The sequence below is a fragment of the Anser cygnoides genome, chromosome 10, assembly GCF_040182565.1.
Source record: "Anser cygnoides isolate HZ-2024a breed goose chromosome 10, Taihu_goose_T2T_genome, whole genome shotgun sequence".
Taxonomy (NCBI): Eukaryota; Metazoa; Chordata; class Aves; order Anseriformes; family Anatidae; genus Anser; species Anser cygnoides.
The window spans coordinates 14,384,176-14,444,546 of record NC_089882.1 but is presented as its reverse complement, the minus strand read 5'-3'; the positions used below and the strand labels follow the sequence as shown (position 1 = coordinate 14,444,546).

The window sequence follows — 60,371 nt, the reverse complement described above, 5'->3', positions numbered from 1 at the left end:
TTCCCTTTCCACCACTGGTGCTTTTGCTAGCATGATCTCTATTGGGTGTTAATGTTAGTGGGACTCTCCAGGGAGATGCCAAGCAGGAGATCAGAGGAACTATAATGAATATATGCCATCGTTTTGTATTGCGCCCTGAAGCTGAGGAATGACACATAGGTGATGCTGAGTGCTGCCTTTATAGGCAGGTATACACATTCCCCCCTTTCTTGTCCCTTCCTGGAGCAGGGCAGGGTTTGCTGGCTCCCAGTCTGTTCCTGCCCTGTACAGAGCCTTGCTGCAGCCGACCTAACTCCCCTTTATTCCTCTTCTCCTTCTGAGCACCCCTCCTGTCTCTCTCCCAGCTGCACAGGAATCAGTTTGTAAAATCCAGCCAGCAGGAGAGGTGTTGTCACAGGGAGGGAACCCAAGCCAAGAAGCATCAGCACCAAAAGAAGCAGCCGTGGCGGAAGGCAGCACTTTGAATGATCTCATGAATCAGCCATGACATTATCTGCAGTGAAATGCCTGGGAAGGGGTTTCCCATGTCCTACCCTGACCTGGAAGGCTGACTCCACAGGGGCCTGAAGGGCATTTTGATTGCCAAAGACAAAGGCTAAATCAGGAGGAAATGATATTTTATTTAACCTCTGCGTCGGGGTGGGGGCCTGAGGGGAGGGCAGAGGCAGGGGGGCGGTGACAGAGGCGTGGGGATAATACTGGGGGATTCACAACAGATAACTCCCTAACATATGGGCTTTCACTGAAGCACATGTCCCACCGAAAAGCCAATTTCCCTCCACATGCTGTCAGTCGCTGCCGGGGAAGCCTGCTCCGTCAGGGCTGCGCTCTGCCATACAACGCGCTGGTTGGTGCCAATATGGAATTTCCTTTCGGGAAAGGGCTACAATAATTGTCTCTCCTATTTACTCAGCGCTTTCCAGACAATGTACCAGAGGCTGGAGCCCTTATACAAGCAAAGCTCCAAGGGACACCCTGACTTGGCTTCAATGTCAGCTGGGGCTCCAAGTGCTGGTGTGGGATCAGGCTGTGGGACCGCAGACCTGTTGGGGCAGGGACCCAGCTCTCCCAAAGGTGCCCCATTCCCAAAGTGCAGAAGAAACCAACATCAAAAGTGCTCAGGAGTGGTGGGGTGGGGTGGGCTTACCTCCTATTTACAAGGCATTAGAGCTACAAAGGCTTTAAATATTTCCCTGATGCAACGTTCCTGCAGGAAGTTGCTGGAGATGTCCTAAGGACCTGTGTGATCAGGTGGGTGGCTGGGTGGAGAAGGGCTCTGTAGCCTGGAGGGATGGGAGCCAGGGCAGGGGAATGCAACAGTGCCTGGAAGAGAAGGTGGTGGGCTTTATGCAACAATGCCCTGAAGGAGAGGTGGGGGCCACTGCCGTGCAGTACAACCTGTGGTGCCAGCAAGGTGACACCGTGGTGGTGGAGACCGCTCCAGTCTTCCCCTGATGAGGTGGGGAGCGCTGCTCCCAGCGCAGGGAAGATAACGTGCATACCTGAACATCGCCAGTTCTGTGAAGCTCAGCCTTCCCACCACTGGTCCTTTCTCCATTTCAGCCAACCCTGAGTTGCAAGGAGGGTGGATCCGAGAACCAGAGGTGTTAGAAATGGTGAAGACCTCCACTCCGGATTATTTTCTTGTATTTCATCAGATCAAGTAGGCATACAATGGCATTTTATCCCCTTTGAAGGTGGTTTCCATACCTCTCGTACACCCAGGAACAGGTTGTATTTTGCCAGATCTGTTTTCACCATTAAGTAGAAAATAGTCATGGATACCAACATGAATTTTTACAAGTGCAAAGGACTTAAAAGAGACACCCCCTCCCATCTTCCCACAGTACCAAAATATCACACGTCAAAGATCCTCATGGTGAGAGCTGAATTCCCCCTTCATGCAAAGTTCAAGGACTGAGGCTTGTTCCAAGCGTTTCTATTTCAGACACTTGGTCTTTGACCTAAATCATCACATTTCAGGCCTGTGCCGAAGACCTGAGGACCATATTTGTTTGCATTCCCCTTGCACTCAGGGGCCCAACCACAGCCCCCCGTGCTAGGAGTTTTACAAAGGCAACACGAAACTGCAGCCTGTCCTGGGCATGTTCCCCCAGATATGTGGTTCCTTGGAGGTCCTGAGTAATGCAGGGCAGGTCAGGCGCACACCAGTTCTCCAGATTTGCTTTGCAGGGAACCCACAGCACAAGTTTATCTGTGGGGAGCATGACCCAAAGTGTCAAAACAGGGCCTTTTACATTTTCCACTGCCACCAAACCTGTTTGACTGAATTGCAGGTTAAAAAGGCATTGTGTCTGTAATTGTTGGGCTTTAGAGAGCATGTCTTTTCCTTTAATGAAATACCTTGCTCATTCCATTCGAAAAGGAACCAAAGACTTCTCAGGTTTATGATAAAGTTGTAAAAAATTTTATTTACCCCATATTTCCTGCTGGGTTATTTACGAGGCATTTTGTCAGCTCTCATAAAACTGCCTAGTAAAATATATTTTCTTACAAAAAAAATAAAATCATTTGTGTGGAACATCTTGAGAGCAGCGAGGACAGAGTTAATGGGATACACACACGTTCCGACCCTGGGAGAAAACAAAACAGAACGAAAGCCAGGCATTGTTGTGCTGTATTAGTTAATAATAGCTTTAGAGCTAAAATCCTGCTCCCACTGATGTTACTGGAAGTTGGTCCTTAATATAAAGTAATCAGAGAACCAGCTGCCATGAAATGCCGAGCCCCAAAATGAACCTGAAATGCACCAGAGCACCTAGAAAACACACTTCTCCTCTTGGGATTTCACAAGAAACACCAGCTCAAGACCTTTTTCTTTAAAATATAGTAGCTTGGATTTATGTAACTCAAGGGTGGATTGAAATTGCTACTCAGAGCTTGAACCCAAGGTCAGCTGATTGTTAATACAATCATTTTTACCTAGATAAGCTTCAAGATGCAAGAAATGAAGCTCCTTGACACAAACCTGAACACAATCCCATTGTGGTAGCTGCTGTCAAACAAACAGCCTAGGCAGGGGAGAAGCACGACCCACCCACGCCAGGCACAGCTGGGGTAATTTGCCTCTCTCGGAGCACAGCTTTTTGGTCGTGTCACATGTTTGCATCTGCTCAGTTCTCCATGGTCTAAACTCTTGCATTTTCTATCTCCCAGCGGTGCTGACGTTCCCCAGTCCCAGTGGGAACCCTGACACGCTAAGTTTGTGGTGCTGCATTACCCCTAGTACCCTTGCTTCAAGCATCACAGCTTGAGCCCCGCCACGCTTACCACTTGCAGATAGGCTGGGCACAGGTAAATTTTCCTTCCCATGTGACCAACGTGGCCTGGCTCACACAGGAGCACAGCAATGGTATTCTAGCTGGAAGGCACCAGGTGTATAAAGGAAGCAAGGAAACAATGAATAAAAGACAAAAGAAAAGAGCCAGGGAGGGTTGCTTTTAAAACAACAGCAGCTAGATGCTGGGAAGTGGTCGGAGGGCTTTTGTTCGGTGCCTGCACAGCACTTAGCACAACACAACCTCTGTACAGCCCAGCTCCTTGCTCCCGCTGCTGTGCAGAAGTAAAGGAGCCACAGCAGAGAACGGGAAACAGGCAAGGAGCCAGGTTTGGAAAGGTATTTAAGTGTATAAAGGCGCAGGGGGATATTTATTTACGGATGCTGGTAGAGGTCCTGTTTCCTGTGGGAGCCAAAGGGCATTAGGCTCACAGCTCCAGCGCATTATTGGTGCCACCAGGTGTTGTCTGTGTCTTTAGGTAGGGCTGCTTTACCACTCCTCTCAACAAGGCTTGTTTTTAAAAAACACTTGTACTGTGGGGTTGTTCTGCTGTGTGTCCGTCTGCACAATGCCTCTCGCACAGCAGGGTCAGAAGGGGAAGGGGGGAGCTCCCTGATGAACTGAGCAGGGTGGCTCCTTGTGGAAGCACAGAACACGTTTGTAACACGAGGTGTACCACACCTGAGTGTTAATGGACAACTCAAACTGGCTGTGATTTTAACCAAACTGGACCAAACCTCCTCCTCCAGCTCAGCCCTGTTAGAAATGCCTGATACAACAAAAAATGAGCTCTACAACTACTATATACTGCCTAGGCTAAACTAAGGCCATTACAATAACCCAGCAAGCACATTAGAGACAGGCTCACCTGGAGTATTTGTCAGCTGTTAACAAAACACAGAGGAGCTCCGATTCAGGGCAGTCTGGAGAGGAGAGATGTGTCTGAAGGCTCTCTGGGTGCGACGGAGCGTTGAGTAGGTGGAGATGGAGAAGGAAAGCTATTTCTATTCCAGATATCAAACAAGCTCTCAGGGAAATTCCTTCTACAGCTTAGTTCATTTAAAAAGAAAACACCTTTGCCTCCCCAGCTTTCAGGAGGTTTTGGCATCCCTTACAACCAGCACAGTCAGCCGGTCAGCCGTTCCAGAGTCAACAGCTTTGGTCAATGACTGACAAGGAAGGGCTGCTTTGCCTCAGCGCACCAGGGAGAAACCAGCAGACATGTGGCAGACGCCTTGTTTGCACTGGTGGGAATAATGCTTTCGAGTCAGCTTACGAAAGGTGAGCTGGCAGGATGTTAGCATACTGCACGCTCTGACAAACTCCTGGCGATGAGAGAGCAGCTGGCCTCCAGAGAGATCCGGCCCAGGGGAAGGTTCCCCCCCCATCCCACCAGACCGCTGCCACTAACGGGGTGAATTCCAAAATTAAAACTACAAAATGCATCTCCTGTGCTCCAGGCAGGCATCAGAACGTATGGCGATTAAGCTCGAAAGCTGGAACGGGGGTCGTCCTTCGGAGAGGAAACGTAAGTGGAGGCAGATAGCAGGGATGTGCAATAGCCCACGCAGAGGTCTCTGAAAAGCTGCCATTGACCGGGGTCCTTGTCAAATGTTTCCGGTCATACAAGCAGAGACGAGGCTTAGAGCTGCCTTTTTTTTTTTTTTTTCCCTCCTCTTTTCAACAGGCTGTATTATTTCTTTTCCCCGCTGCCAACTGGCATCGGCAACCGATCTATTTGCACCAAAGACAAAGATGCAGGCTGTCTGAAGCCAAGCAGGACCCTCATCTAGGGCACTCTCTGGAGCTATTTAATAAAGTTTAGAGAAGCATCCAGGCTTTTCCACCATAGTAGGAGAATATGAAATTCTTTAATTGTTTGTGTTTGAGTGAAACTCATATAAAAAGAGGATTTGGGATTCTGGGGAAGCTTTAGAGCTGAGTCTGACCTTAAGCTGTGTTTCTGCACGGCATCACACGCTCTCTCACTGTGCTCCCAGCACCCACCCCAGGAGCAGCCCTCACTCACATCCCCTAAGACATCACGTCTTAGGCACATGGTCATCCCATACGAAGAACAAGATCTCTTGGGGCCTGCGTAACTTGGAGGAGGGCTGGGCCTCTTATGGGCAAACACACATTGCATCCCATCAGGGCTGTGTTCTCCAGCTTTGCACAAGTCACAGAGTTTAAATCCCTGATACTTCTGCTCTTGGGTTCTCCCCCCGCCCTGATTTGAGCACACCTGCAACATTTAACCTGTTCTTCTCTCACTGTACTCCACACACTCTTTATCAGAGTACTCCGACTTTTCCAACAAGCAGTGAAAGGAATAGACAACTCAAGTTTAGCATGTGGATTTAGCTCTGAATGACAGAAACTTCACAGGACATGCAATTTTCATCATTTGGTCCTCATTCCGGGTTGAAGTTCTGTCAGCCTGGCTGCTCTCTGTTAAGTTGGCTGGTATTTGGACCTGAACGTCTGACCTGCGTAAGATTCAACCTGAATTCAGAGCTAACAGTGACAACAAGAGATCTAGGAGTACAAGCAGAGCAGCCAACAGCCCAGAAGCGCACTGGAGATGAGAGGTGAAGCATGTGAATCTGGATTTCCTAAACCACAGATAACCTCGCTAATACTGCAGTCAGTCAGTGTGGCATCTCTCAATCTCGATAAAAAAAATGATTTTATTTTAATTGATAGATAAGGGGAACACTGGAGGCTGTTTTGATTTTTTCAGATCTTGAAAACTCTTCCCGGGTAGGAACTCTGCCTTCCACCCTTCTTCAACGTCACATTCCCAAGTCGCTCACACAGATGATGATGTGCATTTCCCTTTCAGCCTCCATGAGTTTTACATTCTAGATAACCAGAACTTTGAGCAGAAAACCTTGTCAAAGCTGTGGCACAAGCACAGGCTTGAAGGTAAAACACAGAACAATTTCTTTGGCTCAAAAGATGCCAAGACGCATGGCCACAAACACCATCTGGCACAGAGGAACTCTTACTGACAAGGAGACCATGCAACCAAACTGACAACAGAGAAAGAAAAAAGCATGACACGACTGATCTTTTCCCAATATGATCCTATTTCTACCTACTATATCTCTATGAGGAACACAATTAGAGACTGTGACACTTCAGGACGGGAAGAAAACAACTGAGAGAATATAATAGAGATCTATAAACGCTGAGTGACACTGTAAAGGTGAACCAGGAGCAACCATTTACTGCCTTTTCCAGCAGAGACAGGGAGTGGCTGGGGAAACAAGGAGGAGGAAGAGCTGGAGCAAACAGAAGGCAGGAGCTGGGCAGCATACACTGCAGCCTGGCCCCGTCGCGTCTCTGTTTTGAAAAATAATCCTAACAAGGGCTACCAGCCCTGATGAGGCCTGCTTGAACAAGCACCAAATCTCTGCACGCTTGTCTGAAGTGCAGGTCTGGTTGGTGACAGGGAACCTTTGTGAGAGGTTCCCTCGGCTGTAAGAAAGACGGATGCTTTCAATCAACCCTAAAAATATTAATTTTAGCCTTTTTGTTTCCTAGACATGACATAAAAGTGGGTTATGTGCCTTCCACCTTCTGGCAATCCTGGACGGCAGCATTAAGCATGGCATAAACTGGTTCAAGTTCTCATGCTACAATACTGATTTTACCGCTAGTCATCATATGGCTTTACAAAAACCATCTAAGGGCTTGGCACATGAAGGGCTTCAAACCCAGCAACATCTAGGGGTCAGTGGTCTAAATTTGGCTCACTCTGTCAACCTCTAGGTGAGAATGACAGCCTTTGCCTCCTGGTATCTCAGGAGGGTGGGATCTGACCTAATACTACAGAAGTTTTGGGGTGCCCAGGTATTAATTGTGCATATTTGAGTCATGCTGAGCTGATTAACCCTCAGCTTTTCTGGGCAAGTTGGCAGAAGACAGAACTATCTGCAAACTGAGAAATGCAAACAAGCAGGAAAAAAGTTCAGTTTTGCATTATGAAAGAAAATGCAAATCTTTTTTTTTTTTTTTTTTTTTAGTTTCAGTGCCAGTCTTCCCTTTCTGATTTCTACACCTTCTGGCACAGGAATGAAACCAGTCTAATCTCAGTAACTGGCTAAGGAATGCTCGGGCTTTCTGAAGTCCCAGCCCACTTGGTTAGCTGCGTTTCTGAGACAGAGAAACAGCAATCTTTCTACTTGTAACATCAATAACACCAGTTATTCTCCCAAAGAATTATTATCAACAATTCCTTTGCTATATTTACAAAGAAGCAGGGCTATTCTTAGAGAAAACACTAAAAAAGCCATTTTATTTAGCTTTCTTGGCAGTTATACAAAAATGTAAGGAATGTAGTCAGTTAAAAACATCAAATCCCCAGCACGAGCCTATAAGAGCTTCCCTAATGCATATTTACAGTATAGAAAGCAAGCACTTTCCTGTTTTGTAGAACAAACAGGGAACCTTCTCTTTTCCTCCTAGCTGTTCCTGAAGACCAAACATTAAAGTTTGACACAGAATGCTGCTTTTAATGGTGCAGACTGTAAACTTTTAATGCCTAGAAAATGGGACTTTATACTACAGCCTTCTTTTCCTAAAAAGGAATCGGAGGCGAATTTTACTGCTGGTTTTAGGAAAGTTCTGAATTGGCAGCCCAGGGTATCCGAATACTCCTTCAGCCACAGCTTGGTGTGCCATGGCAGCACTCACTTCTTCTGTGCTGCTCCTCGCCCCGGCAAGGACGTGCAGCCCTGGGAGGGAGAGCTGCTTGGGTCCCACTGTGCTGCTGGTGGGACTGGGAAAAACACTGTGTTCCCATAGGGACCCGCTCAGTGTGGGGACACTGGGGTTTGGGAGCACACGCAGGGACCTCACTGCTGTTCCCATACATGCGGCAGCAGCTCAGGACGTTGCTCCAACCTCTTAGGACCCTTGGAAAACTTCTCTTTCTTAGGGGCATTACTTACTGCACAGGAAGGAGCCTGCGTGGCTTGTTGAGGTCACGGCTTTCCTGGTGACACTGAAAACAAACAAAAAAGACATGGGTTATTGCTCCAGGTTTTGAGGGGTGGTTAATGGGTTTGGCTCTTAGTGAAAATGGACGAGTGCTTCCAACGTTACTTATTCTGCACAAAACCCCCAATGGTTTCCAAATGGACATGACAATAGCTCCATTAAAGTATAGTCTGTTCCATAGGGAAATAAGGAAGCTCAAACCTTTGGGATTTCATAAATCAACTGCTATAGTCTACATAGTGTGATAAACAATCCTCCATGAATAGGGACACAGGTGTTCACCTTCTTCCAATTCTTCAGCTATAAGCCATAAAACTTTATTTTTGGCTTCCCTAAGCCTGCCTGTGTTGGAGATTTCCAGAGCCAACTTCAAATTAAAGATCGGGAAAGGCCCTAGATCCCATTCCCAACACTTCAAATGCTCTCAGGTGTCCGGGGCCAGAGGGAGACTGAAATCCTGCGGGGGTAGCATGTTCCCTGCAGGGACAGGGCCTGGGGAGCAGTCGCTCCTTAGGGCAGGCAGTGCAACCCCAAGCAGGATTTCTATGGGTTGTTGGGATTTGTGCCGCAACCACTGGTTTTTCTTTCTGTTTCAGAGCCATCAGAAGCGAGCAAAGCTTCATCCAGAGAAAACCAGGCAAGAAAACGACCACACTTGAAGTGAGAGAGAGGAAACGAGAGCCTGGGCCCGGCCTCTGGCTCCCATCCCTTGCCATGTAACAGTTTCATCATTGTGCAAAGTGTCAATAAGACACCAACAGGGTAAACAATTGTCAGACAGATTTTCACAGAGCCAGTTGACTGGACCATGGCTGCTTTGTACACAATGCCAATGCAGTGTCGTTTCTAATGGGGGAATTTATACAGTGTAATTATGTCAGAATTTGCTCCAGGCTACACACTGTTGCATTATAAACCTGGCCATTGCCGTGCGATTAGTCAGAGCCTTAAATAACACCGAAAGTAATTATATCAAGCAAGTAGTTGTCAAAAGCTGATGAAGAAAAGTGGCGAATTCCAGCGCTTGCCACATACGGCCCCTGAAGGAGGTTAGCTAATGATGATGGCCTTCGTTGCTGGGGGGTTTGGTACCCGAGGCCACGTCCCCATCAGCTGACTCACAAAGCGTTTAAGGACCCGCACCGTTTGGCCCCTGTAATTACGCAGCAGAGAGGGCTTCTTTACGATAAGTCACGATAAGATTCCCGACGATTGGATTTAGATGCAGGCGATTGAAATGCAAAGAGCAGGCAGGCTGCCTCCCCCGGCAGCACGGGGCCAAAGGGGCTTTGCATCAAAGAGACGTCCCTGGTGCCTGTGGGGCCAAGGTGGGCCGCAGGCAGCCCCTCGCCAGCAGCCTGGGGGCTACAGGCTCCTTTGGGGCTGGTCTGGCAGCAGTGAGAGCCCCTTCTGCTGCTCCAGCCCTGCACGAACACGCTGCCGCATCGCCAGTGCCCTGTAAAAGTGAGGGCTCCATCCAGGAGGGACAGAAGAAGAAGGAGCAGAAGAAATCAGTGGATTAGGGGCGAGTAGATAGCAGGGTTATGCGATCCTTCTATTTTGCACTTCCCATCAGAGGAGCCCTAATCAGCTGGCATCGTTAGATCCCCGTTTCCCAGAGAGAAAATATAAATCCTCTGCTTTCCAAGTCATGCTGAGCTTCAGCCCTGTGAGGGGGACAAAGCTGGCTGATATCTCCCTCACTCTGGCCCTCGTCCCTCAGGGCTGTTACAAACTATTGGAGTTTGTAGCAGCTCTCCTGAGGGCTGTTACAATGGCTGGGAATCGCTGTCCTGCAGCATCGTTTGGCTTCGCTCACTCCTGCCTTGCTCTCTGTTACACAGGGTGTTCCCCCTTTGCTTTACCTTCTCTTTCCAGTAAATGCTCCGTCAGACCCAGAGCAATGCACGGAGGCTCTGTCCCTCAAGATCTCATGGCATCCGAGGCATCTGAGATGTTGCAGCCAAATCACAGCCAGAAACACTGCTATTGCTCGTGCCTTACAGCATCTGAGGCTGAGACGCTCAAACAACTGTATGGACACACTTTTAGAAATGGACTGGAAAATTCGTGAGAAATCCCCTCTACTTCTGCTTCTACCTGGCCTGAAAAGCTACGCAGACCAGCAGCTACTTGTGGTATCCTGGTATTTCTGCTTTTGTCTGGGATGGGAATTAAACCAGGCACTAGATCGACAATAGAAATAACAGAATGGTGGAAGATTAGCCAAATCTTCAAATCTCAGAAAAAAAAAAAATCTCTCATTGGTTTTATAAGCAGACAGTCAGAATACTTTTAATTTACTCCGTCCTGATTCCCCCGCCCCTTCCTTTGACCTAGTGAGATGGTGACTGAAGCCCTAGGCTGTGCCTCCTGTTTCGGCTGTAGCCACGCTCTGTGAAGAGGTGCAAGGGGCTCGTCCACATCTGCTGATCACAGCTCCCATCCAGAGGTTGTCACCTCTACTCGTCTGCCAGCATAACTATTTGTGTCATCACTTCCCCAGTTCCATCAAAATAGTCCTGCTTAGAGAAGACCTGAATTAAATAGGCTTTAAAATACAGAACCCCATGCGTTTTTGCTGGGACAGGACTAAGTGGAGAACTGTTGTTAAACAGCATGTTCAGGTCAATGCCTTGAGCAAAAACCAGGAAAAATATACAACTTTTATATATATATATATATGCATATATACGAACATTAACAAACTTTCCTCTGCGGTCCCTCTTTCCGCTCTGTTTCTTACCTGACTGTGCAGAGAATTGCCTCAATGTGTTGAGCTGGCATAAAGCTAACCCAACCAAAAATACTTTTTAAAATTTTATTTTTTTTTTTTGCCGCTGAGCATCCTTTGCAGGCTCTGAGCAGGATCAAGTGAGCCATAGCCCAGATACATTATTATAACAAGGTGTGTCTTTCTAGGTCTTAGTCTCAAAACCTGCATTGCCCAGCTGCTCTGAAAATAAAAGATGCTGTGGGCAACAGAGCAGGAATTGAACAGAGGTAAATTTGAGTTTCAAATGAGAGAAAGAAGGGGGTGGGGTGAAGAATGAAGGGTGGTGAGAAAAGAGGTGCCTTTTTTGAACAATGCACCAGTGTTTCATAGGACAGGATTTCTCCTGAGTTTCTTGAAGTCTGATAATTTTACATCCACTTCTGGATGTTAATTCCTGGTCATTTTAGCTCATGTCATCAACTGTTCTAATGGAGCCAACCCTGTAAAACTGCTCCTGTACTTATCAAATGTGCACTCACATACGTGCATACATTGCTTGTATCGACTGTGAAAAAGGAAGTCCAAACCAATACCCCGACAAAATTTTTCATCTGAGGTGCTTTGCCTCACTAAGCAGTATAAAAGAAGCAAATCTTAAGTGAAAAGTAAACCAATATGTGGCTGGCTGGCTTTGCTGTGATTTTCCTTCCGTGCCTCCATGGGCTGAACCACCAGGACATTCACCTTGGTTTTTTCACCTAGCAAAACGGGTAAACCTGAGCCAAGTGAGGCTTCCCACTGAGCTGCTTACCTGGATCTACTCCCCAGCACTGCTGGATGCTGGGTGTGGGATGCCTGTGTCCCAAACTGTGCTGCTGGGCTGTGGCTCTGGTGGCCTTCAGGCTAGTCCAGTCCTTCTGAGACAGCTCAGGGAAGATTTCAGGGCTCTCCCCACTTCTTCCAGCTCCCCTGCTTGAAGGAGAAAGAGAAGTAACTTTTCTTATGTCTCCAAGCTTCTAATAATAGTTGCAGAAGTCGCTGTGCTACAACAGTAAAAGGCAAGGCGAAACCCTGCTGCACAGGTCCTTGTGCTGGAAGGAGCAAGCAGAACAAAAGATAAGCCATAAACATGCACTTATGTAGGTGACCCACATCACAGCCCGGTGTGCCTCTTCCAAACAAGCCAGGTGGTGGTGACCAGGGCTCCCAGATGAGAGAAAGAGGTTGGTGTGGTCAGGATCTCTGGACCTAATGTTTTTGGTCCAGCGAGTGGCCCAAAGACCAGACCTTCAGACTGCACCCAACCCCGCAGGGCTCTCTCTGTACCAAACCCCTCTGGTTCCTCCAGCAGCGTATGGCCGTGCTGTCACAGCTCTGCAGGGCAGCAAGCAAGACAAACCAGCCTCTGGCTCCAGGAGGTGACAAATTATTTTGGTCCCTTTGCTATGGAGTTGGAGGGAAGAGTTCCCAGCAAAGCAGAGGAAGCATCAGTTGATGCCAGGTGGGGACTTCAGGACCTTAATCCTCAGAGATCCCATCATGGCACTATGAAGCCACAGAGAAGATGGATTCAGCCAAATACAGAAACAAGGACACAGCTTCCCTTTCATACTTGCCCTTCTTCAGCCATCTCTCTCATCTCTGCAACACTAAATCTCTCGTAGAGATGTCCGTGATTTTGGGGGAGAACTCCTTAGCCCAGCAAAACCAGCACTGGCAAATTGGGTGGAATAGGTTTTTAACTGGAAAACTGAGGGGCAAAAAGCCAGGTCTGCAGGCACAGGTGCATTCCTGCTCCCTCCTGAGCCTGGCAGCAATGCTCCAGGGGGATCCCACCTGTGCCTATCTCCAGTCCCGCAGCAAAACCTGAGTCAACTGCTGAGCTTGGAGGAGTGCGGGGACCTGGGAGGTGGCAGTGAGCATCCTCGTGGGGACAGCATGCCAGTGAGGGGACAGAGCTGGCCTGCGGTACAAGAAAAAATAATTGGAGAAAAATAATTACCTTCGCCCATACTCATACTCGCCTAACAAGTCCATTGAAGTGCCTTTGCCCTACCTCTTGAGATTTTCCAAAATCCTATTTGTGTTTTTGAGTGTTAAAAAAAAAATGCAAACCGCCATCTGCAATGAACAAGACATGAAGCAGTAAGCGGGGCGGCCAGGCAGGATGAGCAGAAGGGATGCGCTAAGAGGAGGAGGAGAGCAAGGAAAAGGTGCACTGGAGGAAAAGGAGGAAAGATCAATGGATGGAGAAGGCTGTGGCACGGCAACGAAACCCTTGCAGCCACCACATCCTGAGAACTGCAGCCAGCACGGCTTGCTGCCGGCCCCCAGCCTGGTCCAACTGCAACAACATCTGTTACACTTGAGCTCTGCTCGGTTAGTGGCATGTTTGTTTAATTGTGGGCCCAGTTTGTTATTTTGCTTCCCATTAGGAAGCTGAAGAAAGAGGGGGAGGGTGTTTTCATTCTGGGGAGCGTTTCGCCAGGACAATGAGGTTTTTTTCCATGGCCTGGGTAGTCAGAACTAGCTGTACTGCTCCTCCGACAGGGCAGACGCCTCCGAAGCCCATTGTTCGACCTGATGCATTAAGGGCTCACACTTGTAATTTTGGCGCTGATCCCCTTCTCCCATTGTGTGAGCAGAATGGGCTGAAAAAGGAGAGTCTGTCCTCTTTATCTGGTTGCAAGGAAAGGAGGCAGCGGCTCCCCTGCCCGCCAAGGCTCTCGCTCTGCTCTGGCAGCTGGGAGGGATGGGGGGATGGCTTTGAAAGCGTCCCTGGTCACTCCCGGGAATGTTACCCAGCTTCCACTCTGCTGGAGCTCCTTGGCCTCCTACCAGCTTCCCCAAATTCATCACTGAGTATTCTGGAAAAACATGTTTTTTTTTTTTTTTTAAATATAAAAAAGGGCATTGTTGAAAGAGTTTTTTAGCGCTGGACTGACAGCCCTGAGACCCAATGGCTTCTGCTCCTCCACACACAGCGGTCAGAGCACGGAGGAACAAAATCCCATGCCGCCTTGCCCTACCAGTGAGGGGTAACCCGGATCACACCAACGCAGTGCTGTCAGAGGGCTTCCACGGCATGGACATCCCCTTCCTAGAGACTACTATCCCAACATGACGCTTTGGTTCTGTCCAAGCCTCCATGAAGGTTTGGGCTTGGAAGAATTGCTGGAAGATGCAGGTGTGCCCTGTTGTGCTTGCCCTGTTTGAAGGCAGGGCAGAGGCTCAGCTTGCAGAGTCAGCACTGAGCACAGACCTATAAAACAGTCTGGCATGAAGGATGCTGAGACAGAAGCAGCATGTCCTGGCAGCATTTCGGACAAAGGAGTGTCAGGAACACGGATAGGTTAAGTCTGTGTACAGCACAGTTCTCATTCTCCATCACTGCTCAAAACTGGAGACCCCAAGCCAAACCTGAACTCACAAGGAACGTTTCGGATGTCTGCCTAAAAACAAAACGAAAAACCTTTCCTTAAAACTATGGATGGTTTAAAAAAAATGAACCATTAAAAAAAAATGAACCGAATATCAGAAGCTTAAATATAAACTTAGATTAGTAAACAGGCAATACAAACAAAGCCCTGACTCTACAAACATTTACATATGCAAGAATCCTGGGCACTCAGAGCTGGAGGGGAAGGATCGTGTGTCCGAACACCCTCACAGAGACCAGCATCTTTTCCTTGCTGGAGCTGCACACAGGCTGAGCTGGTACAAATCTCCCCTCTGCAGGGCAGAAACGCCACCTTAGCTTTTACTAGCCATGCTCACTCAATTTTCTGTACAATGCAAGATATAATTCGCTAACCGAGTCCGTGAGTGCTGCCCGCATGGATGCTTTAAGCCATGGAAGGCAAACTTATTTGGGATCTGGTACTAAAAATGATTTCACACGGCAGCTCCTGGCTGCTTGGGCACCAGCTTCGATCTCAGCTGGTGACATGAGGACCGTCAGCACAACAGCCCATGGTCAGAGGTTTGACAGCACTGTAACTTAACTCGATTTTAAGGTCTGCATGGAGCGAATATTAAAGCGAGGTCTCCGTGCTGCAGGGCTGGTGGAGCTGGGAGGCTCGGTTACAGAACAACCGTCCATTAGCGCAGGAGGCAGTGCAGATGCTATCTGGCTGCGGTATTATCCCTCACTGTTATAACTTCACTTTGGACAGTTAAGATCTTGATGACATTATGAGCGGGGCTAGGGGCAAGCTGTGGCCACAGCCGGATTAATAGTGCGCGGGGCCCGAGTCGGGACGTGCTGGTTCGTTTGCTCACCAGCAGAGCTGCTTTTTCTTACAGCTTTTCTCCCACACTTTCCTATTCCTCCCTGGAGCTGCACCAGAGTGACATGCTTGCAAACCAACGCCCCAAAACGAGGTGGATTTAAGCAGAGTGGCCAAAGCCAAAGGACCACCAAAGCCAAGGCACCGCCAAGCCACATCCCGACCCGGTGGGATGGCAGCTGAGGGGCGGGCGGTGTTTGCTTAAGCTGGGGCTGGTCTCACGTTTTCGCAGTGATATGATAATTGCGTTTAGATAGCCCTGTCTCTCTCTGCTGGGCTTTTCACAGGGCTCTCCTGGCCCCCAGCAGGGCTCATTTAAAAGCGCCCCGCTCTCAATGACACGCCGCAGTGTTTTCAAAAAGAAACAACCAGCAGCGGCTCTCTGGAAAAATAACAAAGGGACCCAATTACAAGCAAATGTGTTGAAGGGTCCCAGGGCCGTCTGTGGGCAAATTAGGGCCAATTAAAGGTCAAAATGATTTAAGGTATAAGGACAAGAGAGGGAAGAGAAACAATTGGTCAGATTCCTGCACAGAATAAGTGTCTGCTGCTTGGTTTGAATAGGTCTTAATGCCCAAACGATGGAGAAACTTCAGAGCTGGGATTGTGCGTGATGTTTAAAGCGGGTGGTTCATGCTTTCTGTTTCATTTGTGGCTGGGAAAGTGCTCAGGGTGCTCAGAGCCAGCAGCCCACCCATATTTACAGAGGGCACCTCCGAGGAGCCCTGGCACACGGCAGCCACGCGGACCCGTGGCAGCAGCAAGGGTACACTTTTTTTTTTTGTCACCCACAAGCTGTCCTGCAGGCTTTTCTGGGGACACACGGTGCCGAGCCTTTACACACGCCTTCCTGCAAAGGTGGCTCGAAGCATGGGAACGGCCATAACCCTGAGGTTGGGAGGCTGAGGGGAAATGCTCGACCACATCATTTTTTTTGCAGTGTTAGAAGACTCTTTGGGCTGATGGTTTGGAAAATGTTTAAAAAGTCACACTCGGCTGAGGTGCACAGCCCCGGTGGGTGAAAACACCTTTCCCCTGCTGCACAGGCATCCAGGCAGGTGGAGAGGCATTGCTCCCTACCTGGGGGGAGCACAGCCCCCGCACTGAAACCTCAGCCCCCCATGCCCTCCTGGCCGAGACCACCTTCACCCACCTGTGGCAGCTGAAAGCTCGTCCAGAAATGGCCCAGCACGTGCATCTGCAGAGCAGGCTGGGGATTTCACACGGAGTTTCCTTCCAAGATCAGTCCTTCCACCCGCAGCCAGCACAAACGCCCCAGCAATGCTGCAATGAAAACAGCATGATAAATACTTTCACCAGAGCTATTTAAAACCAGAGAACATGCTCGTCCTGCTGCTTTCTGTTGGATTTCAAATGAAGATTATGGAGGAGATGGCTTTCTCATTGTCATTTTTTTCCAGAGACAAAGAAGCCTGGAGAAGGTCTGAACTTCTGACGGCTCCCCACATCTCCCCCTGCTTCACCATGGGTGGTTTAACAGCCAGCGCTGGAGAGCCATGCTGATGCTCAAAGAGCAAAAAGGCAAAGCAAGGGGCTCAATGCCTGGTGCAGGGGGCTAGCAGGGGGTGGCTGGACCCTGGCACACTGGGGTGGGCACTGTAGGGTTTGGATGAAAAAACCCACACTGATAGAATCAGGTCTCATTTCAGGATCACCCTCCCATCACTAAAGTAACGGGCAGACAGGCAGAAATTTAAAGAACTGAAGCACTTCTTTCTTTCTTTTTTTTTTTCTTCCCCCCTTTGCACACAAAGAACAGAGGGACAATGTGAAAAAAAGTCACCTGCATTTTGATTTCATACATCCCTGGGTGAAGAAATGCTGAAATTTAGAGGGGAGGCTCTAGGCAAAAGAAGTCCTGATATAATGCACTGAATAGACCATGCTGCTGGTTGTTTTTTTTAAAAGAAGGCAGATAAAACCATCCAGGACAAAATGGCACCACCAATGCTTTTAGCCAGTTATTCATCATCCCATGACATCTTCAGCACTGCCTACCTGAACTGGTTGGAGACAGCTGATTATTGGTGACACATTTCCTTGCAGTCTTGCTTTAAAGAGAAAAAAAAAAAAAGAAAGGCAGTTTAAACCCATTTTACAAATGGCATCCAGCCCTGTCCCATCTCATCCTGCCCCCTTCCTACCATCTCCAGCTGGAAAAAGAGACCATAAAGCAGTTTTGTGCAGTCACATGTAAATCCCCTGTCTCTGTTAAGGCGAGAGATTAGCCTGTTAACAAAGTTACCTTGTCACCTACTCCGCTTAATCCTTGCATTTCAAAGTGTAATTTTATTGAGCGCCTCGGAGCTGAAATCTGGTGTATGTTATTTATTTATTTATGCACTTTAATCGTTCCCTACATTTTTTTTCTCCCTTCCTTCCTTAATTCACCTGGAGCTCAAAAAAATTTTTTTTTCTCCTAACCTTGCTGAAAGCAGTGGCTTTTGGAGAGGCGGCGCCTCTGCCGTTTTTATTAATTCTAACGTATTTATTTAACCCTTCGAGGACTGAGGCAGCACAAGGGCCCCGTGCCCCCACCCTGCACCTCGCTGAGACAACAGTCAGCCGGTCTCCACCGAGTGCCGCGCGGCCAGGGTGCAGCGGGGTATCCCGGCCATAAATCTGTCAATACAAAGAGAACAGCACACACGCAAAAAATGCGGCTAAAACCAAGAAATGCAGCATAATTACAGGTTCATTACTGCAAACAAAAGCATCCCCCGAGCCCACCCCTTTGGCAGGGACGGGAGCAATTCCAAGAGGCTCATTATGTAGTTACCTGGGCAGGGTCAGAGCCTCCTGCATAGCGCTGCGGCCCCGCTCCCTGTACAGCCCCAGGATGCACCCACTGCAGCACCCCACTTTCCACCTGGCGTTATTTTGGGCTCATTTTAAAGCGTATTCAGCCATGGTTGGGTTGACGGCCAAAGAGACTGAAGGCTTTGTGGTTATGTGCCGAGGGAGCACAGCACAGAACGGGGAGGTTGGGCACGGGAAGGGGTCTGCAGCCCCACTGCCATGCCCTGCTCTGTGCCACCTTCCCTCTCCAAAGCCCCCTGCAAGGCTGGATGTGGGCTGCCCGAGGCCTGCGGCTCCTGCAGCACATCCAGCAAATCCCTCTCTGCTTGCAAACAGCTTGCACCCTACCTGGTGCAGAAAAAAAATCACAACTTCCCAACTCATCTTGAATTTTTCAGAAATTGAGGGAGCTCAGAAACACACCAAACCTTGGGCCAGCAGCTGACACTTGCCCAGGACATCTCCAGCTCCGTGCAAGCCCTGCACCCAGCGGATGCACAGGCAACCAAGGGATGCAGGCGGTGCTTTTTGGCTGTTTCCAGCCCGTGGCTCCCTTTCTTGCTGGGCTGGGAAGCGGTGTGAAGTCCCCTTCGACACCACATGCCCCTTCCAGAGCCACAGCTTCCCTCTCCGGCAGCCAAAGAATTGAGGAACTCCAACCGGCACCGCCGAATATTCAGGGAACCTGACAGCCCCCTTCCCCTCCGCCTGCAGCAGCGGTGAGCGCCGCCAGCGCGCCCACACCGAGCCTGCCTCCATCTATAACCCAAACGTCAAAACATTTCCTCTTGCAACCCCATTCGGCTCATGGTAGCCCTGATCCCAGGTCCGAGTCACACTGCTTTTGGGGTCTGCCTTGCCGAGCCATTACTGTCACCGCCCCACTGTGCGCAGATAAGAATAGGCTGCTTCTTCTGACTCATTTAGCTAAAACAATGGAGCCACCAGAGGCCAAATTAATCCCTGGTGACTTCAGCAGAGTTGCACCAGGCTAAATTTGGTCCCAAGTGTACAATTAGCACGGAGGAGAGCTCAGTGTCATGACAGTCTCTTGGCTCTTCCCGCGGGCTCCCTTAGCCAGGCTCGCCCTCTGTGCCAGGCAGCTGGGTGCTCCCTCTCGGCCGCCCCGTGCTCACGCCTTGCCATTTCTGGGCACTGGGAAGGGCACCCTGCGAGGGGGAAGGCAGCCCATCACCAGCAGCTTTCGCCTAGGGAAGGGCAGAGCCCCCTTCCCTTGGAGCTGATCCTCCCCGCTCTGGATTTTGCAAGAAAATGAGCCTCATCCCCTGCTGTCCGCAGGCATCTCTGCAGCGCTGTCATAAATTTGGGCATCCTCCCCAGCTCCAGCCTTCAGGTGGGTGGAAGCTGGTCCAGGTCTCCTGGCCGGTCCCCTCGAGAGCCACGCAACATGCCTCTGAGCTCAGCCCTCACCAGCCTCTCTTCGGTAGTTTTGTGGCAACCTGATTCCCTCTAGTTAAACAGTTAAACCACCAAACCACAATTTTTTGGCATGTTTGTATTTCAAACGCTGAGAAAATGGGTCAGAAATCATACAGGGATTGTCCTTGCTGAGGAAATGGGTCAGAAATCATACAGGGAGATTGCCTTTGGTGACGCTCAGCTGACTGAGGACCAGGAGGCATCGCCCAGCTGCTCCTGCAGCCATGCAGCCGTGCCACGCACAAAAAATAGAAGGGGCAGAAATAAATTTAAAAAAATCTTTACAAAAAAACACCAACTAACCGGACCTTTTCAGACTCCAGAAACACTTCCTCAAACACGTGGTTTTGCATCAGGCGCGAGCAGAGCCTGGATGGCAGGGCTGCTCCTGCCGCCGCTCCGCAAGCGGGTCCTGCCGGCAAGGACTGGGGCTTGCGCTGAGAAAACTCCTGCTAACCTCAGAGAGTGCGTGTGCGCATCCAAAAAAAAAAAAAAAGCAACGAAAAAGCCTCATATAATTAAAAAAAAGGGGAACAAAGAGCAGAGTGTGGGACTTGGGAAGGTCTGGACTCACTGCCTCTCTCCAGTGTCCCCCTGCCCCCCTCCGGCCCCACAACCCGAAGCCATTTCAAACATCCAGCCTTCTCATTCCTTTGACAATTCTTCAAAGGCTCCAGGACTCAAGGAAGCTTCCTGTTTCATCACAAAACCTTGCTTTCTTTTCCTCTGCCAGGCTATTAAAACCGTGCTGATGAAGCAGTGTTTGCTGCGTGGCTGACGACCCTGCCTCGTGCGCGACACCGAAGTCACGTTGCTCAAGGTGTTTCAGTTCCTACAGCCCCCTCCTGACGCCCAAATTTACTGCACAACAATGTCTTGTTCTGTTAAGCTCGACAATGTCTTGTTAAGCTCGGCACTGGAAAAATATATTTCCTCTCTCCCAAGCACGCGGTGGTTGCTTTACCGTTGTGTGGGGTTGCGTGTGTTATTTTGTTATTGCACGGTTGCTGGTGACAACTGATCTGCACGCCCCGCTTTGTTATTGTAGGGTTGCTTTAAAATCCTAGGCTCCTGGTATTAGTTTCATTTATTTATTTTAGGAAAAGGTAGTTTTAAGGCTTGAAAAATAAATAAATTCAAAGACATACCAAGACACAGCGAGGAGATAGCAAGGAGAGGAAATCCTGCCGAGCGCAAGCCTTGCCCGTGCTCTGCCCATGGTGTGGTCACGTCCGTGAACGCCGGCTCTGGGTGCTCGGCATTTTGGCAGTGCCCGTCAGTGTCTCTGTGAAAATAGCACGGCATTAACAGTTCTCAAAGGCTTGAGTTACTGTAAAAATCTGCACTAGGCGCAGGGTTGAAAAGTTCAGACGAAGGAAGAGGTGGAAGGAGAAGGAAAAAAGGGGGGAGAGGGGAGAAGCGCTGGCACAGCTGGTGAGGGCTTTCAGCATCATCCCGAGCCAGGCTGCTGGTGTGACTAGGTGGAAAAAAGATGGTATGCCACAAATACTCACCCCAGCTCACTACAACACGTCCCTCAAAGATCCCCAGGTCCACACAGTGTCAGGCCAGAGGCAGAGCACGGTGCCCAGCACAGCCGAGGGCAGAGCATGGCAGCAGGCACACAGCCCCGACCCTCACCTGCCCCAGCATCACGTCTGGGGCTCATTTTCCTCGTTCATCAAGGGAAAGAGGAAAACAGCTGAGCTTGGGCAATACTGGGAAGGAAACACATGATGATGCACCATGCCTAGCAGATCATCCCCAGCTCCGTTGTGAAAGGGGAGACTGAAAAGACAATGAAATTAAGGCGAGAGACTCCTGTCAAGCTAAATAATTAGGTCTCAGGGTACATAATTGATGCGCTCTTGATGTGGACTCCAAATCATTTACAAGGAGGTGCCTCACCTGGCACGGCTCTGGTGTTGTGACAGCAGGGGACGAGCATCCTCAGCGGCGGGGCCAAGCGAGCAGCGTGCAGGGGCACAAGCTTCCCACCATCCCACCACCATCTCTAACACATCACTTTTTTTTTTTTTTTTTTCTCTCCTGGGCATCAAAAGTCCCTGGCCAGCATCACTTGAGAGCAGCTCTCCCCACAGCTACTCTGATCCATGCCCCTAACCCAAGTAGGAGGAGCGATCAATACACAAACGAACCACTGGACAAAACAAGGCCACAGGGACCAAGCTGAGCCATGCAGATCCTCCCTGGGGCTTCGTTGCCCAGGCCGAGGCAGAGGAAGCCGACCCTGCAGCTGACTGCACCATCCCATAAGAAAGACATCAATCTCGAGGGCTTTTTCCACTGTCAGTCATCCGCAATGCTCTTTCCTGCCCCATCAGTTGCAGAGCACCAACATCCCCATTCTGCTTTTTGTTGTTTTCTTTACATTTTTTTTTCCTCTTTCCTTGCTCTTTTCACACCACATCATCACAAAAAGCTAGCTCTGCCCTTCTCCTCCCTTCCAACAACCTTTGCCCCCAACCTTGGCGCACCACAAATCTCCTGGGCACCCTGAGACTGGAGCAGGAGCTCAGCCCCGGCTGCCTGCCGTCGTGCAGAGCTGGCTCCACACTGAAACCTCTCGCTGTCCCTCCGGGCTGCCCCCCACTCCCCGTGTTGTGACAGTCGGCTCGAGGGGCTGAACGTGTCAGCACGGCCACCCCGAGCCCCCGCCAGCTCCCCTCCGCCCCAGGCATGCGCCGTCTGCCCGACACTGCCTACAAACTCTATTAGCTTTGTAATTAAAAACAGCTGTAATCTGATCAGGTGGAGATCACGGTTACAAAATGAAGGAAGCCATTAGCAGGAAATGTTGTGGTTCAGGCAGACATCAAATCAGTTTAAAGAGATTGGATTTCATTGTTTTTATACAGTTACTCCATTACTATAATGCACTGGGTCCATTTAAGCGGCTGGCTCGGAGGAGTGCTCATAAGGCAGTAGTGACATCTATGTGAAATGAACGGCATAAACGGCAAACTCTGAAGAGATAGCAGTGAATTTACACCCCTTGCTCTGCGCTGAATATTAATGCACCGGAGTGGGGCTTGTAGGGCTGTCCTGGTTTTCCCTCCTTGCTTCCCAAGCCCCCTGCAGCGCTGCCAGCCCCCTTGCAGGGCAGGGAGAGCCCCCCTGGGGCAGGTCGGATCCAAGGACCACCTTTCCGCGCCCCTATACCACAAGCAAACCACGGGTCCGGTTTCTCAGCAGCGAGGTGGAGTGAGAACCGAAACCGCAGCAGCCACATCGCTTCGCTTCCTCCTGGTAAACACCAGCCGGTCAACAAGACAAAACCTGGAGCACTTCGGTTCTCACAGGGGATGTTGCCCTTTTCCTCTGTTTCCCCTCCCTGAAAAATAAATAAATAAAACAATAACCCAACAAACAAACACAAAAAAACACAAGGAGGGAAACAACCTGTGCTGGGAGGCACCAGCCTGTGGCCCAGCGCTCGCAGCGAGGTGCAGGATGTAGCCCAAAAGCCTTGCCATCAGGAGGGGCTGTTTGCAAAAGCTGCTGGCTCCTGCTTTACCTCAGTGCCCACCACACGACCCTGGTACCTATAGAAAACCTACACGGAAAGGCACACGGCCCCCAGCTGCTGCTGGTCACTTTCACACGAAGGGGCAGGTGGAAGGGTTACAGTGTTATGGGGTTTGCACGACTAGCCCATCCCCATGCTCTGGTGCCAACTGGGCCATCGGTACCCTCTGCTTTCTTGTACCAAAAATGCCCCAGTGGTATGAGGTGGGCTCATCTGCCCCCTTCCTGTGGGGAAGGCCTGCAGGGAGGGCTCAGGACGCAGCTTGGAAACGAGGAGGGTGTTAGGGAAATGCAAATGGGATGAGAGCTGCAAGGAGAAGGGAGCTGTGCCCCTGCCCTGGTCCTGCCTGAGCATTAGGAGGCCTCTTCAGGCGATGCAGAGCACACGCGCTGCCCTCCCCTCCCCTCCCCTCCCCGATCTGCTCATCGCAGGAGGAGATAAGACAGGGCCTGCAGACAAACGCCCACACAGATCCCAGGGTGCGGAGCTCCCCCTCCAGCCAGAGCCCCCCTGGCTGTGGCAGAGCCCCCTGGGCTAGCAGAGGGCTCCGGCATCTCCCTGCTCATCCCGTCCTTCCCTCCTCGCCTCCCTCCCTTCTTGAACCAAACTGTATCAAATGCATCAAAGCCCGAGTGAATTACGTTCCCCTTGACCCGCTGGCAGCGAGTTCAGCCACAGGACATTAAAAGAGCAGAGGCTGAGGTTTCACGGCCTGCGATGGCAGAGGCGGAAGTGCAGGCCTCGTCGCTGCGTCACTTTTGCCTTCAGAAGCGATGTTTTCAGCCAAGTTCAGGGGCGGGCAGGGCCGAAGCGTGGGGCTCAGCCCAGATGGGGCTGGGGGCTGGTTGTGAGGTGTGGGGGATTTCTGAGCAGCACCCACAGCTGCCCCCCGGCGTTACGGTACACGTGCTATCCGGGCAACTCCACGTGGTTTGGGGTTTGGTTGCAGGCTGTGGGGAGAGCTGGAGCTGCCAAGGCCCTGCAGTCACAGGATGCTCTGGGGCACATCGTGGACTCCAGCTGCATAAGGCCACCAGTGCTCCCAGTTTGTGCCAGCTGTCCCTGCTGCTGGGACGCAGAGGGTGCTCAGCATCAGCACACGCCTCAGCACCCCGTCCTCAGGGACCTGTATCTAGAAAGGGAGCAAGAGTGGAGAAATTGCCCATAATATCTCTTCCCCTTACAAGGGCTCCAGAGAGGACGGTGAACATAAAATGATGGTAACACACCCCGTTGTCCTCGCAGGAACGGTGGCACACAGGGACCGGCCGCCATCTCACGGCGCTATTGCATCCTGGCTGCCCCTGCCACGGCTCTGGATGCTGCGTGTTGTGAAACACCCTGCTCTAAAATCGCTGCCATGACCATGCCAATCCCCGAAGCAGCAGCATCAAATTTGGAGCCTGTGAAGCCACCGCCAGCAAAATAAATATTCGGGAATATTTTTAGCATGCTCTTGTTCAGAGAGAATTTCTTTGTGTCCTTCTGAGGAGCTCGCCGGATCTTTCATCGGTTTGTTTTTCTCATTAGCCGGCATAAGCTTTGTTCTTATTTAATAAAGATTAGGATCTGCTGCCTCCAGCCCTCTCTTTTTGCTCCTCCATCAGGCCCGTGGGGGCTCAGGCTGCAGCGATCTGTTTGATGTCGGCCGCGGAAGTTGAAATGCGGGACAGAAGCTGGGGTTTGCTTCCCCAAAAAAGCCATGGCCCATGGCCCCTGGGAGGGCAGAGGGGGACAGGGCGCAGAGATGGGAAAGCACTGTCTGGGTCCAGAGGTTTCTGTGTCCAGCTGGCTGGGCGCTTTGCAGAGGTTTGGTCTGAGCCGCTAAGAACACGGGTGGAAAACGGGACGGCCGATGCAGCGAGCTAGCCCATGTGCAAGCCTAATAAAACAGGAGACGTGCCACAGATGGGGGAACTGCTTCTTCCAGCGCTGGAGGTCAGGGAGATGCAACGGAGCTCCTATCCCTTTATATATCACCAGATTTTCCTTGCGAGCCCAGAAAATAAAATAACTGCCTTCCTTTCTGGAGCTGAGTCATTCATTGGAAAGAAATGGGTTTAAAATGACAGCAGCCATGAACCAGAATGGGTTTGATGAACACCCAGAAGGAGGTAGTGGCATCTTCTGAGCTCTGAAAGCCTGATCTCGGCTGCTCGCTGCCATGTGCAGCTCGGGTCAGACCGGCACTGCATCCCACGGGGATGGAGGCTGCTGCTGGGACAAGGACAGCGAGGGGCCAAGGGGGCCGAGTCATGCCCATGGTGGAGGCTGGGCTCCAGAGGCACCACGTCACAGCTGGAGCTCCCGTGTGTCACTTTTCCAGATACTCCTCCTCTGCTGACTGCATGGACCAGCCAGGTCACTGCTGCGTGCCCTGGTTTAGCCATCCCAACGGGAAGAAGATTATATTTACCTCTTCAGAAACCAGCTGTGGTTGGTTGCTTGTGGTAACGTAGACAAGGTCTATACAGAACCAGCACTATTGGCGTCACTATTTGTTAACACACTTCTACTTTCTTAGAGATTTAATTTCTTTTTTTTCCTTTAAAAAATATCTTCAAGCTCTTACATGTAGCAAGAAGGCTCCCACTTCTAGCAGGGGAGCATATTTTGCATGCGCGCGCCTTCGAAGGGGATGCATAACTCCCGGCCAACAACACTTATCACAGTGCCTCGCGCGGGGAGATAAGGGCGAAGGCACGCAGGGCTGCGGGGCAGGAGCTGTTTGCTGAGAGGGGCCGGGAAGGAATCCAGCCCCACCCTGCCACAGCCTTACCTGCGCCCAGGTGCGCACCGGCCGCGGCGCCGATCCCTGCGGAGCTGTGCTGCCGCGCGCTGACGGGTGCCAAACCTCGAAGCTCGCTCTGACATATTTAGGAGGGGAGGAGGAACAGCAGGGAAAGCAGATTTTATGCATGCCTTTTTTTTTTTTTTTTTTCTTTAGCAGTTGCAGTTGTAAAGGAACTCGTCCTCACCATGTTTGTGTCACTTGTGTTTGCTGCCTGGGGTGATGTGAGAGCGCAAGTTTTCCTGGCATGACTACTCTTGGAAAATCAGCCTCAAATCCATATATGATAGTATTCATGGAAACCACAACCCTAATTTACATGCACCAATTTCCCTGCCAGAAACTGCGCTCCCATCCAACCCGGGGATAGGAACACTGCCCTGTGACTTTCCTTCCCAATCACGACCAACCCATGCACTTCAAAACTCAAATATTTTCCAGGGAATGTTTGCAGCCTGCAGTTTAAAAAAAGAAAACCTTCCCCACACTCATGCGGTGGCTCAGTATCATGGCTGCATTCAAGGAAGTTTCCTTATAGGTATTTCCCAAGCCGGACTACTCTCCTCTCACAGAAAAACAAACCAAAAAAGCCTTGAGAACCAACCACTTCACATACAGAATTTCTTATATATCTCATTCAAAATTTCTTCCCTGTGTTTTCGAGTGCTTTACACCACGTTATGGAGACGTGCTCGCAGGTCACCAGTGCACAGGGAAGGACCTGGCTCTTTGGACACCCATCCTCCCCTGCCCAACACCAGGGAGAGGTGCTTCCAGCCACTGCTGTGCTTGGTGCAATAGAACAAAGGTTGGGGAGGTGGAGGGAGAGCCCTGGACAAAGATAAAAATCTATTTCTGATGCCTATAAAAACCAAACCCAAATTCCCAGTTGCTTCAACGTGAGCAGTGGACGTGGGGTAATGGAGAATAGAGTTATTTATTAATAGAAGGGCATTTCAATAGAGATCTGAGGAGGTGATATGGGCCAAATGGAGGCTTTTACAGAAATAATGCTCGGGAGGTTTTACCCGGTTTGCCCAGGTGTCTCAGCTCTGTGTCCTGGGGATGGTTGCCTCCCATTCCAGAAGGGGTCTTTTTGGGGAGCTGTATGCTCACAGAGCCCTGCCATCACTTGATCCATCTCCCCCAGACCCAGAAATGGAGAGAGAATAATGAGTATGGAGGGAAGACATTTGTCTGGGGATCCTGTCCCTACTGCTTTTTGGGGTAAGCATTGTAGTGCTGGTACAGAGCCTCACACTGTGCCCCCAGCCCAGGGCAGCCACAGCCCCACCAGCTCTGGTCCCCGGCCTCAGCTTCACACCTCCAAGGCCAGGAGCCTCCAAAACCTCCTTAGACCCTCTCTGATTCCTATTGCTGTCTCCCACAAAACACAAAATTCACCTCCCCGAATTCCTCACCGACTCCTTTTTAAGCAACACCTCTCCTCCACTTCGCAAGGAAATGGCACCAAAATTCCCACCCGCCTCTCCCTCGCAGCCCCTTCTGGAGGGGGCTCATGACCCACGCAAATAAATAAAGAAAGCACCCCAAAGGCCAATCTCCCCCCCTGCACCGTCAGGCAATAACAATTCATGGGGGGTCTTTGGGGAACAAGGACGGAGGGAGGGAGGAGCACGGTGCTGCGTGGCTGCATGTGGCAATCAAGCTTTCCCACCGCCGCCTTCCCCTGGGGAGCATCCCCGCTCCTGTTTGCAGAAGCGGCGTCTCTCCCTCCACTTCGCTAATCCCCCTTTGCTGTGCTCCCACCCCTCAGGAGCCCTGGGAAAGCGGCGCCGGTCCCCGCTGCCCCATCTCCCCTCTGCAAAACCGAGCGGGGAGGGAGGAGAAGGGGAAACGTGCGCTCCCTTAATTGATTTTGGTGAAAGAGGCAGGCAGCTGCGGCACCGTCAAATTAATTAGTTCCAGAGCTATTTGCAGTTATGAGCCACGTTAAGATTAGTGGTCATTGCGTTGTGGTGCTGGGAAGTGGAGGTAGGAAGAAGGTTTTTAAAATGCCTTTTTTTTTTGTTTTTTTTTCTCTTGAAGCCTTCCTTAAAAACACAGGAGAAAATGAAAGAGGCAGCCCCTGGCTGCCAGTGCTGTGTCCCGCATGTGCCACAGCCCAGGTCCAGCCCAATTCATGGGGTGAAATGACCACTTTGGCCCATTCTGCATCATCTGCCCCATGTTTAACCAGGCAGGTGCTCAGAGAGGCCAGGCAAGAGCTGGCCAGGTCTCCATCACCCTGCTGTTGTCGCCACCAAAGAGCAGGGACAATGCCAGCTCCCACGCCCTGGTGGGTGACACCTGCGTCCCTTCTTGCCCTCCCTGCCTAGGAGTCGGGGGAGAGGCTTTGAGAGCCTCATGTGGGCTCGGGGGCTGCAATCCCAATGGGACAAGAACGCCTGCTGCAACCTGATAACGCTGCAGCATCCGAGGGGCACCCGTTGTCTCGGGAGACACCACCATGTGCAGAGGCTTACATCTGGGTATCGATAAGCCTGCCTGTTTGTGCATAAACACAGCACCACACGCAGCCACATACCTCTGCATTCCTCCTCCCCCTTGTTCCTTCATCTCTGTTTCATCAGCTCTTGCCTGTTACGTGTTATCTCTCCTCCTCTCATTCAGAATCCAGGTCTGGGAAAGGGCAGTTGTTGCGGGTCACACAAACCAGGACCATGGTGCTGAGGAGTGGCAAAGGTTTTGGGTACATTTGCAAAATTTTCAAGGGTCTGGGTGAAGGGAAGCAGGAGGAGGAGGTCTTAGACCAAAGCACTGCCAAGTGGACTTCAGCCAGGGTAGGAGTGTAGTTTTTACAGCAATTAAAAACTAGTTAAGAAACATAACCTCTCCCCCTTCCTGGTTGCTTATAAGATAAGAGAGGGTCTGCAAGATGAACACACACCAGCAGTACTCCAAAACTGAGTGCACAACACCGACCCACACATGCCACCACAGTCAGGGTCTGCTTGTCCAAGGATGGGGACCGCGAGGTCTATGGCAACCACGTGCTAAGCTTGTCCCCTCACACTTACCGAGTGCCGGCTGCTTGATCTGCTTGACTGAGTAGAAAGGCATCCCATGGCATCTTCTGGTGTGCCCCCAGGATCTGCCTGGCTCTTCTGGCTCACAGCATGGTCACAAGCTCTGCTCCAGCAGGACAGTAGGTTGGCATGGGGTGCTGCATCCCCACCTCAGCTCCAGACAGGGCTCCCAGCCCAAAAGCATGCTCTGGACCTAGAAGCAGGACAGTTTCTAACTCGCCATTGTTCTTGGAAAAGCGGGGAAAATATATGATGCCAAAGGTGTTTATACCTAGGCAAGTTATTCAAGGAAATCTGTATGGGACAAACTCGGTGACAACCATGACCCAGCTGTAGGAACCTCATCACAGTTCACCCCAGAAACAGCCCGGCATGTTCACCACTCCTCCCCAGAGCTCTCCTCAGCCCTCTGCTCGCAGGGGTCACCCAGCTCTATGCAGAAAGCTGGTGGAAGGACCTACAGATTAGTAGAAACCTTCATCTTTCCCACTCTGGCAGCACAAACAGGCAAGGCTGCTTCAACAGACTCCACGCATGAGACCATTTCACACTGCCCACACATGAGAACATAGATGAGACCATGGAGCTACTTTGCAAGCAATAGGCAAGGACACTTGGGCCCCAGATAAATGCGAACTGGTCTCCAGAGAGAGGTGATCACCAGGGGATGCAACATCATCTTCAAGACCTCTGCTTGCTCCCTGACTGCAGACGGGGCAAATGCTGCTCCAGCACCACCACTGGTGCCTGAAGAAGCAGCAGCTCGGCCACAGTGGCAGGTAGGCAGCAAAACCCCAGTGTGTACAGAGAGGATGGGCAGCGTGCAGGAGTGTTCACAAGCACACGTGCACACACACCAGCCTGGGAGCCAGGGCAGAGCAGAAGGGCTCTTCGGGGAACATAGGTTTGGGCACTGGGAGCAAGGAACTTGTGAGCCCAAGGCAGCGTGCCTGCACTGCTCTCGAGCTCTCTGGAATGGGGTTGTATACTGAATTTATGAGCTCTTAAGTCATCACATTTACAATTTATATTCTCCAGTCTTTTAATCTCGGCAATAAACTTGGACTAAACCTTTGCTGAGGCAGTGTGGAAATTTCACTGTTCCCCACAGCCCTGTCTATGAGGAGCCCATAGGCAGGGCCAGAACTTGTCTCCTGACAGCTTCATGGTAGGGTCTCCTCCTGTTCCCTGCTCCCAGTAAAGCCACTGGTGACCAGCTGGTCCCCTACCCACCACCTTGATTGCCCAGGAAGGGGGTCCTGGACACAGTTATAAGACATCAACAAATATCAGGGGGCAAACACTTGCAATGATCCCCTACAATATCTCCTATCTTCTAGAGGGGGCTGCTTTCCTTAATGATGGGCACCAGGTCTATGCGCACATCACCAACTAAATCTTGCACCACTTGGGGCCCCGCCATCTCCTGCAAACCAGCCCCACAGGTGCAGTTTTACCCACCTAGAGTTGCCTTACTCCAGAGGTCTAGACCAGAAGAACCATCTCCAGAAGGTTTCCTGATGGAGCAGTGGCTCTCAACATGAACTGATCTCCAAAGTGGGCACCTCCTTTGCACACTAAGACCTAAAATTGAGATGGAATTGGCACCAATAAAACTACTAACGGAGGCAGGCCCTCCCTGCTTGGACGAACCCCACACTTTCAGAAGAGGGTGGCATCATTTCTGCAGAATGCTCGAGTGGCCTCAAATAACACACTGAACTGTCAGGCACAAACCCAAGCGATGGCGTGAGCCAGCACTGAAATAATGAGAAGCTGATCTACAGCTTTTCCCCTCTGGTTTATTAAATGAATGCTCTGCATACCACTTCCCACTGACTGGAGACAGAGCGAAAATCCCAGGACAGTAACTCATCATCCTTTCTTCCCCTGAGAAGACTCGAGGCTGTGGCTATGTATGGATGTTGCGAAGTGATAAAGTCGCTGCGGCTTCACGAGTTACCACGCACCGGCTGAGCCGCGCTGCCCGGCCGCGCGCACGCTCCCAGCTCCCTGCAGCTGGGTGGTAAAACATGTTCGCTCACGATGGGGCTGGAGCAGGTACCCCGGCGGCGGGCTCCTGATAAGCACGCTGCTTATCTGTGCCTCGTTAAGCCCCAGGACTCAACGGCTCGCGATGCAACCCTTGGCCCAGAGGACCCACCTCTTTTTGAGCTGTAGACCTCAGCCACGGAACTGGCAACGGGAACCGGCTCCGGGAAGGCGGTCAATATTGCATGAATTCCTGAGCGTGGAAGAGAGAGGAAGGGAGGTTCGGGACCGTGCCAAAGAGCAGGAATAGCAGAGGGACCAGCCAACCCTACCGCTGAGTTCAACCTCAGCGGAGCCACGCCTGGGTGAGAATATTGTAGATGACACATGGAGATGACCCGGGCAATGAAACTGAAGTGCTCTGAATTCTGCTGGGATCAGAGTCCGTGGAGACAAGTTACATCACTGCTTGTGCTTTCCAAGACTGGAGTAAGGTCTTGCCCTGGGCATGATGTAACATCAAAAACATGCCAGGCCCCTTGACTCCAATAAGTAGGATCAGGCCTCCTCTTTGGCTTCTTATCTCAAAAAATGGCAGTTTTGGGGAGGTTCCTGCCCCTTACCACCATCCAGAAGCTGTGTCCTCTTGCCCAAACCTTGGTTTAGCCTCAAGGCTCAGAAAAGCTGGATCCAAACCCAGTTCTCTGGGTCCTCCTTCAGCTCTGTCTGCCAGCCTCCAGGCGTCTCTCCCAGGCGTCTCTCCCCAGAGCCGTCCCCTGTCCTGTCCTGCCGCCAGCCTCCGCACTGAGGACACACTGTCCCTCCCTCCAGCCTGCAGAGGCAGGAATCCACGCCATTTAAGCCTTTTCTGCCCAACACCCACAGCTGCAAAAACAGCAAGCAAACAACCTCCCCAGACTAAACACCAGGCACCTACCTCCTTCTCTCCTCCAGTGCACCCAGATGCTCTTGAGGTGACAGAATTTCAGTCCCAATCTTCCTCCTGAAGGCAAGCAGGTCCCTCTGTCCCCTCACCAGGAGGTCAGTGAGCCTGACCCATCCCAGTCAGATTTTGGGAGCAGGCAGGGGGCGAGTGGAGCTGCCCTGGGGGCAGGCAGCCGATGACAGCCCGACTGGCAGGGCGAAGTGCGACCTGTGTTTGTTTGGATAGCCAAAGGACTTGGAACAAATGTCTCCGGCTCATGTTTTAGATAAAAGAAACCCAGCCTTGTCATGGGATCAACGGGGCTGGCAAGAAAATACTCAGGGAGACCTCCCTTCATCCCCATTCCCTTTTAAAACAGGAGAAACTATAACAGCAACAGCAACAATAATAGAGGAAAATATCCACATCTCTGAGATACTCTCTCCTTTCTGGACCAGGATATTTTAAGGTGTCAGGAGCAAGATCAGTGATGGGGGCCACAAACGTGGGGTCACCAGCGGTCCAGGTACCAAAATCTTGGGGCGTTTCGCCCCTGGGTGCCCATTGTTCTGTTCCCCATCCCCACCTGCTCACCACCCCTGCCCCTGCAGCCTGACGCCAGCCCGACGCCTGGCTGGGAGGGAAGAGGGGGACATGGCAGTGCCTGGAGCACGGGGGGACAGGGACCGCCACATCCGCATCCATCTGGCATACTGAAGCAGCGACTGGAGGAAAAGGAAGGAGGGGGTGGGTAGAAGAGAAAATCCCAAAGATCCTCGGATAATAAGCACCATTAAGGTTAGTCTGTCTCATGATTGTTTCTTATTAAAAAGAGACTGTACTTTATCTGTGCAGGATATGCTGTTTGGATGAGGGAATTAGCAGAGTGACTGCCTCCATATCATCTAATTAGCAAAAATGTTGATAAGCAGATACAATCACATATGATTAGGATCCTTTTAAAAAGCCACTCCATTAATTAAATAGACAGAAAGGCCGCCTCCAGCCCTCGCGTGCCACTGATTAGAATACAAATATTTACACTAATCTCACCTCCATCAGCCATGGGACACTTTTGAGTATTTTTAGTGACATCAGATTACTATTGATTTTCATCCCCAATGTCAGACCATTTTGTTAGTATCTGAAAGTGCTGCCTTCAGTTTCGGATGCTTTAAATCATGTTAAGGGTTTATCTTAATGACGCTGCTGATAACCACTGTTCAGGTCACTCGTACTTTCTCTTCAAAGAACACAGTCTAGGCTGGTTTTTATTGTTTGTACTTGAGATTTAAGATACGAAAAACATTTCTCATTTCAAAGCCTTGGTTTCTAGGGATGGGGCTGCCAGACTAGTTTGGGTCTAGTTACTTGAAGCGTGCACGTCTCTCTCATTTCCCTTTCTCCCCATCTCTCCTCCACCCTTTCTCTCTTCCTTGCAAACTCTTTTGGCTCACAGCAGTGGCCCCTGTCGAATGGCTGCTAATGTCTGACGCCTGCTGCAGGGAGCAGCCAGACAGGCAGTGAGCGTCCCCCGCTCTGGGATGACAGGAGAAAAACCATTCCTTATGTTTCAGATGGGTAGGATGCGCTAAATCCAAGACAGATAATCCAGTGCGCCAGCCAGTCTGAGATGGGCACTCATCATCAAAAGCAGCTCTGGGAGGAGATGCTTTGCAAGGAGACAGCCCAAGGCAGAGTCACCTCCTCCCTTCTGTGCACAGCCCCGCTCCCCGCATCGGCTAACTGGCCTGGGACCCTCCAACAGGCCTCCCACCTGCCTCTCATGTCCCATTTTCCCTTCTGGATAGCAGACAGCAGGAACTGCAATTGCTCTCGAAATGTCTGCCAAGCATTTGCAAATGGACCATGGTGGCAGTGGCTAGGAGCTGCTGCGCCTTTTGGTGGCAAGCTCAAATCGCACTCAAGTCCAATAGACAATCATAAAAAAAAAAAAGCACCAGCCCAAATGAATGAGCCCCTTGGTGAAGATTTCAAGCCAAGCAGCCAGCTCGTACACTGCACACATGCTCTTTCATACGGCCAGCTCTCGACTCCTTCCCCGAGTGCTGGATGATGGAAATGAGGGCAGTGATCTGCAACACGTGCTGCCACCAGTAGGTGTTTACGACAGGGTTACAGGCAGCCGAGTTCTTGTTACTGGCACTTCCTCGGAGACCTCCTTCCTGCAACGACTCCCTGCGTAGATATGTTACTTCCCACAGGAATGGCAAATCGAGGGAACAGAAACAGATGCAGGATAGCCACAGACTGGATCGGCGAAGCTCAGCTCCTCAGGCTGAACCTGTCTGTACTGAGCTCATGTGGCATCCCTGCCGTATGTGTATGCACCTGGGGCCAACCACCCAAAAAGCACACAGAAAAGAGGCTGAGGTTGTCAATGAACTTCACCCTGGGCATTTATTCAGGTACTAACAAGGAAGTTAAAGCTCTTCATGAAGTGTTAGATTTGGCTATAAATTCAGAAGAGACCACAATGGTCATCTAATCAGGATTTTTAGATAAAATGTCCACTCTAGGTTTAAAAATGGCCACATGAGGAGGGTTCCAGTGATTCACTACCTGCACGCTGAAGGACATGCAACATTTTTAGAGTTAGACTTTGCTAGTGCCGCCTTGCCCAGTCACTGCCTTGCCTGAGAGCCTGAAGGTCCCTGTACCACTGACTGTCTGTTCCCATTCACGTTCTTAGAGGCTAGGATGAAGCTAGTGTTGAACTTCCTCTTAATACCGAGAAACATTCCCTGAATATATCACTCCAGAGCATGTTTTCCAAATCCTTAATTACATTTTATGGGTCTTCCCTGAGCCTTATCCAACTTATCAACACTCTTCCTAAACTGTGGGAAGCCAAACTGCAAACAGCTTTCCTATGGCTGCTGCCACAGGGCAATAACACCCTATAGATGTAGGATGACCTGACTGCACAGCGCTTCCCTGGACGGCACACGAAAGCACAGCGCGTATCTGAGACTCCCACCTTCGAGCAGGTACAGGCAGAAGCCGAGCTGATGGAGCCTTACGCCACAGCTGTGATACCACAGTCCCATGGGGCGACTACAACACGTGTACGACATCTGCTTGAAAATGCAAGGCCGGTGACAACCCATTCCACCCCAGAATGAAGTCAGATCAGCCGAGCAGTGGTTGGCTGAGCCCCCTCTGAGGTCATAATCCCACAATTTGGGAACAACAGGCTTCAAAAAAAGGCTATTTTTATGGGACTTGCCTCCTGTAACACCACAGGACGGAGCGGAGCAAGGGGTGAACCTAGTGTCCACCTGTCCCCAAGGCACACAGTGGCAGTGGGTGTCTGGTTGTGTCTGGAAGCTGGACACCCCCAGGCTTCAAATCCTTGGTGGGAGAGAGGCACCAGGCAACTTCCAAACAGCCTCACCTCACCTCTGAGATGGTGGACTACTACAAAGTCCTTGGACTGCAAAAAAACGCCTCCCAGGATGACATTAGGAAATCCTACCGCAGGCTGGCACTAAAATGGCATCCTGATAAGAATTCCAGCAACAAGGAGGAAGCTGAAAAGAAATTCAAAGCTGTTGCTGAGGCATACGAGGTTTTGTCTGACCCTCAGAAACGGTCGCTCTATGACAGGTCTTTTAAGGAGAACAGATCCCACAGAGCAAGAAGTCCCTCGATGGGCCATAACAGCTTCTTTGACGCCACTTATGTATTCCAAGACCCCAATGAGATCTTTAGGGATTTCTTTGGAGGGATGGGTCCCTTTGTCGATGTTTTCTGGGACCCATTTGACAACATCAGAAACTGTGATGAAAACAAGCACGGTCCAAGTGGAAGAGGAAGCTGCTCCCATTTGTTTTCTGACTTCGTGCAGTCCTTCATGCCATTTAATCCATTCAGCCCCAGCGAGCAGCCCACCTTCTCCTTTGCTGAGGACATGGCTGAGCCACACAGTTTCAGGTCAGTCTTAACCACTACTGAAGGGATCAACGGCAAGAGGGTCACCACCCGGAAAATCATTGAGAACGGGCAGGAGAGAATAGAAGTGGAAGAAGACGGCCATTTGAGGTCTGTGACGATAAATGGAAGAGACCACCTCAAATTATAACGTCCCCCAGCACATGCGTCAGCTGCAAGCTGTGGGACATGCCCTCATTGCTCAGCGGATGGGATCTACTATGAGCAGTATTAATAAATGCTGAGTTCATGACACAACTGATGCCAGCTTCTCAATGGCCTGGAACAAATACTTGACAGGTAAAGATAAGAAGTTATGCTAAACTAAGGGGGGGGCTGTACTAACCCAGTGTAAGGCGATACACACTGCTTGTTCACTAAGTAGGTACAGTAAATACAAACAAAAGAACCTTGCTGGTTTGCCAAAGAGACCAAGTTAGCTAACAGAGCAAGAAGAGATGGGCTGGTTGGTGAACAGGTAAGGGAGCTCTGTAACAGGCTACAGGCCCTCTTCCCACCCCTTGAAGCGGACCCTTTTGCCAATGTTGAAGTCTGCTGGCTGCAAGAATAAAGGCTTTTGTCTGACCTTCATGCACAGCCCTGAGGCTGAACGAAGGCTGTGCTGCCTTTGGGCATTGGCACACAAGGGCCGTACTCACTGGCAACAGATTTTGTATACAGGCAAGGAAGTGAGGGAGGCTCAGCGGGTCAGGCAGAGTCCAGAAGAGAGGGACTGCCACAGGAAAAAAACAAAGGAAGACTTCAGTGAGGAAGAGAAGGAAGAAAATGTTGTTCCTAACAGACCATAAAAGAAAATGATGTGTTCCTTGAGAATGCCAGCAAACTATGACTGGAGACCCCTGCGTAGCTCAGAGGCTGAAAGCGAGCAAGAAGGTGAATTTGGGTCTTGGACTGGGACAACCTATGGTCCCTTTCTGCTTGGAGTTGTTCAGACAAAGCCAGCTCAATTCAAACCACGAGCAAACAGATTCCAGGGGGCTCAATTTAGCTACTTCTTTGTGCAAAGCTGGATGCGGGGAGTTAGATGGTACTTTACCATCCTCATTGTCTTGCTCACAGCTGCAAGAGCCAGCTCACAATGCATTTCTTGCACAGCCTGGCAGCATGCTGCTTTCATCCTCCACTGAGCTGAGGAACGCGCTCCCCACGTTTCCGCCCTCCCCTGTGCTGACATGAACCACTGAGCTTCGTTTCTTGCTTGGCCAGATCACCTTAGGCATTTAAAATCCTACACGCCTCTCATTTTTGGTCCCACGCTACGTCCCCTTGAGTTTCCCAGCTTGTCCTGCCCATTGATGTTTCCCTGGAGAGCAGAACTAGCTTTCAGGGACATTTTCACTGTAATCCAGATTGCAATTGCTGCCTGTGTTTGGGCAGGTCTTTGCATCTGTTTCCTTTGCTGTAAAATGGGAATAACAGACTCCCATGCTTTGAAGGGGACTGTGAGGTAGTGATATTCATAAAGGACTCCCAACGCTAAGTTAAATTAGAATACTGCCATGATTTAATCGAAACCTTTTACTTTTGAAAAGAGAAACATAGCAAAAATTGCCTTCCTTAGCAAACTGATGCCATGTTCAGCTTTGGAAAAACAGAAGAAAACTGCATTTGTTATATCAAGGGCTGTTAAGTCCCTGTGAGTCCCTCTCCCATAAGAAAAGGGCACAGCACCGGGAGGCAAGAAGAAGCCTAAGGGCACGGTGGGTTTACAGAGGGAAGGCAGCAGTGATGGGAGCAGGGACAGCCAGTGGGGTGATCCGCCTCCACTGCTCCTCCATGGTCTGGAAGCTGTAAGGAGCCCTGCAGGCACTGGGACACTGGGGTTCACAAAGAATTTGTGGGTTTGCTGCAGGCAGATGATGGTTTTGGTCAGAGCAAACAAACACTTCTACCAACATTCCCTATGTGGACACTGTGTTCATGTGTGGTGGCCATTTGAATTTACCTTACGTTACTTTGGAGGAAGTTCAAGGTTTAAAAAAAATGCACATTTTGGATCGGAAACTGAAATGGTCTTTGATCAAAATAGCATGTTTTGAAATCTGGACCAGAGTTGAATTCCCAGCTCCACAACCTTTTCAGCTTGCTAGGGCTGAAGCTTTGCTTCAATCTCACCCACTAATGGAATATTTTTGTGCACATCCATCAAGATTTCTTGATCTGTGATCAAGATACGCAGATCTACATCTTAGACCTGGCCTGCTTGGCTCATCAATTCCCTCCCTTGTATCAGTATGTAAGGCAGCATCTAAGAGTGAACACTTCCTTTTCTCATCCCTTGGTCAGATCGTTTCCATAACCTCTTGCAGCAGCACAGAGCTCCTGTGGCAGCCCTGGCAGCTGCACACACCAAAACTCACTGTTAGGAAAACGGGTCAGGAAGAGACCCAAGCGTGCTCACCCAGTAAGTGTTGGGTGCAGGACGGCCTGCAGATCTCCTCTTCCACATCTCCCTGTGCACTGCAGGCCACAAAACACCTCTCAGCACTTCCTGCAAGCAAAAGATTTGAGATTAAAAAAAAAAAAGAAAAAAAAAAAGAAAATGGGGGAAAAAAAGAGAGCCATAAAGGGCTGGTGGTAAGAAAGCACGTCAGACTGCATTATCAAAGTTCTGCATTCCTGCCATAGCAGGAAATCTGCCAGGTGTACCCAAACCATCCATGGAAATGGGTTATGCCCGTGTTACAAAAATAAATGAACCTCTGCAAACCTTTCAACGTGGCCTTGGAAGTAAACCCTTGCCTGTCCCAGGACAGGCTCTTCCAGAAATGCACCTTTCCTGCAAAAAAGCTGTGTTTTGGAACCTGCAAGGCCAGCAGTACGTCCTTCAGGGGTGTTCACTGAAGGTGGTCGGCAGGCACAGCTGATCCACCACGAGGACCAGAGGCTCTGGTGGCAGAACTTTTTCTCAGCCAGCACAGGCTGAAAGGGGTTGGTTTCAAGCATCAGCTCTGCTTGCAGGGAGCGGGTCGGGGCCACTTGGAGGGCTCCTGCCCGAGGGCAGCCCCAGCCCCAGGCGCCCAGCCCTGGCAGCAGCAGGAGGAGCGCGCAGCGGAGGCGGCTCGAGCCCGGCCGGCAGCCGGCTCGGAGAGACTGAGTCATTATTTTATTAGCAGGCCCCACAACTACTTTAATGTGGGCTTAGGCTGCAAAAACAAAAACATACATAAAAGCATTTGGAATTACTTCATAAAATACTGAATCACAATATTAACCGACTGACCTTTGCTCTATACAGACCTGCTAATTTTAGCAATTACAGCCAACAACTTGAACATATCAAGTGGGCAACGGTTTAACAATAATGACATCTGCTTGGAAAATCCAATTATGTCTAAACATCTTTAAATCCCCACTAGGGGATACCTGCTTTCTTTTTGCAACTGTTAGTCTCTGCCTAATAGGATTTTAAACTCACAGCCTGCTGCACACTGCGGTGGCGGTGGCCCCGCTCCCTCGAGTGGCAACGACAGGACGGCGAGCACATTAAGCAGGGAGCGGGTCTCTCCTCGGACGGTGATGAAAGTGGCTTGGTTTTCTGACAGCCTAATCGGATGGAGGGGTGCATTAACCAGCTCCCTTCACTGCCCCATCCCCCTGCAGATACTGCTCCAAGCTGGGCTCTGCAGCCACCAGAGCCCTTTGTGGGGCAATGGAAGCGAGGTTTCCTCCTGTGAGCTCCTTCAGACACAGACTGCTTTTGCCTTTTGGGCTGACCTCTGTTTCTCCCCTCTCCCCATCTCCTTTCTCCCTTTTTCCCTCCTCCACCCAGAACTACTTAAAAACCCCCCACTGCTGCTCCCTGCTCCACGGGTGAAGCTCCAAGACTGGGATCTGTTCCTCTCTACAGCATGAACCCCTAAAAGACAACAGCTACGCGGTGGCTTCTGCAGCCATATTTCAGGCTTCAAGGTTGTTTTTGCCAAGGAGAGTGACGTTAAATGCAACCGGGACCAGTGGGGAAGAGTGAGCACGAGGAGACCACCCAACTCTCCAACGAAGCACCCCAATGCGGAGCAGCATCCTCCGCCACAAAGCCAAAGGTCCTTATCCAGCCCCCAGTTGTGCTCTGCAAACCCCTGGGCTCCCCTGATCTGGCAGCAGCTCCACAGCCCCACTCCTGATCACTCAGCACCCCGGGCTGCAAGGCTATTGTCAGATATTTGAATCAAGATACAAGAACTGAATATTTCCGTCCCTTCTCCTCCCTCTCCCTCCCCGGCCAGCCTGGCTCTCTTCTGATGGAGCGTGCAACAAAATCACAATCACATGTTTGCAGCAGTAGGAGGCCATTGGCATGGAAGCGGCTGTGATGTCACTACAAACATTTCCACCCTATCCCATTTCTCCAGAACAGTCTCCGTTTTTATGACCCCATCCTGAGATCTGCAGGAAATCAAATTGTCCCGGTGCTATTTTGAGCGCTGGTGTCATGGCATCGATATACAACGATGCGGTGTCAAGCCGGAGAGGCTCGAGCGCGCTGCCGCGGTGTCACAGCCGGTTTGTTTTGTGCAGCTTCTCTGGCCTGGATCGCAGCCCTGCGGATGCCAGGCTCGTGCTGGGACTGCTCGGGACACGCACGCCGTGCTGGCAGGACGCAGGGCAGCATGGGCTCGCAGCCACCGGCGGCTCCCGCACCCCGCCGGGGGTCACTGGCTCGGGCAGGGCAGCACCGCGGGGCAGAGCACGCAGGCACGGCACGCACGGTTCCTACAGATGCTGTTTTTCTGCTGGGGGCGCGTGGGAGGGAAGAGAAGAGCACGCTTGCAAGGTGCTTGCAAGGGGAGATGGTGGGGGGAGAGATTTGAGGGCAGGCAGACGCTGGCAAGGCGCCCGGGGCAAGGAGCTAAGTCATTTGGGCAGCAGCCATCTGACCAACGTGAGAGAAGCAATGCCCAGCAGCTACAAACCCTTGTCTAAACTAGGATTACCATCTAAACAGAGTGGCCCATGGGTTAACCTCCCCTATGTAGCCACCTGAGATCCTGTAAGGGGTTTAGATCCCAGAGTGCTCAGGAAACGCTTCTCCCATGCTGTCCACTGACATGTGAGCCACTGCAGACTGGAGCTCTCCCTCGTGCCATCATCTCAAGGGGAAGAATCAGGCCCTGGGATATCCCCTGGCAATTAAGCTGCAGTGCCATCCCTACCTGACTCATCCCCTGCACCCAAATCATCTCTTCTCCTCAAAGAACATCAGATCTAACACCAGGCGTACACAAAACGTTCCTGAGCTGAGCTCTCCAACAGAAGCAACATCTGCAGCAAAATTTTATCTGTTGGCCAGAGAGCTTATCTTGGAAGAACTTAAGACAGCCTGCAGAGTCCCCTGGAGCAATAGCAGGAAAAGGCACTGGTTTGACTAAAAATGCAGTGGGAGAGTCACGGTGGAGGCCCATTGCTCCAAGTAAGCGGGAGAGCACGGACTACGTACCAGGAAGTGTAGTGGGAACACCTCAATTATTTGTTATAAAGAACAGGATGACCCCATATATTCAAAGATTTTGCAGGCCACAAGGGCATAGCTTCTGATGAAACCCCTCCATCCTCAGCTGAGCCTCACCAAAACTGGATGTGACTCTTTATTTACCTTCAGCCATAACTTCTAACCTCATTGTATCCAAAGGAGCCAGCACGGAGACCAGACAACTGCTTTCTGAACTCCTGCTTGGGGAACATGAGTAATTGGAGATAGCAGCCCGGCAGACTCGCAGCCTGAGCCGACGCGTCAGTTCCCACGAAATGGCCGGGCCATTAGTCATCTCCTCTCCACAGCTTTCATTTTCAAGCCCTCCTTTATCTTCGGCTATGATTAGTGCTCAATTGCATTCACCTTTGGTCACCCTCCAGAAGGCACAAGGCGAAAGAGCTCGTGGGACTCGAATACCACCCACTTCTGAGGCGTTCAAGAAAGTTCTTTACTGTCTGGCGCCGGTATCTGCTTCCCCATCTTACCACGGGGCTATGCCCTGCAACTCGCTCTTCATGGCTGGCAACAGCTTTGTGCCCTTCCTTCCCCAGGCACAGACCTCCCCGGTGCCCTTACAGACAGCTCCTCGCTTTCCCATGCCCTCCATCCCTCAACATCTTGGCTCGCCGATGCCAGCTGCCCCTTTCAGCTCCTCTGCCTCCCCGCTTTATCCCAAAACTCCCCTCACCTCCCTCCTCCACCATCCTCCAGGAGCCGCTTGCTCATGCTTTCATCCCCGCTTTGGATGCCGCACCCCGTTAATAAATAGCTGCTCAAATCGCTCAGCTGAGAACCTGGCCTCTTCCCATTGCCCATGACGGGAGGAAAATCCTCAACAGTGTTCAAACAGCCACAGGATTAAGCCCGGCACCACTGGCGACTTGGTGAGGGGCGACATCAGCCCTACAGAGACAAACACCAGCATGCTCAGAGTGAGGAGCCCATGTGGGGTGATGTTGGTTTTTCTTCCAAAATCTTTTTTTTTTTTTTTTTTTTTAAGTTTTATTATTCCCTCTCTTGTGGTTCCTCCTGCTCCCGGAATGAACAGGGGGGTTTTATTGCTGGGGTTAAAAAACACGAATTTGCATTACATCCTGGCTCCCGCTGTAATACTTCAGTCTTGTTTCTCTCTCGTCCCCTCTCCAGAACAACTGATGCTATCACAGCCTGATTTAATTTCAAAGACGGATTGTGATTTGGCAGTCGGGGGAAAAAAAAAAAAAGCCAAGCTAATCAAAAGTCACCATCTGCTGCGTTGCCATGGGGATATTCCTCCCCAATAAATGTGCTCTTTGCCAAAATCACAGATAACAGCACTATAAAGGGTGGGAGGTGGAGGCGGGGGGAATCAAAGAAAGAAGTTCCGACACTAGGGGGGAAAAACGAAAGAGAGAGAAAGGAGGGAGAAACAAGACACAGAAGAAGTGGGAGAGAAAGGAGCCTGGACTACTGAGGAAAAATGACGAATGGACCAACTAGGGAGAAGAAGGAGGGAAGCAGAGACTAACAAGCAGCTGAGGGTGACAAAGTGATGGAGGGAGACAGACAGCTGGAAAGGAGGAAGGAGGAGAGACACCTCGAGACACTCTGCTGCGTGAGATACCAAAACAAAACAGGCAGAGATAAGGGAATTGCCCTCGGAGCCTGGGCTCAGGGGAAAGGGAGAAAACTGAAGCATCAGTGAGAACTGCCAGGGATGGTGGTTGGAGCTCAGGAAGAGATCTTACCACTGTTTGCATCACAAAGTTGCTGAAAATAAATCCCTGGATAGGACGGGTTGTTACACAGGGGGACGTCAGGGTCAGGTCCTGCCCTGCAGCACCCCAGACGCTGCCAGGTCCCCGTGGTCGTGCTGCCGCACAGCACCGAGCCTGGTGGGTATAAATACAAATAAATCATCCGGAGCGGAGCAGCTTCGAGCTGTCCTGCTCGAGATGGCAGAGGGGCAGGGGCCAGCTGTTAAACAACCGCTGCTGCTTTCTATTTCCCCTTGTGATACTGGCTAGTGATTTGGGATATGGAATATGAGGGCGAAGAGTGCATCCGTGCAGGGGGGTCGCTGCTGTCCCCAGAGCTCAGTGGGGACAGGCCAGCCTCCCGCAGCACTGTGTGCCCCAGGGTGGGCACAGGGCAAGGCAGTTACCCAGGGAGAAATGGGGTCAGCTAACCTAGAATGAGTAAAAGCCGTCAGATTTCAGGTCGCAATGTGCTGGCTGCCCCCTGACCCTGCTTAGAGCCTGCCTGTGTGTGTCGAGTGCCCCTATTAACCCCCAGCAGCTAACGGAGATAGGGGAGGCATCCCGCTCGCCCCCCCAGCCCAAGCAGGAGCTGAGCAAAGGGGTCACTTAGCACCCATGCAAGTAGGACAGGATGAATTATTTGCTACAGAAGCATCTCTGGCCATTTTCTTCCTTCCCTGTTGGAGAACAAATCCCGAATAGGTCACAGGTTGTATGAATTCTTTGCTCAAAAAAACACAAACCAAAACAAAACCCAACATCAACAGCAAAACCCACGCACAACAACCTGAGTGACTTCTGCATGAACTTGTTTTGTAATTCAGCACTGAGGCTGATAAGAAGCGGCCGCTGTGTGTCGGCTGGAGGAGCACAACACCACGCTGCCCATCTCCGACAGGAAAAAATTTATGATCAGCTCTTCCCTCTGCTCCCACCTCCTCCCCACATCGAGAGATGGTGTAAAACTCACAGGTCTTAAAACAAAGTGTTGGGTGTTTGTCTCTGAGCGAGCACTTCAGAGCACTGGGGTCACACATGCATCCTTCTCTGCAAAACATTGGAAATGTTTTCTTTTGAAGGAAAGCTAACGGGCCTCCCGTTGCACGACTCCAGGAGCTGGGGTTTAGCAATGTACACTAGCACATGTCCCACACGAGCAATAATGCTTGCTGAGCCTACACGCACGGAAAGAGGGAGCTGGAGAGAATTAATTTAAAAATTAGAACGGGAGCTATTGGGTAACATTTTTCAGAGCAGTTTTAGTGGAGAACACAGGCCTCTGAGCTCAAGTGGCCTCACCTGTGCGAACACAGCCCAACAGGCTGTCATAGCAGCAGTTTCTGTTCCCAGATCCCATCCTTGCCCATGCCCCTGCCTCCAAGAGCCCCCAAACACCTCTCCCAAGCCGGGCGGCACCTGGGGAAGCAGAGCTGGCCGTGGCAGCAACGGGGCTCCCTCAGACCCAGTGTCTCACATCTGTTGGCATGGTGGTACTCACCCAGGGTTGGCACTGAGAGAAGATCCAGCAGGATGGCCAAAAGCCTCTTTGTCCTTGTGTTCTCCATGGATGCAGGACAATGCCCCGGGGAACCCTTTGGGCTTGTTCTCCACAGGGGATGGCTCTATCGCTTGGGCCAAGGATAGCCCCCAGCCAAGTCACCCCCCAGCGGGGTCCCAGAGCAGGAACAATGGTAGAAAAGAGCTGAGATGGGAAGAACCCGAAAACAGGAGGAGAGAAGGCACTGGAGAACCTGGATTAAAAATAAAACAAACACAAAACCAAGTGACACAAAAGGAAAAACTCAAATAATGCAAGCAGCAGAGGGAGGAAAGCTCTTTGGAACAGGAAGGGTTTGTGGGAGAGACAGGCAAGGGACAAAACCACACAAAATGGAGCAATCCTTCTGGATAGCACAAGCATCAGGTGCATAAACACCCAGATTCAGCCCCTTGAGAGCTAGGTAGGACAGGGGAGTTGGACAGCAGATTGACGGAGCTAAGAAAAAAAGCCTCTGGAAGGAAAAGTCTCTTAAAAACAACCTGGGACATGGAGATGAAACAGCACAATGTGAGGGACTCGTGTACTGTAGCCTCCCTTGGCACGACCAGGCAGTACAATTGCTACCGTCCCCAGTGGAGCAGGGGCCTAGTCCCACATCAGCTCCCGGGGAGGCACAAGTGGTGGGGAGAAGGACATGAGCACAGCAAAGGGCTAAACCAAGCAGCTCCGAAGGAACCAAACCCCCATCTCCTGCCTCCACCATGCCTCTCCTCCCCCTCTCCTTTCTTTGCAGTGCAGCTCCAGTGAGAGGAGGGACAAAAATGGGGAAGCGGTGAAGATTTGTTTAAAATTAGTGAATTTTGTTAAACAAAGCCTTTTCCTATTCAGTTGGCCTTTCACTACTACTTTTCTTCCTCCCCACCCCGCCCCCAAATTAAACAGCAAATTATACTTATCAAAGAAAAGAAGGTAAAGAGAAGTCTGAAAGGCTGTGAGAAACCTTTAATTATTAGTATAGTGGCATGAAAAGCTGTTGAGCCCCTTAGAAACGTACATGGCCAATTATCAAAAAATATAAGAGATGCAGAAAGAAAGGTTTGTCTAATAAGTATGAATCGCGGGGCCATTTAGAACATCAGTGTTAAAGCATTAGAGTTAAATGGAAAAGTAAAAAGGGGCTGATGGTTTTAACTATTTCACAGGAGGACAAGAGGTTGATACTGATAAGACAAGCAGTATAGTGAAGTTAATTATCTGCGGCCCTTGGTGCACAAAGCTTTTTGAGCTGGTGATTAATAGAGATAAACCATTCAAACTCCACATTTCTAAGGTGAATGAAGATGGCAGAGGAACCGCACAGCCCCAGCATACTAACTAACCCGGCAGCGGCGGGCGCCGGGTGGCTGCATGGCACCCCGCCTGCTCCCCCTCCTGCGGCGGGGCAGGGGTAGTTGGGAGGTACGGAGAGGGTTGACCAGATGTCCCCAGCACCTCTGGGTCTTCGCTTTGGTGGAGATGTTTGGGGCAGCTTCTCCTTAATTAGCAAAAAAAGGTCTTTGTGAAATGTTCCGGTGTTATCTCTCAGAGTGAAGCGACCTGGGGGAGGTAATACACGCAAAGATTTTACACTGTGCTGATCAGTGCTTACGTGAAATCCTTGTTATGCTGCGTTAGCTGCTGGCTGCAGGCCTGCTTGCTGCTAGGTACGTGCAGAGAACCTCTCCTTTAGCTTCTCATCCCACCGCTCAGCCCAGCTAGAGGCTCCGCTCCCTCCCTGGACCAGGGGTCACTGGAGGAGATGGGTGGTGAGGGGTTAAAAGTGCTCGAAGAAGGCCCGCGTCCTAGGCATGAATTTTGTTTTATAATCACAGAGTACCTGCACAGATGATGGGAATAAATTAAGTGGTCTGGTGCTTCTGTGGAAGCTGGGAAACAAAGATGTGAAAGCAGAAGGATTGACTCAGCCCTTCATCTTTCTGAGGCAGACAAATCAGGCTCCACGAGGTTTATCATGCTCGAGTCTGGCAGATAAGACCTAAAAAATGGAGAGCCTGGATGGAAAATCAAGAGGGACAGATCCTGATCTTACAAGATTTTCAGACAGATCTCCAGACCAAAGCAATTCAGACGCGCTCCCATGACAGTCCTGGCCTCCATGCTCTGTGATTTCGGTCAGACATTTCTCCAAACCTCCTGGAACTGAAGAATTCCCTGGTGATATCTGATGCTTCCTGCTGGCCCCCCCGATGCTGCGAATGCTGGGTGTCTTCCTCCGATGTTTCTGTCTGAAGCCCAACTAGAACAATGAAGTTCAGAGACAGCAGTGAAAACTAATCAAAAAATGGTCTCTGTTCCTGAGCTCCACGAACGACTCAGTGCTTAGGTTTCTGGTTCAATTTGAATTCTAGGATGACTTTGGGGTTGGCTGTTATTTTCTCCAAAGTAGTTCCCTTGTCCTTGATAAGTTTGGAAAGGCATCTAAACTTCAGCATCTGCAAACAAAAGAATCTTATATTTTTGGCCAAACTAAATTGAATAAATTTTGTGTTTGTTAATTGCATCCAGGCCAACCTAGCGCAGGGCCAAGTTTCAGCCCAGTGGGATTTGCACATGGCCTGGATACAAGCTATTGTAAATGGGGATCCCTGAAGGAAAAGCTGACAGATGGTGATTCTAAAAATGTTTGTCAGAGCCAGCCTTTGTGACACATAAAACCCATAGCCAAGGGGGTCCCTGAGTTTGGGAGATGGTTCTGAACTATGTGTAAGGCCAGGGAAGTTTGTTGGTGCTGGAGAAATTTTACTGGGTTCCTCTCATTGTCAGCCAAACCCATTTCTGCTAAACCCTCTCTCTCTGAGTTCTGGTTATTTGGATGAAATGAAAACTGGATCAGTGCTGCACCTGGTTTTCCAAATGCACACGCCAAAACCACTCTGATTTCCGTGTTATGAAGTGGGACCAAAGATGAACATAGTTCATTGGAGCTGTGTGGAAATGCTTCTCAGCCAGTCCCACAAACACAGTTACAATATGACTCGCGCTTCAGCATTTTGGTGATGGCATCAACACCAAAACACATTAGCCAACCTCCCTGTTAGTACCACTTTTCTTCTAACTCAATAGCTGCATTCAAAGCCTGGACTGGGAAAGGTCTCGTGATACAGCACACCTAAGTGGTAGGCAAGGAACAATTTCTCCTTGCCATTCTTTGACCAAGCACTGCGGACCCAAATATTTCCAAAGCATGGAAGATAAGATCCAGAAACAAATTCCCAACCCGGTCCCATTCACAACAGCATCATCCCAAGACAGCGACAGGTTCCCCAAGGGGCTCTGCAGCAAGCATCAAGCTTTGCAAGGCAGATTCAGCCTCAGAAACAACAGGTCTCTCCCTTCCTTGCTCATCCTAGTCAGTGTCAAGTTTCAGCTGTTGTTGAGCAAATGGGTGTAAGCGGCTTGATGCAAGGCATCAAGGGAGAACGATTAGAAGAGGATGATGCCCCAGGAGTCACCTCTGCCTGATAACTCCCTGGAGGAAGGCTGGAGCATACCTGGTGCAGGTCCAAGGCACACCAGTGCCCAGCTGTGCAACCGCCCAGTCACCTGGGGGAGCGGGAGCCGGCTCCAGGAAGGCAACACTGGCTCCAGGAGAGGTTACAGGGCCCTCATAATCAAGTTCAAATTACACATCACACACATGCTCCCATGAGCAGACTCCAGACACCAGCTGGTTATTTTCAGATAGGAAAAGCCTTTTCTAACCAGCACAGGTGGTGAGGTTGATGTCCCCAGAGCACCAGGAGCCCACAGCCATCCCTTGAGGCTCATGTACTGTGAAGCACCGAAACAAACCTCTGAGCATCATCCACGATCTCCTTTCCCTCTGGGGAACCAGTGTGTTGTACCACAGCAGAGGGGATAGCGTGGAGCTCTCCTGACACCCTCGCAGGGGACGTGCAGAGCCCCGATGCCACTCGGTGGCACATTGCACCCCACTGCGCCCATCAGCCATAGCTGTTCTCCACTGAACGTCGGATCCATGTGTGGCCATGCTGGCTCGGAAATTTTGAGGAAAGAAAATAGCATCTTGGGAGACTGCTGGTGTTTCCTACTCAGCAGAGTGGAGAGCAGCTTTCTAAATAAACAGCTTTTCTACATCGCTCTCCTCACCACTATTGCTCTAACCAAACCACTAGACAAGTCCAGACACCCTGTTAGCTCCATCAACAACTGGACAAATCGTTTGGATCAAATTATTTATTTGATGAATTTGCTTTTACCCTGCAAACAGCCAATAAGAAGTGTGCAATGGTTTGGATACACTTTTTTTTTCTTTTAAATTTTCTGCAACTAATTTTTGTTACTGGCATCACTCATTGCAGCATTTGTCATCTGAAAACTGGAAATTAAATCCTTCATCTGAGCATTTGTCATCTGAAAACTGGAAATTAAATCCTTCATCTGAGTGAAATTACCTGTCCTGGGATTGCTTACACACACTTAGTTGGTCAAAATTTTAGAGAAATACACTAAAAAGAGATTAAAACCGATCCCTACCCCTTAACGTTTTCTACCATTAGCCTATTGTATCTGTTGCCACCCATGTTCCTATGTGTGTGTGTGTGTGTATATATATATATATGTACACACATAATTTTGTGCATGTACCAGAATATTCATGGAAAGTCGGCACAAAGAAGAAACAGGCAAAGCAAACACATTCACTGTAACTTTATGTTAGATAACTATTTTATAACAAGGCATGTTCCTCCTATTACTTATTCATAATTGTAGGTGGATAATTCAAGAAATAAGAACTTACCTAAATGATACCCTCTACAGGCATAAATAAGCAAAGCTAAGAAAATATTTCAACCAATAACATAAACATATTTAGGGGGAAAAACAAAACAAAAGAAATCATGAGAAATGGGCCATTCAAATCCTTAACTTCAAAGAAGAGACCACATTAAACAAGAAAACCAATCTTTCCATCTCATGGGAACTCACCTTTTTGAACTCTGATGGAACACAAGGCTCCACACAGTCCTTCGGCTCTTGCCATCTTGCAAAAGAGCATATTTCCCTCAAATCAGTGTGAATTCATTGGGAGAAGGAGGGTGTTTCTCCAAAAAAAAAAAATCAAATAGGCAGATTTTCTTCTAGAAGCTCATTTTGTTTAAACTCCTTTCTGCACAAGACATCTATTTTGGAGACTTTTACAAGGACCACTAGACATGCACAGCCCTGTGGCAATGCTCACTGCTGCGTTTGTGGCGCACGCATTTGGGGGTTGCACAGGATCTGACCCTGCAAAAGAGAAGGACACCCACAAGTTCAAGGACAGGTACCTGGGCCAGAGCATTTTATCTGAAGCAAGAATAACTAAACACCGTGATTTTGTCAGAGCGGTAATGGAAAGGCATAGGGAAAGCCAAACAAAGTGTCCAGCAGAGCCATTCTGCCCCAAATACCAACAAGATTTTTATCAGGGATAACACAAGCCCTCCAAAAAAATCCAGTGTTGCAAGTTTGCTCCTATCTAGCTGACTGCCCGGTTATGCCTTGCGGGCAGGACACAGCTCCTGAGCAAACATTTACCTCAACTACCATTTTTGGTGGGCTTGACTTGGTCGCACTATTGCAAAGGTCATTTATTAGCTCTTCTCCCTGTATTTTTTCCTGTTCCAAGTCTTTGCTCTGTTATGGCCGATGGCACTCCCAAGGCAGCCATGAAAAACATCCCAATCACCTTGCGCTGCCCCATTATGGGAAGGTCTTGCTCCTCCACTGCCATATCTGGAGAGGAAATGATATAACACAGCAGTGACGTCTCTGCAAAGATAAAGCGTTACTCAAAGTAAAGTCAGGCTGCTTCATGTTTCTGCTATTTATCTCCCCTGCTAGCCATTTGTTAGGAATTTATGCATGGTCTTTAGTCACTGTTGACTCACCTTCTCTCAGTTGCCTTTAATCACTCTTCTTACAGCACAGGAAAGGTGAAGATCTACTCACAACCAGAGCAAAACTGGTTAGGAGAGCACACTGATTAGGAAAACACTGCTGGGCCATTGGGCACTTCTTCCTTCTGAAAGCCGTAGCTTGTGCATCCTCCTCAGTGGGACAGGACAGTCTTCATCCCCACTCCCACCTCATTTTTCTAATGGCTTGTTACTGTTGTGCAACAGGGTGGCATTATAAAAAAGGGGCTTTCCTGTTTTTCAAAACAGGATAGTCCCTGTCCTGAAGTACTAACACAGCCTGGAGAAACCCTCCCTAGGCATGCTCGTGCTATAAAACCCCACTGGTTCAAAGGAACAACCCGCACGCCCAAAGGGCAGGCTTTGAGCACCCTGGCTCGCATCAAGCACTGTGGCTGTCCAGCACCTTCCATGATGAAAGGCTTTTGGAGAACAAGTTGTAGATGTTTCTGGAAGTGCCAGAATTACGGAATGTTGTAAAATAGCAAGCAAAGGACACACAAAAAGCCCGCTCCATCACAAAGTCTCTGGTATGGACTTTTTTTTTTTTTTTTTTGAGTTGTATTTTACTGCAGCTACTGATGATAACTCATTACAAAGCCCTAATAAATTTGCTGAATGGCACTTTTTTTTTTTTTTTTTTACATAGAAATCATGTAGCCATATGCTCAACTCCACTCCTTCTCACTCAGTAAAGTTAGGCACGTACTTGGCATTTCCAGACCCTGGGTTTGAATTCAGACATGACAAAATATAAGTGTGCATGCAACTGCACAAAAGGGTAAGTAGCTGGTAGGAAGAAGGAAGATGGACATCAAACGTATCACAGAATTGCTTGGCAAAAGCTGAGATGAATTTTTACATACAAAGAAAATGAAATCTTAGTCACAACTCACTGGGACATTTTATTAAACAGAATAAAGTTTAGAAATGGGAGAACTTTATAACAGCAACGTTTTTTCCCCCCTCTTTCCTTCTGACAGTGGCGGGCATGACCATTATTTTGCGCAGGTTATAAAACACAGATTGGGAAGATGTAGATCGCAGCGTGAATGGTTTTCAAGTTAATGGCGGGTTTCAAGTTATGATAGAGATTCACTTAGCTGCTATTTGGAAGAGATTTGATGGGATCACTTGAAACTGTAATGATGAACTCTTTGATTATTTCTGAAGTGCCTAAAGACAAATTATTTTTTGCTCTAGGTCTTCATTTTCTGTGATGACATTATGACGATCAGATTTCTCCCACTTCACAATACTGTCTGTTGCTAAAAACTGAAGCATCTTCTTGCTAAGAAGATATAATAAAGCTAATTTGGTTCCTGATATAACACCATGAGCTTGCACCGAGTCACACAAAATGGATGAATTTGATCATATCTGCATAGCATCCATAACTATTCCTTCTCTTACATGCACTCAAATACTATTTTAGCTATATGTGTGCATACATATACACAAACATATGTATGTGTATAACATCTTCTTGCATGCCCAAACCAAGTAGGTGGCTGGCTGAATTCTAATAGGTTCTGCTTGCAAAGTTTTCCCATAAAATCCAACAATATATTTCAAAAACAAGAGACAAAAGGAGAGACAAAAGGGGGGGAGAGAGAGAGAGAGAGAGAAACCAGCACCGCTGAATGTATATGGAGCCTGGACTACTTCATTTCTGTGTGTTGAAACTAATTTGTTGCATTATGTTTCTATCTCTTGCATGTCCACATTGCCACAAGGTCTTATTTTTACAAAACAGACCCATCATTCTTTCCCACAGGATGAAAACACGGTTAAATACTTGCTGTAAAAAAACCATTATGTGATGTGCTAGCCAAATGATACACTAATACTCCGACGTAAGTGCTTTTTTGGCAACTACTCAAAGGAGCAAAAATCACATCGTTTTCAACCCCAGTGATGATAAGATTACACAAAAGAAAGCAAAATATACAAAATGGGTTGATGATAAATATTGTACAATAAATGGAGAATAAGCCGGTTTTCTTGCTGTCACACCCTTTGCAGTTTTCTGCAATTTTTCCATCACTTGAGGCAGCAACACCAATTATTTCCATCATATTGGGTGTCCCCTGAAAAAAACCTGACAAAAATAAGGATTTGAAAGATTCCTTTTCAGGAACTTCCTCCACCAACTATTTCCTCCTTTTCAAATGGGGCTTTCAGAAAGGAAGTGGTGGCCAGCAGTAACATTCCCCACGGGAGGGACCCATCTTCCCTTCACATGTGGAGAAGCAAGAATATCCTCTTATGAGGCAGAGCAGGAAAAGAAATCATCCTCTCATCGGCGGTGTATTCCAACCGGATAGGTGTCTGCTGTCCAAGATGGTACCTTCTGAGGAGTCATTTCCAATTGGCTTCAAGCCCCACACTTCAGACAGACAGTGTAAAGCCCATTGGATTATCCTCTACCCTACTTATTTCAGTTGGAAACAAATCAAGACGCGAACAGAAAAAATAGCTACCCTTAATCTTCACCCAGATCCTCCACTGCAGCGGAAAAATTTCCTTACATCCTCGGCGAGGTGCTCAAATATTTCCCTCTGTTGCTAGTGGGCACAGGGGTGGTGGAAATGCTTCTTGCAGCCTTTCACCTTTTTTTCCCCGCAGTTTGCAAACCCTATTTCCTGCTGTCTGCATATTGCCTTGCTCCTTGCAAACGCTTGCTAGGAAGGTGGAAGGAACCATCCCGAAGGTGGCTGAGAGCCGGGGCTGCCCAGGGAGCCAGACGAAAAGCAGGCGCTCGCTGGCAGCCCTGCAGCGGCGTCCCTTGAGCACAGATGTTTGCAAGGGGGGGCACGGAGAGGGGCACCATGCCGGAGGTGTGATACCGCCCTGCACGTTTGCAAACAGCATTTAGCGGAAGTCGGATGACTATTTATCGCTTTCAAAGGGAGACGAGATCGGCTGTTAGTGCTCGCAGGATCAAATGGGTAAATTAGAGGCAGAAAAGATCGCCATTCAGGCTAATGGGATTTACACTCTCAAATCAAGTTACGTGGATGCATTATATGGAGTTCACATTGAGGGGAGCCAATTACCCCATTAGCACTAATAGGAATTACACTAAGGCATCATGTGAGAAGACACATGCAAAAAGATCGCAGCTTTCCCTTGCTTATTAGGGATTGTTTTGCTGAAACAAGGCAATAACTGATGGAACTGGATGTTCAGTCTTGGCTTCATCCAGCCACTTCATTCATAAAGCCATGGAGGGACCTTTCTCCCAAAGAGCTGCTACAAGGGCTCAGCTCTTCCAAACCAATCACAGCCTCTTTTACGCAAACAAATACAGAAACCCAGGAAGGCCTTCTGCTGCTAAGAAAGCCATGGTAGGAGACATGCCTTTTATCTGCAGTTCCTTCTGCCTCTCAGAAGCTGCATGCTGGCGTTGTCTCTGGTTGCTGTTGTTTATCACCATCCCTTCACTGGCAAGTGCCCAGTGGAGCCATTTATTCCCTGTGCAGTGCACAGAGGCATCTCGAACAGATACCTGTAACTCCAGTGATGCTTCTTTAATGAAGAAAAGGCAGCAAAATTAAATGCAAGTGGCATATTACCACACTTGTTTTAAATTGATATTTAATTAAAAAGTTAATTATTAATTAAGTTTATCAATTGCACATCAGTTGTTCAATAGAAAGGGGCTCATTCATTTAATTATCTGCGTGCAACCGATAGTATATGCTTTTTAGCCAGGCAAGGTTATCTCTGCATCTCTTCTAATTTAGATCAGTTTAGCTTCTAATCTATCGAGAGTGCTTCCTTTTGCGAGCTTTTGATTTGATCTATAAATGTTTACTTACAGAACTGTTAGGTATTAGAAGCTGATCAAATAAAGGGAAGAGCTGCTCGGAGCTGCATTACGCTCACCAAAGGGCGCCGGTTGCGCTCGCTTGCAAAGAGCTTCTCGGGGTTTTCTTTAACAATGCGCCTGCCGTAAAAGTTTCAAAAAAGATAAACATCCACCCCGAAAGTATGTTAATAGCCCAAACAATGGGGAATCTTCAAAGGGTGAGAGGGGCCGGAGAGCAGAACACAGCGGCAGCCGCCACCACCGCCGGGTGAGCCCCTCGCTGCTCGCGCCGCGGAGAAAAGAGGAGAGGACCCCGGGGATGGGCCGTGGCAGGGGTGCTGGGTCTGGCCCAGGGTGGTGGGGAGACGGTGCCCTTCCTGGGGGCCCCGTGATCAAAGAGTCAGCCTAAGGCTCCTGCTCTCCTTTCCCCCTTCGCACGGTTCCTAGGTGCAAATCAACAGCTATTTATGGAGGGCGTTTGGATGCCACGTAGTAAGCCGTGCAGCAAACACCTCCGGTGCTTGGATGGTATAACGGAGAGAAATGTCCTGCAGAGGCTGCGACTCCAACGGTACATTATAATAAACTACTTTGTATTTGTTTTAACTGCAAATCAGGGTCCTGTTCAGTTTCTATTAAAAGTAGTGCTCAGTACATATATTTAAGAAGCTAAAGGGTCCTGGCACATCAGCATGTTATCAGGGACCAGTCCTCCTAGTGCCCAGGATGCTGAAATCAGTGAAGTTAAAAAACAGGGAGTACCCAGACCTTTGAGCATTATAGCAGGCTATACATAGGCACTACACAATTATAAACAACCACCCACCCAGCCGCTGGGGCTACAGCACCCCAGAATGGACTGCAGCACTTGCATCTCCCTAAATATTTCTAAATATTTCTCATATCCATTGCACGATAGAAGCCTGTCACAGGCAGCCACCACAACACACTCCCTGCCCCAGGACTCCACAGTCTAACACAGATCACGAACACAAGACAAAAAAATATAACAGACCACAGAGGGTAAGGTGAGGAAAAGGTGGGAGAAAAAGATGCTACAGAGCACTGATGGACTGCCTTGAGGGGGCAATGCTGAAGCAGATGTGTCCTTTCAGAGCTTAGTTAATCAAGAAAAGGAAATGTATCACAACAAGTAAATAGCTACAGCACAGAGGTTCATATAATTCAGGTGAATACCCAGAGTCTGCAGCTTGTATTTGATCTGAAGACAACAAGCCCAAGGCTGTCTCCCATCTCCTGAATGAAAAGCACTAAGGGGAGAGGGCTTTTAAAAGGAAGGTAATTTACAATGCAATATTGCCGGGGGTGGTGGTGGTGGTGTGTTTGTACAACTGGAAAGAGGATAAAAGAAATCTCCATGAATAGTAACTGTATGTTTATAGATGGGTGCTTCGTTGCCAACTCTGCATGCAATGTGCATTCATCTTCACCAGATATTCAAGTGGCAGGACTTTTTCAAGCAACAATGTTTATAGAAAATGACTGTTTTGAAGCTTTACACACTAGAATTTGAGGAAACTTAAAATTTACATTTACAAACATCATCAGTCACTCTATCTGACAAATCAGAACAGAGGAATCTGGCTTAACTGCTATAGATGTGCAGCAAACAGCAGTCGGTTTCTCCAGAGATTTGCTACATCAGTTAAAATGAAAAATTCATCATGCATCTACTCCTAGATACTCTGAGAGAAGCCAAACATATCAAAGCACTCACTTGCGAGGAATTATTTACACCAGCCCTCCTTCTTGACTAGAGGACAAAACTGGAAAGTTTCCTCTCTGTTGTATCACCTCATCCAACGTGGCAGCAAGCCAGGGGACACTCCTTTCCTTCAGTAATGGGACTAAAGAGGAGATAAAGAAGAGCTTCCACATGGACATAAGTTATCAATGAAGATGACACATAAGCAAGCAGCCCTGAGAGATGGGGAACAAAAAGCCAGTTTGTTTGTTTTTCAAGGTGCCACTGCACAATGAGATGGTTGATAAAGTGAGAGTTTTGACTGGAGTTTTTCCACAGCTGGGGGAGATCAGAAAGCCCTTTGCGTCCCCTTGACCCAGCCTCCACTGAGGATCTTCCTCTGCTGTTTGGTAAGGAATGAATTAACACTACAAACTTTTTGTAATAGAGGTGCTAATTCAGTCTGTCATCCCCGTTCAACCATCTACTCTCATAAAACCTGTAAGCATTTTGTATCTCCGTGCTCTCTAGACTTTGTGGCCAAGTGCCATTGAAAAAGTTACTTGCGGAAGGATTCAGAGAGATGCTGGGCTGATGTAGGACCTCACGCCATTTGTCTTTTGATTTTTCTGTTGAAAAAAACCACAACACCTAAGGTAATTTAAATAATTTCTGCATGAATCAAGCAGTGGGGTGTCAGGGATGAGATTATTTCTTTATAAGGTACAAGACAGCTACCACCCCCTTCCTTCCATCCGCAGTGCATGTAAACATTTATTTAAAAGAGCTGTGTTCCTCTAATCTTATGGCCCAAGAGGGTCAACACTTGCCTCGCAGAGCATTACCTCTGGGTTTCTGCCCCAAAGGTTGAACCTCTCCATCTGTCAGCAAGCAGTAAGCAAGCCAATCAATCAATCAAGGACTGGACCTTCCACGCAACACTTTGATTAAACCCTTGGCTTCCAAGCTGAATCTTCTGTGCCCATCTGTAGTCCCGGGCTCCCCTGGCAAATAAACGCAGAAATGCCGCTGGGGAAAGCATGTTTGTGTGAGATTTCCAACCCAGTTTTGCAGACTCAGATGTTAGGCAGTTTAGATAAGAGGATGATTAGAGGTCTAAGCCTTAGGTTTGAAATACCCAGACATCCTGGAACCACTAGTGCAAACCCCAGCACGGCTGACTCAGCCCTCCAACCTCCTGATGAAGATAAAGTGAGCTCCATGCAGAAGTGTGACTTGTGAATCTCCACCAGCAAGACCTCACTGGAGCTGAGATAACGATGGTGGTGCCTACAGCACAGAAGAGGATTCGTTATGCAGCGGAGGCGTAGCGTTTCATGTCTGTCCACACCATGGCTTCTGCTGCTCTTCTTCTCTCACTCTTGGGCTCTACCAGAAATGATTTATAGACCCTAAACTTTTCTAGAGTTTTGCTCCAGCATGCCAGGTGTGCGTGTACGGAGTCTTTCAGTGCTCCTGGCAAAACAGCAGCCCTTCTTATCTTTCTGTTGTGCTACATATTGACCACTTCAGAAGAGCATTGTATCAGTATAGCTTGTGACTCACTCTTACAGAAAAACTCTACAGAAGCATACGATGTTGTTTTTCTGTCAATTAGTTCTGTGATCCAATCATTTTTATTTTAAAAAATAAACCAGAGACCTAAATCTCTGGAATGCTCTTCACGCTAACATTGGGTTTGCCAAGCACAACTACCCAAAAGTTATCAGCAAACAACTTTTAACAAATAATCCGAACTAATGGATTTAGCTTTTCTTTTCCCTTCTGTTACTGGACAATTAGCCAGCATGACACAAAATTCCTGCACGCATTTCCTCTTCTAAGTTATTCATAATATTTTCCTTTAATAATTCACAGAGTACTTGCAATGAAAACTTGCAATTTATTCTTTTGTGCTGCGTTCTGAAAATTAAGCCAAGTGATCAGGGGCTCCCATGAAACAAAGTTAAGAAAAACCACCCAAACTCTGTAACTGTCAAATATAGCATTGAGGACTGATTTCACAACTAAATGTATGGTTTGAAATGTACTTCAGAAAACTATGGAAACAGCAGAGCTAATTAAACTTTTGCTCCCACTAGTATGCATTATGACTCAAACATTCACATGGCAACAAACCCATACGGGACACATGTACTTGAATATTTTCAAGTGAAACTCCTCAAACGGACACTGGTACAAACCCAGTCCCACTTTGTCCGTCCTTGTCCCATATCAAGACCAACGGATTAATCAAATCACGCCAGGGCAGCAGATATTCAGTTCTATTACTCAGTCCAACACAAAAACAGCAGTAGGAAAATTATAACTCATCCTCTCTCATTCTCCTGTTCACACCATAGCCAACTGGATGATGACCCATTGGCACCTCCACCCCCAAAATGCTCTCCAGCAGAAGGGGGGAATGCTGTGCTCATTCACATTCTTTGAGCCAAAAGAAGTATCCCCAAACTGCTATCCACAAAATCCATGTAAGTAAATTAAAAACAAAGAAGACACTTGAAGAAATGGAAGTAAGTGTCCTGTTTTCCTTCCTGGACTTTGTGTTCCCATGGTTGAATTATCCTACATCTTAAAGGGTACAACTGTTACGCACATGCTGTGATGGAAATTTCTCCAGTTGGCTGCAGCCACAATGTCTGCAAGAAAATATCTATCCCTCTCTTTCTCTCAGATTTTTTGGAAGATCAGTAATACTGCTTCTACACGTGGAGAAGCTTTTCCTTCAGTTGAAATAATGATTTGGTTGTTTCTCCTCCACCTGGATTTTTATTTTCACCAAATGAAACATGAACGTGGTACCTTTGAGATGTCCACCCTCCTGTCACTTTTCATTGAACCTTGCAGGTTGGCTCCGAAGTTATTGGGGGAAGAAGTGAGACCCACTTCTTTTGAGTTGAAGCTAAAAACGGCTACAGAAGCCATATATGCAGACAGAAAAACTAAATAACTTAATGGAAGCCTTAGATTTCCAAATAAAAGTGCCCACCTTCTGGTTTTTAATACCATGCAGCCAGTATTTTCATTCTGCTTTAGTCTGACTTAAATTGTAACTCCCTTGGGGCAGCATATTTGCCTTTCTATTTGCTTTTAAAAATGTCCTGCATGCCCAGCAGCTCCAAGTATAAAATAATCTCTAGTGCTGCAAGGAGAAAAGTCTCCACAAAGACGCGCCTGAATTTTGTAATGAAATTGTCTCCGTGTTGAGATGTCCTGGTGAACAAACATTTCCTCGACAGGGTTTCGCTAGGACAAATACTTGCTTTTTGTCATTTCATGTTTGAATACACATGGAGACTGCATCTGAGCTTTGGGTAAGCATTCACATCAGAAGCAGCTTTGTAAGTGCAACTCGCCTGCTCAGAGAACAGAAAGAGTGATTTTCTTGACCCATCCCAATTCTGCAATAAAATTCAAATGTGGCAAACCAGACCATCCAGGCTTTTATTTTTCCTTTCTTTCTTTCTTTTCTCCATTTCTCACCCCTCCCTTTTTTTCAAAGCAACAAACATTTTGTTGAATTGTTCTAAATAATGACAACATTTGAAACCACTTCAGTCTGTTTAAGATCTCAGGGGGAAAATTTGGTGAATAAATGACTTGGGATAAATCAAATCATTCTGTTCTAATAACTGTGTCTCTCACTCTCCTTATCTTGATTGCTGTCCCTACTTCTGCATGCCCCCACGCCTCCATGGCCAAATCCTGGGCATTGCCCCTGCCCTGCAGCCACCCTCTCCACCCCTGTCTCCAGTGTTTGTCCCAGCCCGGTGACAATCCCTGACCCACCTCCTCTCAATGAAGCTGTCAGGCTTCTCCTGCCTTGTCTTCTATTGCAACTCTTTTCTCCATTCGGTTCCCAGCCTCTGTCCACAGCCCCGCACACCCAGCTGCCAGACGTCTCCTCTCACCACCCTTTCCATCAAGGCCATTGCGCTTTGCACAGCTCTCTCCAGTGAGAAGCCTGGTTCCTTTCAGCTCTCCATTCCTCTTCTCCTCTAAAAAAAAAAAAAAAAAAAAAGGCAATTTCTCACACAGGCACAACCACACCATCTAGACCAGTCTCTCTCTACACCTCACTGCAAACCCAACCCAGAGTCCACTTCTTCCTTTCCCTTCCCGTGCTCTCGGTTTGACACAGTAGCCATATAATTTACAGCAGTCCTTTCCGATGGCCTTTGGATGCTGTTAGCATGGGAAATGTGGCCCAGCATCGTGCTGCCTCTGTGCACCCGTGTCAGGGGTGTGCGGTGGGGTCTGAGGAGTCAGGAGAGGTCAACCCT

The 60,371-nt window shown here is 49.2% G+C and overlaps 1 protein-coding gene and 1 long non-coding RNA gene across 2 annotated transcripts; one reads left to right on the top strand and one right to left on the bottom strand.

Annotated features, from left to right (window-relative positions):
- Window positions 1-6,523: 6,523 nt before the first annotated feature.
- On the bottom strand, window positions 6,524-32,221 carry LOC106038071 (uncharacterized). Its single transcript, XR_001208408.3, has 8 exons — window positions 31,892-32,221; window positions 30,424-31,786; window positions 28,954-29,155; window positions 20,720-20,856; window positions 17,331-17,383; window positions 16,465-16,595; window positions 11,834-11,991; window positions 6,524-8,310 (listed from the first exon to the last, which is right to left on the bottom strand). It is a non-coding gene; the product is annotated as an uncharacterized lncRNA (long non-coding RNA).
- A 2,844-nt stretch (window positions 32,222-35,065) lies between these two features.
- Window positions 35,066-36,091, top strand: DNAJB8 (DnaJ heat shock protein family (Hsp40) member B8). Its single transcript, XM_013184351.3, has one exon. The coding sequence runs from the start codon at window positions 35,310-35,312 to the stop codon at window positions 35,982-35,984; it is 675 nt and encodes a 224-aa protein (XP_013039805.3). The 5' UTR covers window positions 35,066-35,309; the 3' UTR covers window positions 35,985-36,091.
- Window positions 36,092-60,371: the final 24,280 nt, after the last annotated feature.

Excerpts from the sequence above, each read along its gene's own strand:
- DNAJB8 (XM_013184351.3), top strand. The coding sequence starts at position 35,310 with ATGGTGGACTACTACAAAGTCCTTGGACTGCAAAAAAACGCCTCCCAG.